Source organism: Schistocerca serialis, chromosome 9 (assembly GCF_023864345.2).
Source record: "Schistocerca serialis cubense isolate TAMUIC-IGC-003099 chromosome 9, iqSchSeri2.2, whole genome shotgun sequence".
Classification (NCBI taxonomy): domain Eukaryota; kingdom Metazoa; phylum Arthropoda; class Insecta; order Orthoptera; family Acrididae; genus Schistocerca; species Schistocerca serialis.
This window is the reverse complement of record NC_064646.1, coordinates 222150651-222222739: the sequence shown is the minus strand read 5'-3', so window position 1 is coordinate 222222739 and position 72089 is coordinate 222150651. Positions and strand designations below refer to the sequence as shown.

Here is a 72089-nt window from a genome sequence, read left to right as displayed (position 1 = left end):
GGCAGGCAGCGGTTGGAAAGGGAGTGAGACAGGGTTGTAGCCTCTCCTCGATGTTATTCAATCTGTATATTGAGCAAGCAGTAAAGAAAACAAAAGAAAAATTAGGAGTAAGTTTTAAAATCCATGGAGAAGAAATAAAAACTTTGAGGTTCGCCGATGACATTGTAATTCTGTCAGAGACAGCAAAGGACTTGGAAGAGCAGTTGAACGGGATGGATAGTGTCTTGAAGGGAGGGTATGAGATAAACACCAACAAACGAGGATAATGTAGTCGAATTAAATCAGGTGATGCTGAGGGAATTAGATTAGGAAATGAGACACTTAAAGTAGTAAAGGAGTTTTGATATTTGGGGATCAAAATAACTGATGACGGTCGAATTAGAGAGGATATAAAATGTAGACTGGCAATGACAAGGAAAGCGTTTCTGAAAAAGAGAAATTTGTTAACATCGAGTATAGATTTAAGTGTCAGGAAGTCGTTTCTGAAAGTATTTGTATGAAGTGTAGCCATGTATGGAAGTGAAACATGGACGATAAATAGTCTGGACACGAAGAGAATAGAAGCTTTCGAAATGTGGTGCTACAGGAGAATGCTGAAGACTAGATGGGTAGATCACATAACTAATGAGGAGGTATTGAATAGAATTGGGGAGAAGAGAAATTTGTGGCACAACTTGACTAGAAGAAGGGATCGGTTGGTAGGACATGTTATGAGGCATCAAGGGATCACCAATTTAGTATTGGAGGGCAGGGTGGAGGGTAAAAATGGTAGAGGGAGACCAAGAGATGAATACACTAAACAGATTCAGAAGGATGTAGGTTGCAGTAGGTACTGGGAGATGAAGAAGCTTTCACAGGATAGAGTAGCATGGAGAGCTGCATCAAACCAGTCTCTGGACTGAAGGCCACAACAACAACAACAAAGTGAGTTTAAATTAACGATTTCTCTTTGACTCTGGTAAATATACCCATATCTATTTTGTTTGTGAATGTTACCAGAACACACGAAAAAAAAATCCTTTCCTGAAATAACTGACGTTCAGGGTGCAGAAAAGACAAGGGAAATGATATGCTGTCACTGGTTTTCTCAACGTAAAATTTAAATTTTCGAAGTGCATCAAATAATATAATCAAGGAATGAAACATGAAATTGACAAATGATTCCTTCATATCGGTGGTTCTTGTATTAGTGACAGAATTTCGAGTAAGATGAAGCTAAAATTGAACATACACGTTGAACCATACAAATACAGCGGTCATTGAGACCACTGCTACAGCTATCCAAAATGTATTTGCTGAGACTGTTGAGACGTCTTCTCTAGTGGGAGGCGAGGTAGCCTGTTTTCCTCTCATAGACTCAACTTTTTCTTAGGATGTGTAAACTTAGTATTTGTCTGAAGGTCGGCTGTAAAATATTCACCACCGTATCTCTTAAGCATTTGTCTCATAATTTTGAAATGTGTGTGCAGATGTTGTCATGAAGGAGGATAATTCCACTTGATGGCACTCCAGGGCGTTTCCACATCAACATCCGCCACACAACTCAGGTAAACGCCTCAGTCGATACCGAGATTAAGCACAATATCTCCAGTAAGCTCATGTGACAGTTGATACGTTTTCGGTTGACACACTATGTTTATACTAGCCATAATTTCTGTGCCGACCACTTTCAAAGTTTTAGAAGTATATCGAGGCCAACAATCATAAATTTTTCATTCACTTCAGAACGGTGGGAGGAAATATTACAGCCTTATTCTTTGTACAATGTTTATGCTGGACGCTGTCTTCTTTACTGAAGGATCCTTTCATAAATCTTGACTGTCTGCATCATGACTTTTACTGCTTAACTTACAACGTCATAAATTTTAGTTATTGGTTTCTTTATGCCTCAATATCTTCCGTTCAAAATACTTCTGGATGTTCTGATCTGCCTCTAATATTCCTTGACACATCTTGTTTTTTGTGCAGAGGAGGTAGTGAAACCGATATAAAGATAATTTCGTTTTTTTTTTCTTTTTATAAAGACTATCCAAAATAAATTCAGCGCCGTGGTCCAATCAGATAAAAATACTTGCTTATCCAGATGGTAATGGCTATGAAAAGCAATTGTTGACAGAAATGATAGAGAATACCTTCATGATCTCAGGTGCCCGCTATTATTACAAACAAGTAAACCAGCAAATTCCTTAAATGTCACCTCTTTGGCATTGTAATTCAACACGTTTTAATGGAGGAGACGATCGCATGCTTTATTATTTATCGCCTAGAATAGAGGCATTCAACCTGTTTTCTCCGCATACCCCCCAAAAACAGTTTTCCATTTCAGCTGTATCCGTAGGCCTAGCCCAAGCGTCATCCTTTTAATCAAATGATACATAATCATATCTAAAATACATTAAAAATTTACAAATTATTATATACCGCAAAAAGGAGGATTATGCTATAAATGTATGAAATAAATACAGGAACTACATTTAGATAGCGCACGTACAAAATAAATTATATGAACATCTATATGTTTGAGCTGTTAATGATATGATGCTGCATGTTTTATTGACGCCGAATCCGCTATTCGTGGCAATCGTTAATGCGAGTATCAATGGTGAGTGTGGGTTCAAGTGATTTCTTTGTTTCGTTACCACTGCTGTAAGTGTGTAGAACTGATCACTCACATAACTGGAGGGGAACGAAATAGAGTGTAATGGCAACGTCACTAAGTTCAGTGTACTCTTTGTGTGCATAAAACGGAAAATCTGAAAGTGACATTTTTCGATTTTTGTTTTCAGTGAATCGTCAACGGACATCTCCAAAATGCATTCTTTCAATTTTGCAGGAAGATGTGAGGAATCAATGGTGGTTCTGGAAAGTGTTTCAAAAATTGTCGCCTGAGTTTTTGTAGGAGGAACTTGGTTATTTCCAAAAGTCTGTAAGCATTACTAACTTCACTTTGTCCACTATGTTCCAACAAGCTGGAAGAATTGCAACGCTCTCCTTATTAGCACAATCAATCCAAACTAAAACTTTCTTATTAAACCCATTTCTTTTCTTAAGAGCATTTAAAATATCTGTGTCAAAATCATTACGGATGAGGACTGAGAATATAGCCATCAAATTAACTCACTGGCAGATCCTCTTTTCATCTTCAAAATGCTGCACCAGATTGGATTTCAGTTTTGCAAGGAAACATTTTCCCTAATGTTTCAGTTAAAAAAGATGAGTCACTACAAGTCCTCGTGATAACCAACACACCTCCGTGCGCAAAAAGTAATTGAATGTGTGTAGCTCACATCTCCTCGCACATATTGTTGAAAAGGGAGAGTTCAGTGCACATGATTTTATTAAATTGAATACTTTTGTAGCAGTGTTTAATGTTTCGTGTAAATAAGTAGTAATTTTTTTCACTACAAAATTTTCTCTGTTTGTAATGCAAAGATGCCACGTTATTTTGGGGTTGATTTCGAGTAAACGAGCAATGTAACAGCACCATCTGTGGAGAAACTTACATACAAGTCCAACGAAAAATTTAATTTAAATCTTATAAAATTATGAAGAATTTTGAGAATATCCTCTCCCGTTGGATGTTCTGATAACGGTTTACATCCTAGAATTTCATCAGCAGTAGCACCCTTTTTAACGCCGAAATACTTAACATATACAAGTAGCTCAAAATCATCAGACACAACCCACGATGCATCGATTTTAATCGCAAATCTTTTTTCGATTTTAATATTTTCTAAAATTTAATCAACAATATCTCGTGCCATATCGTGAATTCTGCGACCTATGTTTCTGCCTGAATTCGGAATTGTTTAGATTACTTTAGCAGAATTTTTGTATAACATTTTATGTGCTATAATCAAAGAATCAGGAATAATAAGAGATTGAACTATGGCATAGGTGATTTATTTCTGCAACAAGCAACGCAAACTCATGCGATGTCTCCCGTGGCGCCTTTGTTGGCCCGGTAAACTAGTGTATTACGCTCGAAGTTTTATCTCAATTTTCTGCTTTGCTCCAGAAAAATTCGACTGATTTTATATTTATAATCGCCGTGATTGGTTACGAAGTGTCTGTGTAGTAGGGTTGGTTACATATAATTATTTCGCAATTTTGTTGCAAATGACGCAGAGAGGAAGAAGTGGATCACACGTTTTTTATACTAATCCATATTTAGTCTAAAGTAGACTGAAACAGCTGTATTTCACATTTCTCAGGTTTTTTTCACTTGCTTGTAGATGGTCAATTTTCAACACTGTTTTAATCTTAAGTACTATGGTTCACATGTCGTCGCGCTTTTCACTGACGGCGGTTCAACACTACAGCCGCAATCTCTTGTTGTATTGGTTCTTCGTTTTCCTCTTATAACGAATTTATTCATCTTACAACAAAACTACCAGAATCATAAAAAGAAATCCAGCGGTTATAATCAGAAAATCAGCTCACAATTAAACAGAATTGGATGTAAGGATTTGAGTAAGGAAAACGAATTTGCACATGTCACGAAAATAAACTTAATACTGAAAGATTATAAATTAGTCGGTAGCGTACATTCGCAGACACTGTTATTGTCATCGGCTTCTAAAACAAACAATACAAGCGCTTAGCGATGTCAGCTGTAACATTTCATGAATATGTAGACTGGTAGAGTAAGCAAGTTTGATTTTTTGATTGAGATCACATATTACACTGATTGTATGCATACTTTAAATTTCACTGTTTTTCGTTATCTGTGATTATCCAGGAAGCATATTACGCCGACTGTATGTGTACCCCCTGAGAAGTCTTCGTGTACCCCTGACGGTATGTGTACCCCAAGATGAATATCGCTGATCTACAAGATAGGTTTCCAACTGACTGCGGAAGACAGTCACCTTAATGCAAAGAATTCACTTCTGCCACTGTGGAGAAAGGTAGAGATTTCTCAGGAGCAACCGGAACAGTAGTTCGGTATGTTATGGTGAATGATAAAATGCGAGGTTTACTTATGGATACTGACATCGTCCAACAGAATAGTCTAGGCATTAGATCAGTGTTTTTAAACCTTTTTGAAAATGCGCCCCTTTCCAAATAAAAACCCCAAAGTGGTGATAAAACTCTTTCAGTGGTTTCAAAGGCAACGTATTTAATTTTATTTCTATTGATGCTACAGAGATGGAGAAATTAAGTGCACTGGGCAAGATAGTCAAAGTGCTCTGCGGTAAGTGATAATTCTTTTCCTCAATGGGGAATTTGGGACGAGAAAGGGTCAGAGGTCACGTAAGCATACGTTTTCGCTCGCTTCAGTCAGTAGTCCGAGTAAGCCAGCGGGTGCGAAAGTGATATAGTATTTTTGCGCTTCGCTTCGGACGAGGATAAAATGGAGAAGTTTCTCAAAAGGTTTGCGCAGTCATGCAAGTCTGTTAAAAGTGGTAGTAGTGGAAGCGAATCAAAATCGTAGAAAAGGACTTTATGACGCGAATTAATTGAAATATGCTTTTATTGGCAACAACAACAAACCTCGACGTGTAAATTTACGGCGTAACATTGTCATGTAAGAGTATGAAACCATTAAGGCTCGGGCGTCACCCCTTAAACAGCTATATATAGGTAACTGGGCTATTACAGCTGTGTGTATATATTTTTAACTTCTCATAACGCTACTGGATTAATTAGAATCGGTTTTCCGATTCTTTCTTGTTACCAACCTATCCATAATTACAGACTATCCTAACAGCACACACCACTAACACAATAAACGGTAGCCCTTACATTAAATTCAACTGCAAGTAAGAACTGAAAAAAAGAAATTACCTGAGGTCAAGTAAGGTCAATTATGTACAGTAGATGGTCTTGGCTAAAGCAGTGATGGGCGGTAGCCAATAGTGCTATCGACATGTGAATACTTTAAATCTGTCAGTGGACTTGTTGACAATTGATGGTGCGTATGCCATCTAAATCGTGTGATTGAAAATCAAAATATTTCTCAGTTATTCTACACAGCAACTATGTCGCGTGCAATTTCTTTTAGGTGACAAGGGGGTCCGGATCCACGGCCCTTCTCCCCTTTTGCTAAGTCTTTACACAAGACGCTGCAGTAGCACCGCCTTTACCACTCGGACAGACGTAGGGTAAAATGCTTTATTGTACTTAAACATACATATGTATAAAAATGTTAAAGCTAAACAGTAAAACTTGAGACTATAATGTACATCGTAATGTTTGGTATGCTTGCCAATTTTTGTTTGAAAATGCCCATCGACATACATTTTATAAAGATTTGAATTTTTAATTACCATTGTTTCTACAGGGTGAGTCACTAGCTATTCCCACCATAATAACCTCAAAAGTATGATAGTTGAAAAGTCTGTCGGACAAAAGTTGCATGGGACAACGGGGCCATAATATGACGTTGGTTTTTTGTTGCTAGGTGGGGTAGCATCAAAGATTTGAAAGTCAACTTTGTTTTTTTAAATGGGATGCTATAGTTTGGTATGTATTTTCTGATAGCGGCTATCTACGCGATTCTAGTGATGTGTAACAGTAAGGTCTTTGAAGGCCAATGAAGGTCACAAAGGTGGCATGAACGTCCGTTTACAGAAGGTGTTCGAAGTGATCATTGGTATCAATGCAGTGCTGCAATCTTCTTATCATGGACTGAGTGGTATTCCTTATCACATCGGCACTTTTCGAACCACATGCTCTGCCAGTTCTCTCTCGCAATTGTTCAGGTGTAGTTGGAACGTCTTTATAAACAATGTCTTTTATGAATCCCCACAAGAAAAAATCCAGAGGCGTCAATCTGGCGAACGAGTGGCTTCCGCGTCCAATCCAACGATTTGGGAATTGTCTCTACAACTAATTTCTAGCCAGCGAAAAATCTGCCGGACACCCATCGTGTTGATACCACATACTGTACCTTGTTCCTAAAGGTATTTATTCCAATAGCAGACCTAATGTTTCTTGCAAGAATGTGGTGCACTTTCTACCATTAAGATTTCCTTGAATGAAATAGGGACCTATAATTCCGTCCTCCAGAATCCCACACCATACATTTACCGACCACGGTTTTTGGTGTGCAACTTGCTGCAGCCAACATGGATTTTCAGTTGTCCAATAAAGGATGTTACGCAAATTAACATTTCCATGGTTCGTGAATGTAACCTCTTCAGTAAATAAAATCAGTAAATGTGTCATCCCTCTGCATCTGAAGTTGAGCCCATCGGCAGAATTCAATGCGACGCTTACAATCGGTACCAATTAATTCTTACTGGAGACTGATACGGCAAGGATGATATTTATTGCGATGAAGAATACAAGCAACATTACTCTGGCTCGTGCCAGATTCCCTTGCGATTTGAAGCGAATTAACACAAGGATCTCGAACCACAGTCACAAGCGCACCAATTTCCATTTTTTCGTTAGTAACTTCCCTTTGACGGATATGTTTCCGATGCGTTAAAGATCCAGTTGTTTTCAATTTGTCATACACATATTTAAATGTGCGACGTGTAGGGCGAGTGCGTTGATGATATGTTTCAGCGTATAAGTCTCTAGCTCTCACTGAATTTCGTTGGCATTCTCCGTAAATGAGAGGCACATCGACTTGTTCTTCGAAGGAATACATCATTCACGTTCGCTTGATTCGGCGATACTAGTATTTCCGTTCCTATTAGTGTTGTATTGCGAAACCGTCGAATGATGTTTACATGTCAATGGCACGTTAGATGGATACGCCGTATTCGGCGAATATTTACTATTTACACGATATACGAGATGTCTGTTTAATATACAGAGTTATTGTCAGCTGTTAAATAATAACTTTATTCACCTTCCTCGTCATACAATAAATTTCTGTAATGCTGTATCCATGTTTGCAATACCTTTCACTGCATAACTCACATGTTTCAAGTTTAAACGCTGTATTTTATGTTCCATGAATGTCATGTTCAACATTATCGATGAATCTTTCCCAGGATTCAGTGTTGGTATCTTTCAATTAATTTTTGTTTTGTTTCTTTTCAGTTTATATATTTCCCACACTTCGTTCGTGCATATTTGAAACTAGGCATTACTAATATTTTGCCTTTCTTTAATATTGTTGGCTATTTCTGCATTCCACATTTTCAAATGTCTTTTACGATACCTTACTTTTCTCTAGTGCCTTATTAACTATTTTTAACATAGCTGACTTTGATCTTTCCCATTCCTCTTCCACATTTTCTTTAGTTCCGGTCATTTGCAAGTCATGTGTGTATCTTTGATGACATCAAGTCCTTATGCTTCCTGCCTACAGAACATAACGTTAAATTTCAAGTTCTTGGTTTTAGTTTTCTTTACATATTTTTGTTTCTTCCATATTGCCCATCAGAACATATATCATTACCTTTACTTGGATTCGAGGGCTATTTATTAGCTGTTACATAATCCATTGTTGGACAAAAAACTCCTTGTGTTCCAAGTCATTCATTTGTGTCTGTCTTACATGAAGAAGATATTTGAAATTTTTAACTGATTAAATAAGCAAAATCTCTTAATGTCTTTCATTTAAAGTTAAATTTAGTCCTGGTAATTTTCCTCTCCTTGCGTTTAAGTCTCCTAATATTAACAAATGATCAGTTTTATTGTATTTATTTACTAGTTCATGCAGTTCTTCATAAACGATTTCAGAATCTTCATGTTTCCTTCTTCAGGCGCATATACTCCTATGATGGATGACTATCCTCTGTCATTACTAAATCTGGAGAATACTATCCTTTCATTTACATAGCCATAAAAATATACTTCTGTTTTTCGTTTTCCATGTATAAGAATACCTACTCATCTTGCTGCTAGTTGCATTTGTTCGACTCCACTGTAAATTAACGTGGAATTATGTTAATCTTTTTCTCTTAGTTTCTTCATTGTTTCTCTTATTATGGCAATATTTACAATTCTTTGTTTCCAATTTTCTATAAGCTCTTATTCCTTTGTATGCAGCCTCCTCTTATGTTCCAGGTACTAATACATTATAGACTCGTTTTCCTGTATCATGTATATGTCAGCGTTTTTGAGAACTATCCAGTTTATCCCCTAGACTCTTATGAGTTGCAGTTTTTATTTTTTATATGGATGGGTAATCCTCCTTCGAGTTTTAAGTAAGAGTAGTTTCTTCTAGGTGGATTGCTGACTAAGGCTTAAGAGATCTATCTTCCATTTAGGTCTGTCTTCTATCGGAGTTGACTCCCCTACGGAAGCTGGACGCAGCTCTAGAAACTCCCTGCCCTACGCTACGTGAAGTATAGGTGACTGAGGACAGAAAAACGGGCAGCATCTGTCATAATATTATCTGTCTCTTTTATTGCAGATCTAGATTTCAGCTAATAGTGCACCTATAACAGTGTGTTATATGTAGTCATGTAAACCCAACATAATTATAACAACACATACTCCAATATAACTGAAGCATGTACAAGCATTAGTATTAGTACAACTTTTGTAACACTGATGATAGCTGCACTGTTAGCTGCAATCTAGATCTGCAAAAAATAAAAAATAAAAAAAGGTCATGTTACCATCGGTGCTGTAGCTGGGTTCATATGAAGATGATGAATGCATTATGGAAACAATTATTCTCCTCGAAGCCTCCACACAGGTATACATCCATCGTGATGCTATACACGGAACTAGAACTCGTTTTGAAATACGAGATGGTGGCACTCTTGTATCCACTGTTGTCATTGGCCGCAGTACTTTCGGCTCGCCTCCCTCAGTTTCTGTCAAAGAGAGCCGCAACAATAGTCGTAATGGTGACAGCCTGTGTTATTCCGGATGTCGTCGCACTGTGTGCGTGGATACTTGTTTTCCTGCAAACAAGTCCATTTCTTGACTCAAGGTATGTGACTCGGCTGTGTCCTGCAATGTATCTGTCCTCTGGGGCAGTGGGCCGTTTACATCGAACACGGCGACAAGCTGGTCCTCCAGAATCCATCGATTCCATATTCTCATTATACTTTTGATATTCCGAGCAACACGAGTAGCAGTCGCGGAACAACAAACTGCAACCTCTATTGGCCACGATCCTGCTGCTACCAAATTCAGACACGTGTTGGTAAGCGTGTCTTCTTCTTACACAAGGTCTAAAACGACCTTCCCACAAGCAACTAATATGCAGACACCATTACCAAATAAGAAAACTCATTTGTAATCTTTCCTTCTACATAGAATGCTTCTCACCAAGGCCTTCACAGACCTAGGCACTATCTTCCAGATCTAGTTTGCAATCAAATCTCTCATGCCCTTTCCCCATATACACCCAATCCTCCTATCACCCCCAAGAACCACCTAGGGAATGAAACAACTGAACCACATCCTTCATCAGGGCTTTGATTACTATAATCACACCTTGAAATGGGGGACATCCTGCCCAAGATCCTTCCCAATGCTCCTAAAGTGTTGTTCTATTGCACACCTAACCTCCACAACTTCCTAGTCCAGACCTATGCCACCACTGATCTCAACTCCTTGCCACAAGGATCATATCCCTGTGAAAGACCCAGGTGCAAAACCTGCCCAGTCCACTCACGCAGCATTTTCTGTTCCTGTCCTGTCGCAAGCAACAGTTGCAGGGCCACCTGTGGAAGCAGCCATATCATATACTATACCAGCTCTGCTGCAATCATTGTACAGCTTTTAATATTGGTATGACTATCAACCAACTGTCCACCAGGATGAACATCCCCTGCCAAACTGTGGTTAAGAGCAAATTAGACAACCCTGTGGCACAACATGCAGTTGAACATAACATGCTTGGTTTCAGTGACTGCTTCACTATCTGAACCAACTATGTCCTCCTCTCCACCACCAGTTTTCTGAACTGCATAGATGAAATTATCCTTACAACACTTTCTCCACTCCCCCTCTATCCATCATTTGCTCCTTATTCTAGTCCCCTTATTGTCTTTGTGTGGCTCCCTCTACCAATCCACCACTAAAAATAGGTACTTAATTTATTTTCCAAATGTTGATTTGCTCCATTACAGTGTTAAGACTAACATAACTTGCAAACTTTGAAGTGCCATAAACTGGAAACAGGGAGGGAGAAAATGCTGCTAATTAGTATGGGTACTTAAATCCATAGGGAAACAAATAAGCCAAGTTTGATCCAAATCTGATATAATGGGTGACAAAATGCTTTTCATTCTGTTTCAGCTGACACATGGAATGACCGATGTGAAATTTGTTCTTATTTGAGTTAATCCCCCCCCCCCCTCCCTTCCCCCCACCGGTACAGAAAAAACAGCCTTTCATACACATGAAGAATAGTGTGAATACATGATGGCTCTGGATGTGTCTAAAGTTACTGGAACTTAACAGGTTGGGTTCGCAACATGGCTTACTTGTGGAAGCCGCACATGCAGTTTATGACTATCGTTTGGACCTTGAGAAAGGCCAAATTATTCATACAGGGACATTATACTGATAGACCACCCATATGACATGGTGAAAGGTCACAGAAACCAGTAATTCTCAATAGCCATACCTCTCCAACTCCAGCAGTTATGTTGTGGGGAACTTTGAATAGAACAACAGGGCTAATTTGGTAATTGTTGAAGGGAGGTAGAATGCTTGCCAGTGTGTGGCAAGAATAACCAAGGTACCAAACTGCATTTTCCAGCATGATACCACAAGACCTCACACAGCAGTTCACACTATAGACCCCATCAGAAATGTATTACTCTTTACTTGAGTGGTTGCACTGAAATGCTGATCGTTTGCATATACGTACAAATTATAAAAATGGATGCCCGTATATATGCATGTATGTACGTATATTCCACATCTCCTCCTAAACCACTGGCCCAATTTCAACCAAACTCGGTACACATATCTATTACTATCTAGAAATAATCGCTGTGGGGGTAAGCACTATGTGCCTTTGAAAGGAGCGGGTGTAGGGTGAGAGAGAAGTATAGTTCCCAGCGCGCGAATTCGCAAACTTTATTTATACAGTACTTTCGAATGAGGTTTTTCTCTCAAAAGCCCCACAAAATGATGAAAGGAAAAAGAAATCGCTTGCTTCATTTTCGCTGTTCGTGCAGTAAAAGTGCCGGATCATGCGTGACATTTTAATATATTACTTCCTTACTACTTACAGTATTCAGACACTTTTTGCGGACAGTGTTCACCTATACCACTGAATGTATCTCCAAAATTATACCTTTGCACGACACATATGACATCATAGCATTGACGTGCATAGAAAACTGCGGCATCATGCGTGATGTTGTAAGGTGGTCATGTCAATTTAGTTTTTGTATGTTATCGATGTGCACGTCAGAGAGAGAGAGAGCAAGTTACGTTACTGTTGAACAATCTTAGGTCTTGTTGTGGCACAGTTTTGCCTCTGCGCCGTCTGAAACATTCTTACAAGGGGAGGCCGCCAATTGTGAAATTCAGATTCAATTCATACTGCGCATGATAAAAGCTCGTGGCCAGAGGTGTAATGTGGCAAAGCACCAAGATGCACTTCTCAGCCGTTGTCGAGAAAATCGACAGTTAAAATAAACCGTTGCAGTGAAATATTCTCAACGATCTATATTTATTGACAGCGTCGTAGCGCAGGGGTAAGCGGTCGGGTTCGTAATACGAAGGTCGCCGGATCGAATCTCGCACCATGCAGTTTTTTTTTTTTTTTTTTAGTATTTGTTTTTTGTTATTCAAATGTGTCTATACACACACACACACACACACACACACACACACATATATATATATATATATATATATATATATATATATATATATATAAATAATTCCCGGCAATCAGTTGCAACAATTATGCGTATAATAAGTTATTGAAGGTCGTTTGTCGTGGAAAAACTGGCGACTTCGAACATCATTATGTTTTCCGCAAACAAAGTTGTATTTCACAAATGTTATTAATTGTCTTCACAATGTTAACCAAGTATAGTTAACGGAAGACGTAGAAACGATATTCCGAAACGAACACGTATAGCGTAAGTCAAACGTTCGAATTAGAATAGAGACCCCACGAACACAAATTTGCTGTGGCAGGTATGAAATATAAGCTCCGTTACTCGCTCGTTACACTTGAAGGACAGATGTTGAATGGGCCGAAACGAGCCGCCGTATAAAAGCGCAGTTGCCTGCTAACTTCGAAAGAAGGTAGATGCGGTCCCTAGCGCAACTTATAACATCGTCGAAAATCAGTGCGGACGTGAGAGCTTTGGTACACCCTGTTAAACAAACGGAAAAATGGAGGCGGTACAATTGGAGAGCGATCCGCCTTCACCAAAATGCATAAGCAATTCATTAATAGTTTATATATATTTGAATTACAAAAACCTAATAATAAAAAAATATGTTGCATGGCACGAGATTCGATCCGGCGACCTTCCGATTACAAACCCGAGCGCTTACCGCTGCGCCACGACGCTGTAAAAAACTATTAACCGTAGAGGGCATTTCACCGCAACGGTTTATTTTAACTGTCGATTTTCTCGACAACGGCTGAGAAGTGCATCTTGGTGCTTTGCCACATTACACCTCTGGCCATGAGCTTTTATTATGCGCAGTATGAATCGAATCTGAATTTCACAATTGGCGGCCTCCCCTTGTTAGTTAAAGTGTGCTCGGTAATGGACGTATTCTGTAGTGCTGTGCTGGTTTGTGATTGTATCTGTTAGGTGAATAAAGATTTTTATCATAAAGGACAGCAAAGATGAATACGATGTATATATTGGGAAACGAAAGGAATGTAAATTTAGAATAATGTTGACTTTGATTTGAAGAGAAGAAGTTTGAGGCAAGACTGCAGCGCTGCCCATCTAATTTGTAGAAACGATTATTGGGAGCTATAGTTAATTTTGTTCATTTGGCCAGAGCTGAGGGAAAGCCCATCCCACCTCCCTGAGTCATGCATTAACATGTTCACTGATTAAGCGTTTCATTTTTATAGAAAATCTCTGTTAACATTGTACCCTTTTTAGGTCACTGTTCACTTTGTTAAGCATAATATTGTTCAGACCTATGATGTGTGTGAAGATCACGCGAAGTTTAATTCTGTATTTTTGAATATATACTTCACTCTAAAATCGTTGTCTTGGAATATCATTTCATTGGAATACTTACTCTCCCCACCCCACCGTTTATCATTACGCATTACCACTTGCGATAAGCAACAGTTGGAAATTTTATTTAGAAACAGAAGTCTAGCTTAGCCGCTGCCTGCTTGCTGTTTACTGTTGTGCTTTTGATAAATCTGCAGCAATGTTATCAAGACGCGAGGTAAGTGGAAATTTTGATAGAAACAGAATATAGTTGGGAGGTTACTTCTTTGCTACTAAATACATTGAAAAAATCGTAGACAGTATCCAGATATGCCACTCAATTTACCTACAAAATTATGTCATTTTACGACACCTAGTTTAGGAGAAATTACATCCCAAACACTGAGGTGCATGAAAAACTGTACCATCATGCATGACGTTTTAATTTATTGTCTTTACTACGAACTTTGTACGCAACACATTTCGCAGACCGTATCCAAATATACACGGTGTTTCAAAAATGACCGGTATATTTGAAACGGCAATAAAAACTAAACGAGCAGCGATAGAAATACACCGTTTGTTGCAATATGCTTGGGACAACAGTACATTTTCAGGCAGACAAACTTTCGAAATTACAGTAGTTACAATTTTCAACAACAGATGGCGCTGCGGTCTGGGAAACTCTATGTTGTTGTTGTGGTCTTCAGTCCTGAGACTGGTTTGATGCAGCTCTCCATGCTACTCTATCCTGTGCAAGCTTTTTCATCTCCCAGTACCTACTGCAACCTACATCCTTCTGAATCTGCTTAGTGTATTCATCTCTTGGTCTCCCTCTACGATTTTTACCCTCCACGCTGCCCTCCAATACTAAATTGGTGATCCCTTGATGCCTCAGAACATGTCCTACCAACCGATCCCTTCTTCTGGTCAAGTTGCGCCACAAACTTCTCTTCTCCCCAATCCTATTCAATACTTCCTCATTAGTTATGTGATCTACCCATCTAATCTTCAGCATTCTTCTGTAGCACCACATTTCGAAAGCTTCTATTCTCTTCTTGTCCAAACTATTTATCGTCCATGTTTCACTTCCATACATGGCTACACTCCATACAAATACTTTCAGAAATGACTTCCTGACACTTAAATCAATACTGGATGTTAACAAATTTCTCTTCTTCAGAAACGCTTTCCTTGCCATTGCCAGCCTACATTTTATATCCTCTCTACTTCGACCATCATCAGTTATTTTGCTCCCCAAATAGCAAAACTCCTTTACTACTTTAAGTGCCTCATTTCCTAATCTAATTCCCTCAGCATCACCCGATTTAATTAGACTACATTCCATTATCCTTGTTTTGCTTTTGTTGATGTTCATCTTATATCCTCCTTTCAAGACACTGTCCATTCCATTCAACTGCTCTTCCAAGTCCTTTGCTGTCTCTGACAGAATTACAATGTCATCGGCAAACCTCAAAGTTTTTATTTCTTCTCCATGAATTTTAATACCTACTCCGAATTTTTCTTTTGTTTCCTTTACTGCTTGCTCAATATACAGATTGAACAACATCGGGGAGAGGCTACAACCCTGTCTTACTCCCTTCCCAACCACTGCTTTCCTTTCACGTCCCTCGACTCTTATAACTGCCATCTGGTTTCTGTACAAATTGTAAATAGCCTTTCGCTCCCTGTATTTTACCCCTGCCACCTTTAGAATTAGAAAGAGAGTATTCCAGTCAACATTGTCAAAAGCTTTCTCTAAGTCTACAAATGCTAGAAACGTAGGCTTGCCTTTCCTTAATCTTTCTTCTAAGATAAGTCGTAAGGTCAGTATTGCCTCACGTGTTCCAGTGTTTCTACGGAATCCAAACTGATCTTCCCCGAGGTTGGCTTCTACTAGTTTTTCCATTCGTCTGTAAAGAATTCGTGTTAGTATTTTGCAGCTGTGACTTATTAAGCTGATAGTTCGGTAATTTTCACATCTGTCAACACCTGCTTTCTTTGGGATTGGAATTATTATATTCTTCTTGAAGTCTGAGGGTATTTCGCCTGTCTCATACATCTTCCTCACCAGATGGTAGAGTTTTGTCAGGACTGGCTCTCCCACGGCCATCAGTAGTTCCAATGGAATATTGTCTACTCCGGGGGCCTTGTTTCGACTCAGGTCTTTCAGTGCTCTGTCAAACTCTTCACGCAGTATCATATCTCCCATTTCATCTTCATCTACATCCTCTTCCATTTCCATAATATTGTCCTCAAGTACATCGCCCTTGTATAGACCCTCTATATACTCCTTCCACCTTTCCGCTTTCCCTTCTTTGCTTAGAACTGGGTTTCCATCTGAGCTCTTGATATTCATACAAGTCGTTCTCTTCTCTCCAAAGGCCTCTTTAATTTTCCTGTAGGCAGTATCTATCTTACCCCTAGTGAGATAGGCCTCTACATCCTTACATTTGTCCTCTAGCCATCCCTGCTTAGCCATTTTGCACTTCCTGTCGATCTCATTTTTGAGACGTTTGTATTCCTTTTTGCCTGTTTCACTTACTGCATTTTTATATTTTCTCCTTTCATCAATTAAATTCAATATTTCTTCAGTTACCCAAGGATTTCTACTAGCCTTCGTCTTTTTACCTACTTGATCCTCTGCTGCCTTCACTACTTCATCCCTCAAAGCTACCCATTCTTCTTCTACTGTATTTATTTCCCCCATTCCTGTCAATTGCTCCCTTATGCTCTCCCTGAATCTCTGTACAACCTCTGGTTCTTTTAGTTTATCCAGGTCCCATCTCCTTAAATTCCCACCTTTTTGCAGTTTCTTCAGTTTTAATCTACAGGTCATAACCAATAGATTGTGGTCAGAGTCCACATCTGCCCCTGGAAATGTCTTACAATTTAAAACCTGGTTCCTAAATCTCTGTCTTACCATTATATAATCTATCTGATACCTTTTAGTATCTCCAGGGTTCTTCCATGTATACAACCTTCTTTCATGATTCTTAAACCAAGTGTTAGTTATGATTATGTTGTGCTCTGTGCAAAATTCTACCAGGCGGCTTCCTCTTTCATTTCTATCCCCCAATCCATATTCACCTACTATGTTTCCTTCTCTCCCTTTTCCTACACTCGAATTCCAGTCACCCATGACTATTAAATTTTCGTCTCCCTTCACAATCTGAATAATTTCTTTTATTTCATCATACATTTCTTCAATTTCTTCGTCATCTGCAGAGCTAGTTGGCATATAAACTTGTACTACTGTAGTAGGTGTGGGCTTCGTATCTATCTTGGCCACAATAATGCGTTCACTATGCTGTTTGTAGTAGCTTACCCGCATTCCTATTTTCCTATTCATTATTAAACCTACTCCTGCATTACCCCTATTTGATTTTGTGTTTATAACCCTGTAGTCACCTGACCAGAAGTCTTGTTCCTCCTGCCACCGAACTTCACTAATTCCCACTATATCTAACTTCAACCTATCCATTTCCCTTTTTAAATTTTCTAACCTACCTGCCCGATTAAGGGATCTGACATTCCACGCTCCGATCCGTAGAACGCCAGTTTTCTTTCTCCTGATAACGACATCCTCTTGAGTAGTCCCCGCCCGGAGATCCGAATGGGGGACTATTTTACCTCCGGAATATTTTACCCAAGAGGACGCCATCATCATGTAATCATACAGTAAAGCTGCATGCCCTCGGGAAAAATTACGGCTGTAGTTTCCCCTTGCTTTCAGCCGTTCGCAGTACCGGCACGGCAATGCCGTTTTGGTTATTGTTACAAGGCCAGATCAGTCAATCATCCAGACTGTTGCCCTTGCAACTACTGAAAAGGCTGCTGCCCCTCTTCAGGAACCACACGTTTGTCTGGCCTCTCAACAGATACCCCTCCGTTGTGGTTGCACCTACGGTACGGCTATCTGTATCGCTGAGGCACGCAAGCCTCCCCACCAACGGCAAGGTCCATGGTTCATGGGGGAGGGGAAACTCTATAGTACGATATTTTCCACATATCCACCATGCGTAGCAATAATATGGCGTAGTCTCTGAATGAAATTACCCGAAACCTTTGACAATGTGTCTGGCGGAATGGCTTCACATGCAGATGAGATGTACTGCTTCAGCTGTTCAATTGTTTCTGGATTCTGGCGGTACACTTGGTCTTTCAAGTGTCCCCACAGAAAGAAGTCACAGGGGTTCATGTCTGGCGAATAGGGAGGCCAATCCACGCCGCCTCCTGTATGTTTCGGATAGCCCAAAGCAATCACACGATCATCGAAATATTCATTCAGGAAATTAAAGACGTCGGCCGTGCGATGTGACCGGGCAGCATCTTGCATAAACCACGAGGTGTTCGCAGTGTCGTCTAAGGCAGTTTGTACCGCCACAAATTCACGAAGAATGTCCAGATAGCGTGATGCAGTAATCGTTTCGGATCTGAAAAATGGGCCAATGATTCCTTTGGAAGAAATGGCGGCCCAGACCAGTACTTTTTGAGGATGCAGGGACGATGGGACTGCAACATGGGGCTTTTCGGTTCCCCATATGCGCCAGTTCTGTTTATTGACGAAGCCGTCCAGGTAAAAATAAGCTTCGTCAGTAAACCAAATGCTGCCCACAAGCATATCGCCGTCATCAATCCTGTGCACTATATCGTTAGCGAATGTCTCTCGTGCAGCAATGGTAGCGGCGCTGGGGGGTTGCCGCATTTGAATTTTGTATGGATAGAAGTGTAAACTCTGGCGCATGAGACGATACGTGGACGTTGGCGTCATTTGGACCGCAGCTGCAACACGGCGAACGGAAACCTGAGGCCACTGTTGGATCACCTGCTGCACTAGCTGCGCGTTGCCCTCTGTGGTTGCCGTACGCGGTCGCCCTACCTTTCCAGCACGTTCATCCGTCACGTTCCCAGTCCGTTGAAATTTTTCAAACACATCCGTTATTGTATCGCTTTTCGGTCCTTTGGTTACATTAAACCTCCGTTGAAAACTTCGTCTTGTTGCAACAACACTGTGTTCTAGGCGGTGGAATTCCAACACCAGACAAATCCTCTGTTCTAAGGAATAAACCATGTTGTCTACAGCACACTTGCACGTTGTGAACAGCACACGCTTACAGCAGAAAGACGACGTACAGAATGGCGCACCCACAGACTGCGTTGTCTTCTATATCTTTCACATCACTTGCAGCGCCATCTGTTGTTGAAAATTGTAACTACTGTAATTTCGAAAGTTTGTCCACCTGAAAATGTACTGTTGTCCAAAGCACATTGCAACAAACGGTGTATTTCTATCGCTGCTCGTTTAGTTTTTATTGCCGTTTCAAATATACCGGTCATTTTTGAAACACTCTATATCACTGAATGTAACTCCAAAATGGTACCATTGTACAAAACATTGTTGACGAGATATGACATCGTAAGGATTGACCTGTGTGTCAACGAAACTACAGAACAAAATTCACTAGAGATAAAGATCAAATATGTATACAGAGATGTGTGAAATATGTCAGACATATATGAAGTATAGGTGACGTGTGTATTCTGGCAAGGCCGTGGGAAAGAAGCTCTTGCTAAACCGCATGATAGACTTCAAGTAAACTTGGTACGTATATTACTGTCTGGATAGAAATACTGTGGGGTAAGAACCACCGATCTCCAGTTGGAGTATTAACGTGGATACAGAATGGGGGAGGAAGAGATAGAGAGAGAGGAGGAAGGAGGACGTGGACACTTTTACACTACTGCCATTAAAATTGCTACACCACGAAGATGATGTGCTTCAGACGCGAAATTTAACTGACAGGAAGAAGATGCTGTGATATGCAATAGATTAGCTTTTCAGAGCTTTCACACAAGGTTAGTGCCGGTGGCGACACCTACAACGTGCTGACATGAGGAAAGTTTCCAACCGATTTCTCATACACAAACAGCAGTTGACCTGCGTTGCCTGGTGAAACGTTGTTGTGAAGCCTCGTGTAAGGAGGAGAAATGCGCACCGTCACGTTTTCTATTTTGATAAAGGTCGGGTTGTAGCCTATAGCGATTGCGGTTTATCGTATCGCGATATTGCTGCTTGCGTTGGTCGAGATCCAATGACTGTTAGCAGAATATGGAATCAGTGGGTTGAGGAGGGTAATGCGGAACGCCGTGCCGGATCCCAACGGCCTCATATCAATAGCAGTCGAGATGAAAGGCATCTTATCCGCATGGCTGTAACGGATCGTGCAGCCACGTCTCGATCCCTGAGTCAACAGATGGGGACGTATGCAAGAGAACAACCATCTGCACGAACAGTTCGATGACGTTTGCAGCAGCATGGACTATCAGCTCGGAGACCATGGCTGCGGTTACTCTTGACGCTGCATCACAGACAGGAGCGCCTGCGATGGTGTACTCAACGACGAACCTGGGTGCAAGAATGGCAAAACGTCATTTTTTCGGATGAATCCAGGTTCTGTTTACAGCATCATGATGGTGGCATCCGTGTTTGGCGACATCGCGATGAACGCACATTGGAAGCGTGTATTCGTCATCGCCATACTGGCGTATCACCCAGCTTGATGGTATGGGGTGCCATTGGTTACACGTCTCGGTCACCTCATGTTCGCATTGACGGCACTTTGAACAGTGGACGTTACATTTCAGATGTGTTACGACCCGTGGCTCTACCCTTCATTCGATCCCTGTGAAACCCTACATTTCAGCAGGATAATGCACATCCACATGTTGCAGGTCCTGTACGGGCTTAACTGGATACAGAAAATGATCGGCTGCTGCTCTGGCCAGCACATTCTTCAGATCTCTCACCAATTGAAAACGTCTGGTCAATGGTGACCGAGCAACTGGCTCCTCACATTACTCTAGTCACTACTCTTGATGAACTGTGGTATCGTGTTGAAGCTGCATGGCGTATCAAGGCCTTTATTACGGCCAGAGGTGGTTGTTCTGGATACTGATGTCTCAGGATCTATGCACCCCAATCACATGTCAGTTCTAGTATAATAAATTTGTCCAATGAATACCTGTTTATCATCTGCATTTCTTCCTGGTGTATGAATTTTAATGGCCAGTAGTGTATAAAGGAGGAGGAGATGGGCGCATTGACGGAGTGATGGAAATCGACAGAGAAAAGAAAGAGGGGGAAATGGACAGAGATAATACATGGAGGAGATGGACAGAGAAAGGAAAGGGGATGAGATGGAGAGAGAGAACGGGGGAGGCAGAGTTAGAGAGAGAGACTGGGAGGAGGAAATAAACATGGAAATAAACATGGAAAAGAAAGAGGGGATGGATAGAGACAGGCAGAGAAAGCGGGAGACAGACATGGACGCAGAGAGAGGCCGGAGGAGATAAAGGTTTTGAGGAAGAGATGTGGGAGCCGGAAGACATGGACTCAGAGAGAGGAGGAGATATGGACAGAGGAGACAGGAGCAGATGAGCAGACAGGGTAGGAGCTGAGGGACGCAGGGAGTCTGGAAGAACAGATAGAGAGGGAGGAGCAGGAGATGGACAGAGATATGAATAGGAGGAGATGGAGAAAGAGGGGAATAAAGAGGAGATGGGCCAATAGAATAAATACATGCCTCGGCAACGTCGGTTACTCTTCATAAGTGAAGCATGTAGTACACTACATGCCTGTTTGATGTTTGTTGCATATCGCTTTCATGGCGCTGCAGTTTTATAGCCAGTAATATGTGTTTCCTCAAGCAATACGAAACACACTTAGGTACCTTGAAGCGACGCTAAACTTTCCAGGGCAGAAACCACAATTCAGTATTCAACACGGCAACACATTATTTATCGGCAATAACTTTTCAATAACTGAAAAATTTCCAACGTGAAAGAGAAATGAACGGAGCAGGAAATAAACATAAGTCACGACGACAATCAGGGTCTTAATAACGTATTTAGCTTTTGTAAGTGTTGCGCGCAAATGTAAACAGCGTCTCTTACATTCAGATAATTACAAGCACATAATGCTGAATGAAGTTGACTGTAAGCTACGCATTCCTTCGATAGTATCAGTCCCTCGAACGCTTCAAAATGTGGTAACGGCAGTGAAATAACCGATCTTTTTAACAGTACAAATTAGGCAACAACTTCTCTCGCGATAAGAAATTGCGTTCATAGCGCACAGGCCATAGACATGAGTGCACACCTGGTCGCAGTCGGCATTAGATGGGATACACGGACTGGGAAACAGGTTTGAAATTTGGTGACTGTAAACTTGTAGCAGAAGATAAAACATCTCGTCGGCACCGGAATAACGTGAACTCTGTTTTACAGGTGCACTAGCCAGCAACTAACGCTAAAGCCCTTGCATTTTACTGCGTCCTATTTTAATGATTGGCGCTTTTACTGCCCTGTTCAGCTAGCGAGCATACGTCTCAAGTCTCAAGCGCGCACACGCTGTGTGTGTGTGTGTGTGTGTGTGTGTGTGTGTGTGTGTGTGTGTATGCTGGTCCACTGGCAAGCTGACCAGGAAGTGTCTCGGGTGTCACCCAAACTCGGCGACATTCCGAACTTAACAGTTCCAGACACTGTTGCTGTCCGACGACTTTAGGTAGTTTAGTGCGCGGCGTAAATATAATTTGACATCAACTGCCAAAAAAAAAAACAACGCAATAAAGCACTGGCCGTTACACGGGCTTTGTAAAATATACGTAAGGCCAGCACTTTGTCAGCTACTCCGCCTCTCGCCTTGCAGGAAGCTCCGGCCGCTGTGCTGGCCATGAACATTCGTAGAAGCCGTTCGCTGCCGCCGCAGCATTAACTAGACTTCAGACTGGAGTAAAACTTTTACAGCTCAATGTCTGGGACATTTTTCGACTTTTGATCCCGCATCAGTGCAACAACACTCTGGCTTGTAAAGCCAAAGGACGAATGTAACTTTCGCGTGATGTTTCACTGCCAAGCAACATAGTTCGATGAAACTTGGGCTATGCATAGAAAGAACCACTGCAGTGTTGTTTAGAAAGCAACAGAAAGAAATACCCAATAATATGAACAGAAACGACACTTTTATCCAAAGACTATACAGTAATTATACTGAAATAACCACGACACGTACTGGTCCACTGGACATTGAAAAAGGCAGGGCTTGGCTACACAGTAATTATACTGAAATAACCACGACTCACGCTGGTCCATTGGACATTGCAAAAGGCAGGGCATGGTTCTTAGTAGGGTGCGTGTTTACTAAGGACGGCATGCATGCACTGTAACATGCTCCCAAAGTGGCTACAAGGTTGGTAAGGCGTTCTTATGATAGATCTTTGCATTCCTCAACCAGCGAGGTTGATATCAACTGTATGGTCGTTGATCCATGAGTATGCGCTGAAATAAGTCTCTTCAACGACCCAAAACGTGCTCTATGGGATTTTTAAGTCTTCCAGATGGGCAGACCACTCCATTCGCCGAAGGTCCTTTCGATCCAAGAGCTCATCCACTTGCGCTCTTCGATGTGGTCGCTCACTGTCATGCATAAAAATAGACTGAGAACGGAATGCAGCCCTGAAAAGAAGCACATGGGGAACTACTACTGTGTCTCAATAACGTTGGTAGGTGACCACACCGTGTTCAAAAATTTGGAGGTCATTACACCCATGCAACATTGTGCCTTCCCGAGCCATAACACCTGGAAAACCAAAAATATCATGTTGGAAAATGTTTCTGGGCTCATTATGTGTTTCCAACGCTTGCCACATCGGGGTGCGTTCGACATTGCTACTATATATCTGCAACCCTTCCAATAGATCAAGCTTTCTCCCTTTCGGGGGGCTACGTAATATTTTCATATTCTCCCGGCTGTTTGTAATTTCATGTCGCGTGCTATCCAAGTGTAACCCATATGCAGTTTTATTTTCTGCAGGTGGATGTTCTCAATCTCTAATAGAAAATGAGCATCCCGTCTGACCTATATAGAACTCCTCCCAGTTTCCGAAATTCAGTTGATACTGTATGCGCCAGAACCCTCGTATTTGATTTCCATTATCCCCTATACGATTCAATGTATTGATTGTTCGGAAAGCCAATTTTACGTCAGATTTACCCAAGCAATGCTCGATTTCATCTGAGATTTAACCTTTATATGACAATGTAGCATATTTAGTTTTAGCATTCATAGTATTTCGAGTATGTGTCGTACTGTTCATTTTACACTACCGGCCATTAAAATTGCTACACCACGAAGATGACGTGCTACAGACGCGAAATTTAACCGACGGGAAGAAGATGCTGTGATATGTAAATGATTAGCTTTTCAGAGCATTCACACAAGCTTGGCGCCGGTGGCGACACCTACAACGTGCTGACATGAGGAAAGTTTCCAACCGATTTCTCATACACAAACAGCAGTTGACCGGCGTTGCCTGGTGAAACGTTGTTGTGATGTCTCGTGTAAGGAGGATAAATGCGTACCATCACGTTTCCGACTTTGATAAAGGTCGAATTGTAGCCTATCGCGATTGTTGTTTATCGGATCGCGACACTGCTGCTCGCATTGGTCGAGATCCAATGACTGTTAGCAGAATATGGAATCGGTGGGTTCAGGAGGGTAATATGGAACGCCGTGCTGGATCCCAATGGCCTCCTATCACTAGCAGTCGAGATGACAGGCATCTTATCCACATGGCTGTAATGGATCGTGCAGCCACATCTCGATCCCTGAGTCAACAGATGGGGACGTTTGCAAGACAACAACCATCTGCACGAACATTTCGACGACCATGGCTACGGTTACCCTTGACGCTGCGTCACAGACAGGACCGCCTGCGATGGTGTACTCAACGACGAACCTGGGTGCACGAATGGCAAAACGTCATTTTTTTCGAACGAAGCCAGGTTCTGTTTACAGCATCACGATGGTCGCATCTGTGTTTGACGACATCGCGGTGAACGCACATTGGAAGCATGTATTCGGATCGCCATACTGGCGTATCACCCAGCGTGATGGTATGGGGTGCCATTGGTTACCCGTCTCGGTCACCTCTTGTTTGCACTGACGGCACTTTGAACAGTTGATGTTACATTTCAGATGTGTTACGACCCGTGGCTCTACCCTTCATTCGATCCCTGTGAAACCCTTCATTTCAACATGATAATGCACGACCGCATGTTGCAGGTCCTGTACGGGCTTAACTGGATACAGAAAATGTTCGACTGCTGCCCTGCCCCGCACACTGCGCAAATCTCTCACCAATTGAAAACGTCTCGTCAATGGTGGCTGAGCAACTGGCTCGTCACAATACGCAAGTCACTACTATTGATGAACTGTGGTATCATGTTGAAAGTGCGTGGGCAACTGTACCTGCACACGCCATCCAAGCTCTGTTTGACTCAATGGCCAGACGTATCAAGGCCGTTATTACGACGAGAGATGGTTGTTCTGGGTACTGATTTCTCAGGATCTATGCACCCAAATTGCGTGTAAATGTAATCACATGTAAGTTCTAGTATAATATATTTGTCCAATTAATACCCGTTTGTCATCTGCATTTATTCTTGGTGTAGCAGTTTTAATGGCCAGTAGTGTAGGTTTTATCTATTTAAATTTATTGTGTATCTCATTTTCCGTATTTTTGCAACAGTTCTTTGCCACATCTATTTGTTTGATAATAATTAATTGTTTATCTATATTCCTTTGTTCAATTGTATCGTGAAGGAGCCTTGAATCATAATTCGAACGAAAATTTGGAATGCTCTGTCTGACAAGACGTAACATTACTTCTGCATCTACATCTACATGAATACTCTACAATTCATACTTAAGTGTCTGGTACTATCAGACCCTTTCTCTACCGTTCCACTCTCGAACAGAGTGTACGAGAAGTGAACACCTGAAATTTCTGTACGAGCTCTTATTTTATTATGGCGATCATTTCTCCCTATGTAGATTGGCGAAAATAAAATATTTTCGCATCCAGAGGAGAAAGTTGGTAATTCGAATTTCGTGTAAAGATCTCGCTTAAACGAGAAACATCTTTTCTTTAATTACTGCCAACCCAACTCGCTGTGACGCAGTGTCCCCTATTTCGCCATAATACAAAATTAGCTGCTCTTTTTTGAACTTTTTCGATGTCGTGAGTCCTATCTGGTAAGCATACTTTACAGCGCAGAAATACTCTGGCAGAGGACGAACAAGCGTTGTAAAGGCCGTTTCTTTAATAGATTGTTGGAGTTTCTAAGCGTTCTGTCCAGAAAAACGCAGTATTTGGTTTGTTTTCCCCTTAACATCATCTGTGTGACTGTTCCAGTTTAAGAGTTTTGTACTTGTAGCCACCAGGTACTTGACTGAATTGACAGACTTTGGATTTGTGTGAATTATAGTATAACAAAAATTTAACGGATTCTTTTAGTAGTCATGTGGATGACGACATACTTTTTAGTCAGCTTTTTGAATCAGCTGCTATTTTTATAACCGTAGAGCTAATTTGTATAAATCACTTTGCAATTGGTTTTGATCTCCTGATGATTTACTAGACGCTAAATGACAGCATCATCTACGAACAATCTAAGAGAGGTGCTCAGAATACCTCCGACATCACTAGAATTCGGGAGGAAGACGGTTCAATCCCGCGTCCGGCCATCCTGATTTAGGTTTTCCGTGATTTTCCTAAATCGCTCCAGGCAAATGCCGGGATGGTTCCTTTGAAAGGGCACGGCTGACTCCCTTCCCCGTCCTTCCCTAATCCGATGAGACCGATGACCTCTCTGTCTGGTCTCCTCCTCCAAACAACCCAACCCAAGCCCAACCTACATCAAACTTCCTGGCAGATTAAAACTGTGTGCCGGACCGGGACTCGAATTCGGAACCTTTGCCTTTCGTGGGCAAGTGCTCTACCGTCTGAGATACCAAAGCACGACTTAGTTTTAATCTGCTACAGAGTGAAAATCTCATTCTGGAAACAACCCCCAGGCTGTGGCTAAGCCATGCGTCCGCAATATCCTTTCTTCCAGGAGTGCTAGTTCTGCAAGGTACGCAGGTGAGCCTCTGTGAAGTTTGGAAGGTAGGGGACGAGATACTGGCAGAATTAAAGCTGTGAGGACGGGGCGTGAATCGTGCTTGGGTAGGTCAGATGGTAGAACATTTGCCTACGAAAGACAAAGGTCCCGAGTTCGAGTCTCGGTTCGGCTCACAGTTTTAGTCTGCCAGGAAGTTTCATATCAGTGCACACTCCGCTGCAGAGTGAAAATCTCATTCTATCTCCTAAATCTTTTACGTGGGTAAGGAACAACACAGGGCCTATAAAACTTCCTTCGGAAACGCTAGATATCAGTTCTGTTTTACTTTGTAATTTTCCGTCAATTACTAAGTGCTGTAACTTTTCTGAGATAAAATCGCGGATCCAGATGCACAACTGAAGCGATGATACTCCATAGGCACGCTATTTGATTAGAAGCCTCTTGTGAGGAACGGTGTCAATAGTCTTCTGGAAATCTAGAAATAATGGAATCAATTGGAGGTCCTCTATCGGCAGCACTCATTACTTCGTGCGAATGAAGAGCCAGTTGTGTTTCGCAAAAAAGATGTCTTCTGAATCCGCGCTGACTGTAAGTGAATAAATCGTTTTCTTCGAGGTAGTTCATAACGTTCGAACACAGTACAGGTTCCACAATCCTACTGCAAGTCGACGTGAGGGAACTTGGTCTGTAAGTCAGGGAATTGCTCTTACTCCCTTTCTTGAGAATTGGTATGACATGTGCAACTTTCTAGTCATTTGATGCGGATCTTCTGTCGAGCGAGCGGATGTATATGATTGCTAAGTATGGGGCTATTGCATCAGCACACGCTGAAATGATTATGATAATGTCAGTGTTTGTTGTTTTTCTAAAATTGCCAAAAATATATCTACCATTGTGCTTTGTTATTGTCATATTTAAGAAGTTTATCGAATTAATCTCTTCAATTTCTGAAATAAATTTAATGATGGGGCGCATACTACGTAATGACGATAAGTAGCTACGAATTCCTGTTTCATTCCCATTGAACTAGACTGACACATCATCCACATATCGTCTGTATTAAGCTGTTTTTTTCCTTCATGTCACTGTACTTAAGAAAATAAATATTTTCCAAATGATTAACAAAGATTTCTACCAACTTTCCCGCTATAATGTCGTCCACATGCAGGCCGTCTGCTTAAAAGTATATCTTATTATTAAATGTGAAGTACATGTAGGCTAATGACATTTCGAGTAATTTCATTAATTCATTTACCTCTCTTTAGATAAGCATCTTTGATGTTAATAGCATATTTTATTTTATTTTTCTATGCGGTGAGCATGGGATAACTCCAAATATAGCGCCGGACTTCCTTCTCCACGCCGTATTGCAGCAACTGGACATGACAATGGGCTACACAAGTCGCTGGAAGTCCATTGCAGAGCTTTATCCCTCTACAGTAGTCGATAGTTGAGAAAGTGTTGCCGCTGCAGGATTTTGTGCACGAACTGATCTCTCGATTATGTCCCATAAATGTTCGATGAATTGCCAAATCATTCACTAGAATTGGCCAAAATGTTCTACAAACCAATTGCGAACAATTGTGGTGTGGTGACATGATGCTTTGTCATCCATAAAAATGACACAGTTCTTTAGGAACTTGAAGGCCATGAATGGCTGCAAATGGTCTCCAAGTAGCCGAATATAACCATTTACAGCTAATGATCGGTTCAGTTGGCCCATAGGACCCAGTCTGTTCCATGTAAATATAGCCCACACCATTATGGAGCCACTACCAGCTTGCAAATTACCTTGTTGACTACTTGTATCCATGGCTTCGTGGGGTCTGCGCCACACTCGAACTCTACCACAAGCTCTCACCAACTGAAACCGGGACTCATCTGACTAGGCCACGCTTTTCCAGTCGTCTAGGGCCCAACCGAATGGTCACGAGCCCAGGAAAGGCGCTGCAGGTGATGTCATGCTGTTAGTAAATGTACTCGCGCCATTCGATTGCAGCCATAGTCCATTAACGCCAGATTTCACCACACTATCCTAACGGATATGTTCGTCGTACGTCCCACAATGACAACTGCGGTTCGTTCACGTAGTGTTGCTTGTCTGTTAGCACCGGCAGCTTTACACAAACGCTGCTTGCGTGGTCCGTGGTGACAGATAATGTCTGAAATTTCGTATTCTCGGCACAATCTTGACATTTTGTGTGGTGTCACCGCCAGACACCACACTTGCTAGGTGGTAGCATTTAAATCGGCCGCGGTCCATTAGTATACGCCGGACCCGCGTGTCGCCACTGTCAGTAACTGCAGACCGAGCGCCACCACACGGCAGGTCTAGAGAGACGTCCTGGCACTCGCCCTAGTTGTACAGCCGACGTTCATAGCAATGGTTCACTGACAAATACGCTCTCATTTGCCGAGACGATAGTTAGCATAGCCTTCAGCTACATTTGCTACGACCTAGCAAGGCGCCGTATTCAATTGATAATTAATATTATGAAGCATGCACCGTAACGAGAGATGGTCTACAATTGTGGATTAAAGTTAAGTATTACATCATCTACGTACTTTATTTGCAATTCTCAAGATAATGTCTTGTTCCAGACCTCACGCCAGTCAGCGTGTAATTAAACGCGTGCATTTCGGCCTCCTCAAGAAAAACAGTGTTGGCTCTTCTGCCAACACTACATTTTGGATCTCGGAAAACTGAATTCCCTAACGATTCTCGTAATGGATGATTACATGCGTCTAGCCCCAACTACCACACCGCGTTAAGTGACTGTTAGTTTCCGTCGTGCGGCCACGTGGAAAATCTTTGGACATCAACTGTCTGAGTATAAATGACAGCTCTACCAACGCCCTGCCGTTTTAAACCTTGTGACGCGGTGCTGCCACCATTTGTATACGTGCCTATCGGAATTCCATGACTTCTGTCACCTCGGTGTAAGTGGCCTACGCTTGACAGGCAGTAGGCCTACAATAGATTAGCCAATAGCAAACATAAACTGGTACACTGGACGACAACAAAAGCACTAGAGGTTCAGAACATGCGGCTGTCAGCTGAATTAACTTCGGGTATAATACTGCACGCTATGGACAAATGGGTTAAAAGTTCTTATAAGAAGCCAACAGTAGTAGATAGTTGGAGATCGGCATTTCGATTCTTGTTGTTCAAGTCTCAATATGTCGATTCACAAATGCTACCGTTAGCTCGCTTTCGCATCAGGCCTTTGATTTAGGAACCCAGACAGTGTGTTGCTGTTTACAAAGGTCATGATTTTGCTCATCTGTAATGACTAAGCTAATCCTACTTGTAGTCTTAAAGTTTGATCTTTACAGTATTTTCCGCCATCGTCTTAGATCCGTCTTGGTTTCCGCACGCTATGTTGTTCTCCGCACTGACCTACCTAGTTTGTGTCAGGCTGCGCCACAAAAGTCGAAATACTTGAGGTAGTAGCCTAAACGTAAGATTGCCGGTGGGTGCGGTACCACCTTTTAATGTCTATTCCGCATTCGTAATTTTAGCATCGCAGAGAATCTACATAGACATGAGAAAGTCTGCAATTCATATTAAAGTGCCTCGCCGAAGCTACATCCAACCACTACCACACCTACCGTTCTTCTCTCGAACAGCGCGCGGGAAAAGCCAACACTTAAATCTTTCCTTGCGAGCTCTGATTTCTCTTATTTCGATTACAATGACTATTTCTCCCTATGTAAGATGGCGTCAATAAAATATTTTCTCATTCGGAGGAGAAAGTTGGCGACGGAAATTTCGTCAAAAAGATCGCGCTGTAACGGTAAACGCCCTTGATTAATGATTGCAATCACAACTCGCATATCACATCCCTGATACTCTCTTCCCTATATCGTGATAATACGAAACGAGTTGTCCTTCTTTGAACTTGTCCCATATCCTCCGTGAATTCTATCTGGCAAGGATCCTACAGCATACACCAATAAACCAGAAAAAGACGGGAAAGCTTAGTGCAGGCAGTCTCTTTAGTAGACCTGTTGATCTTCTAAATATCCTACCAGTTAAATGCAGTGTTTGGTTTGTCTTCACCACAACATTATGTACGTGATCCCGTACAGCTTCGTCTGTGACCTTGCACGGAAAACAGTAACTTTCGGCGAATCTCGTCCATGCACCACAATATCATGAGGCTTTTCAGTGCCGCACACTCTGATATTGCAGTGATTAAGCTTCTGAAATAAATGAAACGCTGCTTCGTTTCGGAATATCAGCTTAGAGGCGGAATGTTCATTCGAAAGTGTTCCCTGAACTGTGGTGCAAAATTGAAGGTGTCAGCCATAATCATCCGGTTTCAATTGTTGCACGAGTTGCAGACGGTACGATTTCAAATTTAATCGCCGTAGCAGAATCTCCCACACGGTTTTCTGTGGTATTCCAAGCTTGCGCGGACTGATAATTTTCTTGGACTGCGTACGAAACTTACCCTCACCCTCCCTGTGTTTGTGTACGGCACACTTAGAAAAACCCGTACTTCTTTGTTTACAGAAACAACCAGTGTCTCTTAATTGTCGATACCGACCCACAATGCATAGTTCAGATGAAGATTCTCTTCGATAATTCCCTCTGAATTGACGCTGCACTGCCGTAACAAACGTCTCGCATATTTCAGCACAAAAACTGTTTTCTTGCTTTGTCACCGTTTCGTCAAGGCGCTGCACTCGCAACGCCAACTAGCAGGCACAATACAAACTCGGTGAGTTTACGGTACTCTTCACGTATCAATCAGATTTGTACGTGTACTACTTTGTAAAATATATAACTTTAAAAACGAAGCAATCTGTTATGGCAGCCTTGTGTAAGCCGACAGTCCAGTTCCTCGCGATCGTATCTCGCAGGCAATTCTGACCTGAATATCGTGTTGATATGTGTGTTCTGTAGGTGGCCTGAAGGACAGCACATGGCGAAAGATCTACGAATTTTATTGCTTGCTGCACTGAATGGTGTTTAGCAAGCCTAAAACAGATAAAGTCCTTAGAACTCGAGCTTACTCCACGCATTTCGATGCTTCGCCACGTATGCTCCAAAGTCGTTACGAGTATTTGAAGCAGCGCTCTATTTTTGCACTCTCCTGCACGCAGAGAGGTACTTGGGGTTAGAGATCAAAGAAATAATCTTTGAGAAAAAGATTCTGCCTTCAGCAAACACGATTTTCCTTGTTTTCGTTCAATAATGTTTTAATCAAGTTCCACCCAAAACCACTGACGATGGCGAAACTTCACCGACACGTATACGGCTGGTAAAGAAGCGGTCAGAACAGAATTTTCCAAAGCGTATTTGTTCGAAGCGGCTCTATTCCAGTGATTGAACACACCAAAAAAGTGAAAATTTGTAGACTAATAATAATAATTTCGTGTAGCTCCCAGCTGTTGCAAGCGTTTCAATTTCACAGCACATCGGCGGCTTGTGTGTCACTTTCGGTGCATGTTTTGTCGGGCAGCTTCTCATTTCGAGTCATGCGGCTGAGTGGATCTCGTCACAGACCTTCCCGCCGCAGGAAAGTCTGAGATGAACACCTCAGAATCGGCTATGCTCTGATGGTCGGCAAACACTAAACCGACAGACAACAGATGTTGCTTACGGAAAGGGAAGGGTTAGCTTAAATGTGTTACATTATTAGACGAATTATTTTGCTGAAGTACTCTCTCACGAATCGGTCTAAAATTCATAGCGAACGCGCTGCTAATGTTGTACTGAAAATAACACTGCTGCGATAAAGCCATCGTTGCCGCCGTATCATGTTTCTCATGAGCGCATGTCCAACTACCATTTAAAAGAAAGAAAGGGTGATTAATATTTAAAACCCCGTCGACGATGAGGCCTTAAGAGCCGAAGAACAAGCTCAGTTTCTGGAAACGGTGAAGAAGGAAATCAGCTATATCTCTTACAAATGCGAGGTACCAGCATTTGCCTTGAGAGTTTTCGGGAAACATAAATCTGGATTACCTAAGGGCATTTGAATCTGGATGGAAAGAAAAGAGAAGTTTCCCTGGCCCACATTATTTTTCTGCTGCGACGGCTATAAGCAGCGATAATAGCTAAGAACTGCGTGAAAAGAGAAACAAATCTTTCAGTTTTGCAGCGTAAAAGAAAATATGATTTTTGCCTTAAGAGCCAGAAAATGTCTTATAGTTAATGCTGCTTCGCGTGCTGTTGGATAATCTGGTTAAGCATGAAGGCCAGCAGACACATCGTATGTAACTGTGTGGGAAGGCCACAGATGGTGCACGGCTGTGACATGTTATGTACACTTGTAAAAGTCCCTTGGTCTCGGGCATTACTCACGGTATTCGGGCACTGGCTCACCTTGGTAGCGATCGCAGATTATGCGACCTGCGTGTGCTAACTCGTTTGTAAACGTTCGGGGACCTAGAGTGATGGGGTACACAGGTGTCATTCGTTCTCATTCACACTCGCATACGTACGACTTCGAGGTTACTACATTATGTAACGTATATGAATCCGGTTAATTTTGTTTTGCTGCTGGCATGCTTCATATCACCGAATCGATAGCGGTTAGTTAATCGAAATGAAATATACAACTTTCTGATCATAAAGCAAGTCTTACAGATGAAAGGAGGAAACAAATGTGCAGTCAATCAGCGAAACTTTACCAATTGGAGTATCTTTGCACCACATACTACTTTTGCTTCAATTGGCTGGTGTTCTACTAGCTTGCGTTATTTTGTACTAAAAGCAATAGTTCTGTTTCTAGTTCGTATTTCAATTGTCTTTTCATCTTTCTACAAGCCCTTAGGCCTGTGATTATTCATTAATTGCGTTGACTGTGAAGACTGTTTCTGACGATAGGGATTTAAATTGAACACCGGCCCGTCGATAGATACACCTATATTGACATTTCAAAGTAAACCTACAATACTGAATTAACATCATGTATTTTTACTTCTTATTAGCAACTAATTTCGTTTTTTCATTTCTAATATTACCCAGAGGGAGGGATGTAGGAAAAATGCCACGTTTTTCAAGACGTGTCTAAAGTTCTCCTGAATGACAATGTAACTTTGTAAGCATTTGAATTTTTACGCTCTTAGGGCACAATTAGTATACATTTTCTCTTTCCAATGTACTCAGTAGCTGTAGACGTAAAATGTTAAAATATCTGGTGTAATATGTACTTTATTTCTAGTCCAGTATTTTCAAAAAACAGAAACAAATGGTACAAAGTTTTCCCCGGCTGACTGTATGCAAAGCCTGAGGCAGAAAAAAGCTAGTATAAGAAGCAAGATTACTAATTATATTAGATCAAATGTTCAAATGTGTGTGAGTTTATAAGGGACAAAACTGCTGAGGACATTGGTCGCTAGACTTACACACTACTTAAACTAACTTATGCTAAGAACAACACACGCACACACATGCCCGAGGGAGGACTCGAACCTCTGACGGGAGTGGCCGGGCAGCCAGTGACATGGCGCCTCTAACCGCGAGGCCACTCCGCGTGGCAATTATATTACAGATAAAATAACTGTAACATACAATAAAGCCCGTCTTCTCCTTCTGCTGACCAGGGAGTCCTCTGTTTGCTGTTTGTCGCCCTCATTCCGTCGATGTATTGGACCAACTATCGTCCCATGTCTTGGGTGGTCGTCTGGGCAGTCGTTTCCCTTGCGGCCATCTGTGATTACAAATTTAAACGAGTCTCATGGAATCCATCCTTTCCACATGGACCTTCCAGTTTCTCTTCCTTGGCTTCGTCAACTTATTTATTTATTGTACTAGCTGAGTACCTGGCTTTGCTCGAGTATGTATTTATTCCAACCTTCTGTTAGCCCATATCCTCCATTCCTCCCTGTTTCTCAATCTCCTACGTACCCTCCGCCCCCCCCCCCCGCCCCAACACACACTATTTTCATCTATCTGTTCCTTTCCCCCTCGAAGTCTACGACCTCCATCCACTCTTCGTCCTAAACCCCCAAACTCCATCTTCTCCCTCCGCTCTTTGTCTATATTCTCCTCTCCCTCTCTCTGTCTGTCTCCTCCTCGCGTCTCTGTCCATCTTCCACTCTACGTCCATCTCCTCCATATCCTTTCTCTCTCTCTACTGTATTTCCTTCAAAATAGTAAACAATATGTGTACCAAATTTGGCTGAAATCGATCAATGGGCTTAGGAGGAGTTTTTTACCCATGGCTTTGCCCCAGTAGGCACATCTGACTTATATTTCACATATATTTAACATATTTCAAATGTAATTGTACAAATATTTCACCTATATCTCCAGTGAATTTCGCCCTGCAGTTTCATTTTCAAACAGCTCAATGTTCATGACGTCATATCTCCTGAACTACGTGTTATACTATAACTCTGCTGGTACATTAGGTGGTATATATACATGCTGTCCGCAAAATATTTCGCAAATATAATAAGTAGTAAAGAAATAATAAATTAAAACGTCAGTTTTACTGCTTCAACAGCGAAAATGTAGTAAGTGATAAACTTTTTCTTATCACTTTGTGCGGGTTTTCAGAAAGAAAAAGTTTCATGAAGTTTTTGAATTATATGTAAAGTTTATTGCAACTCTCTAAATGCTCTCATTCTCAAATATTGGATGAATAATGTTCGGATTTTCGCGCGTTGTGAGCTACACTACTTTATCACACCACCCCATCTTTTTGATAGGTAGCTCGTTCTAACACGCACAGCAATTCCTTACAGACAGTAAATGACATGCGTACCAAGATTGGTTGAAATCGGCACAGAGGTTTAGGAGCAAATGTGGAATATGCATTCACTTTTATAATATGTATGTATCACTCTGTTCCCTTATCGATACTTTTGTTCTTTTGCTGCACATGGCTACTCTTGAATTTGTAAAGAAAGTGATAAACCTAAAACGACCGGAGACAACAATGAAAAAACTAATTAAATACCTATCCCTTACACCAAGAATTCGTTTAAACTTAACGAATAAACGTTGTGCTCAAACGACAGCGGAGAGCAATTGTAATAACTAATTGTTCGAGATAGCATATGAGACAGCTAAGAAAATCATCAACCAGAAGTTAGGCAAAATAATAAGAAAAAGGATAGGAGGGAAGACTAGGGTTTAATGACCCGTCGACAAATAGGTTATTACACAGTAGCAAGAGTTCGGATTGGGGAAGTACAGGTTAGGAAATCGGCCTTGCCTTTTCAAAGGAACCAACCCGTCACCCATTTCAAACGGTTTAGGGAAACCGCGGAAAACCTATATCTTGATGGTGAGATACGGATCTGACCTGCAATCCTCTTCAACATGAATCCTGCATCTTACTGCTGCCCTAGCTAACTCGGCACCTTAGCAAAATAAGAGAACTCGCATTTTTTTAAACAAATCATTTCCTAACAACATGTCTATCTTTATCTGTATACACTGGTTGCAAAACTTAAGGACAAAAGCAACTTTCGCATGATGTGCCACTGCCTAGTAACATAGCTCGATGGAACTTGGTCAAAATATAGGAACAATTGCTACAGGTAGTCCGGAAGATAAATGAAAGAAATGCGGAGTTAGGTGAACAGAAATGAGACTTCTATTCAAAGACAATAATTTGCACCACGATTTAAGATGGTGCCCTGGACATTACAACAGGCGGTACAACGACGATTTACGATAGTGCCCTGGACTTTACAAAAGGTGGTACGTGGTTCTTAACAGAGTATGTGATCACCACCGAAGGCAATAAATGGGTGCTGGTCGTAAGAGCTGGCAAGGAGTTTTTGTTGCAAGGCGTACCATTACTCTGCCAGTATGCTTAATATCTGCTACATGGTCGTTGGTGTATGTGTGTGTGTGTGTGTGTGTGTGTGTGTGTGTGCGTGTTGCAATGCGTGTTGCAATGCGTGTACCTAACGCACCCTACACCAGCTCGATGGGGTTCAAGCCGGGGGAAAGGGCAGGCCATTCCATTCGTCGAATATCCTCGCTTTCGAAAGGCTCTTCCACTGGTGCCAATCGATACGGTCGGGAATTATCCTCCACAAAAGTGAAGTCAGATCCGCCTAAAAAGATGCATATGCGAAAAAGTGCAGCGCCAGATTAACGTTGACCAGCGACAGTACCGTGTTCAATGATTTGGAGGTCATTACACTAAAGCAACATTATACATCCCCAGATCACTCCAGTTGCTGTCTCAGAATGTGTCACTTCTTTTAGTCAAATTGAGCCAGAAATCCCTTTTCTCCCCAATTCTATTCAGTACCTCCTCATTAGTTATGCGATCTACCCATTTGGTCTCCAGTGTTATTCTGTAGAACCACATCTCAAAAGCTTCTATTCTCTTCATGTCTGAATTCCTTATTGTCCACTTTTTTGTCATAGAAGTGTACACTGCAGACAAATGCCTTCATAAAAGGTTTCCTGACACTTAAACTTACATTCGATGTTATTGAATATCTTCTTCAGAAACGCTTTTCTTCTGCATTTTATCCTTCTTACTGCAGGGATCGTTAGTTATTTTATTGCCTAAATAGCGAAGCTCATATACTATTATCAGTATCTGCTTTTCTAATCTAATTCCCTCGGAATCACCTAATTTAATTCTAGAACATTCCATTACCCTTGTTTTTCAAAAAATAGTTCAAATGGCTCTAATTACTATGGGACTTAACATCTGAGGTCATCAGTCCCCTAGACTTACTGTAAGTAGGCTGTTTAGGTTTTTATGTTGGTAACGCCACGTAGCGCTCTGTACGAAAATCACTGGCTGTGCTTTGTGCAGTCTGTGGCTGGTTTGCATTGTTGGAATATTCGCTACTGTAGTGTTGGGCAGCTGGATGTGAACAGCGCGTAGCGTTGCGCAGTTGGAGGTGAGCCGCCAGCAGTGGCGGATGTAGGGAGAGAGACGGCAGAATTTTGAGAGCGGACAGTCTGGACGTGTGTCCATCAGAAAGAGTAAACTTTTAATACTAGATAACATGAACTGATATATATATGGGGTGACTTTTGAACATTATTAAGGTAAATACATTGTTTCTATCAATATCTTTCATTTGCTAACTATGCCTATCAGTGCCTTCAGTAGTTAGAATCTTTTATTTAGATGGCAGTATTGGCGCACACTGTATTGCAGTAGTTCGAGTAACGAAGATTTTTGTGAGGTAACTGATTCATGAAAGGTATAGGTTATTGTTATTCAGGGACATTCTTTTGTAGGGATTATTGAAAGTCAGATTGCGTTGCGCTAAAAACACTGTGTGTCAGTTTAGTGATGATCAGAATAAGTTTAGCGAGAAATGTCTGAGTACGTTCAGTTTTGCTCATCTGTTTGAAAATCAAGTAACGTAAGAGGTTTACCAGCACCATCACTCATAATTTTTCAAAGGGGATGTTTCACTACGTAAACCTAACTAACCCAAGGACATACACACATCCATGCCAGAGGCAGGATTCGAACCTTCGACCGTAGCAGCAGTGCGGTTGCGGACTGAAGCGCCTAGAACCACTCGACCACAGCGGCCGGGTACCCTTGTTTTCCCTTTGGTAATATTCATCTTATATTCTCCTTTCAAACTGAACTTCCAAGTGTGGCATGTGAAACCTACCAGTGTTTGCAGGTCCCTTCCGCGTATACAACCATATTTCTTGAGTCTTGAACCATCTGTTGGCAATGATGAAGTTATACTCTGTGCAAAATTCTACTAGGCGACATCCTATTTCATTCCTTTTCCTCAGTCTTTATTCTCCTATCACTCGTATTTTTCCTTTCTTCCTCTTCCTACTACCGAATTCCAGTCATCCACCATAATTACGTCTTCCTCTCCCTTAACTGTCCGAATGATTTCTTTTAATTCATCATAGATTCTTTCAATCTCTTTATCATTTGCGCAGGTAAATTTCCTTAGTCTGGTGTAAAGAGCAATGAATTCAGCAAAATTATGCCACAATTCTTACAAAGTTGACTATTCCGTAGATCGATTGACATTTGGGGTTCAGGACTCAGCATCGTTCACAAAAATAACAACGGAGAATTTAGTTGATTGTGACGTAGCTCCAGCTCTATGCCAGCTTTGTGGCTTTGAAAAAACCCGTGCAATGTTTTTATTAACAGAGCTGAATCAGCAGAACGAGCCGGAAACTCCGAGAATCATTAAAGGATCCTGTGCTGGCTCTGCCTGTTCCGAAGTACACCAAATGCAAAGAACACAACAGTGGCAATTTCTGAAAACATGTACATGAATAATATAATTTACCATTGTCAAAAACGAATGAAGATTGTGGGTTAACGACCCGTCGATAACGTCATTAAAAACGGAGGCCAAGCTCGGGTTGGGAAAAGGAAATACGCTGTGTACTTTTGTGGGATCCTGCCCACTCGTCTCTTATAGAGTGCCTAGGAGGATGTTTTCTCGGATACCTAGACAAATGGCTCTGAGCACTATGGGACTTAACATCTGAGGTCATCAGTCCCCTAGAAATTAGAATTACTTAAACCTAACTAATCTAAGGACATCACAGACGTCCATGCCCGAGGCAGGATTCGAACCTGCGACCGTAGCGGGATACCTAGACAACATGCAAGCAAATCATATTAATGGAGTTTATTATGGTAACTGAACTGGCAATGCTTATCTTGCGTATGTACAAGGTGGTGTTGCAAGCAGTTGGCGACACACAAATAATTCATATGGATCACAAGTCACGGCTCTTCTAGTGCGGCTCTTGTAGTCCTCTCTTCTAGTGTGGCCGCGGCTAGGTGACGGGTCGCTTTTATTCTCTTCGTGTGGAGTCCGCTCCTATCGTGGTGAAGTCCTAATCAGCATACTACTGGATGACGTCGCCTCACAGCCCTCTATGCTGTATTGTTCTAGATCTTCGCGCCGGCGCTTGTCGTTACGCCGGAACAGTACTTTCCAAACGAACTATTACGGTTCCATAAGCCGGCCGGTGTGGCCAAGCGGTTCTAGACGCTTCAGTATGGAACCGCGCGACCGCTACGGTCGCAGTTTCGAATCCTGCCTCCTGCATGGATGTGTGTGATGTCCTTAGATTAGTTAGGTTTAAGTAGTTCTAAGTTCTAGGGGACTGATGACCTCAGATGTTAAGTCCGATAGTGCTCAGAGCCATTTGAACCATTTAAACCGGTTTAGATTAGATTAGATTATTTTTTCGTTCCATAGATTCGTACTGAGGAGATCCTCGTGGATGTGGAACATGTCAAATGTTTTTTTTCTTTCTTTCTTTTTTTTTTAAAAAAAAAGCTGAAATAACAGTATTAATAGTATGAGTATATACAATACATCATTTGTTTCTATTAAAAAATTCGTCAATGGAGTAGAAGGAGTTGGCCACTAGTAAGTCTTTCAGTCTCCTTTTAAACTGATCTTTATTGTAACTAATTTTTGTACGTTTGCTGGCAAATTATTGAAGATGAGTGTTCCTGAGTAGTGGACCCCTTTTTCAACTAAGGCAAGTGCTTTTAAGTCCTTGTGCAGATCATGTTTGTTACTGGTATTGTATGTATGATCTGAGCTGTTTGTTGGAAAAAGAGATATATTATGTAGGATAAATTTCATTAAGTAGTAAATATACTGAGAGGCAGTAGTTAGTATACCCAGTTCTTTGAAGAGGTTTATACAGGACGTCCGTGAATTTACTCCTCAAATAATACGTATTACACGCTTTTGGACTCTGAAAACTTTTGTTTGACTTGAAGAGTTACCCCAAAATATTATATCATATGACATTATGGAATGAAAGTAGGCAAAGTACGCAAACTTTTTCATTTTTATGTCGCCTATGTCTGCTAACACTCGAATTGCAAATACAGATTTGTTAAGGCGTTTCTGCAGTTCTGTGGTGTGCTCCTCCCAACTGAATTTATTATCAAGTTGTAATCCCAGGAATTTAAGACTGTCAACCTCTTCTATCTGCTCTTCTTCATACTTTATGCATGTACTGGGTGGAAACCTCTTACAGGTTCTGAATTGCATGTAGTGAGTCTTTTCGAAGTTTAATGTCACTGAGTTGGCTTTAAACCATTTATTAATATCCATGAAAATATCATTAGCAGATTTTTCTAGAACTACACTCGACATACTATTTATTGCAATACTTGTGTCATCTGCAAACAAAACGAACTCTACTTCTGGCAGTGTAACTGATGAGAGATCATTAATGTACACAAGAAAAAGTAATGGCCCTAAGATCGATCCTTGTGGGACACCACATGTAATTTCTTCCCATTCTGATGATGACTGATGACTTAATTCACTAGTCCCTTGCGCTGACACCCTTTGTTTCCTGTTAGCGAGGTCTGACTTGAACCATTTTTCAGCACTGCCCATGACACCATAGAATTCTAATTTATTTAAAAGGATTTTGCCATTCAGTAAAAACTGGAATCGGTAACTATAGATGTACTTGTGATGTGTATTTATTTGTAGTGATATGTAGTGTAAATATTTCATTATTGTTGATGCGATGTCCGACTGTTTTTAATGCCGAATGAGCAATCTGGCCTTTTTCGCCATATACGTTTCGCCTAGATTTCGTCTCCCTTTAGCTTTCTCATACTGATTCAGTCCGTGTGTTATCTAACTCTACAATTTTTGCATCTTTCTCCAGTATTACATTTCAAACGCTGTCAGTTTCTAATTTTGCTTTACTATGGCGTCCGGTATTTCATTTCCGAGAAACGTTGCGGTTTATGCATACCTCTTGAGGAAAGGAACTAAGGCTAAGTCACATATGTCACCTAGGGAAACTAATATACCGTAATGCGGAAAGATTCTTGCTTTGAGAACAGATTCCGCTGGTTAGCATTTTACAAGCAGCTGATTTGTGCTAACCGCTATACTACCTTGAACAGTGTCCCTCGACGTTAGAGGATAATCTCAGAAACACTTCACCGTCTTACACATCTTGCGACCCGTCTACTCAGCATTTTAAAACGTCTCCGCAACAACTGTTACGAACTACACTCTTCTATATCGGATCGCTGAAGCAGAACTCCCGATGTAAGCCCTAGTGAGCGCGAGTTAAATCCGATTTTAGATTAAGGGAGTGCGGAGCTACTAATGACTTCCAAGATATCAGTTGCTTGCGTTTTACTGCGCTATAAACTCGTAGCCGCACACATTTCCATCCGTAACAGCTATGGGAACAGATACTAGTGAATAAATGTACAGCAACACAGAAAGCAGTCCCTGTCGAACACATGTCGTTCTGAGAACTAACAGAAACAGGCTAATTGCTGGTATAGAACGTTTTCACAGGTAGACTTCATCGCAGCCATTCAGTCTCTACAAGCTGTATGTGCTGGTATGCCACACAAATTTAATGGACAAAATCTTCTACATGAGTAAAGAAGATTGACACTTATGCATAGAAGTATAATGTTTTTATCTACAGATGAGCTATCCGACTGTACAGTGGTGTATAATTTATTAAGAGATGCGTTATATAATACAAGCTGTACTAGATACTTTATTTTTGGCTATAGATTTCGGTCAATTTCAGACAGTCCATACATCTTAAAACCTATTCAACCATGCATTTCACAGTCTCAAAGCCTACTGATACTGAAATGTGTTTTTTTTAAAAAAATGTTTGCACACACAACCTTGGTGTGCTTTTTACAATTACGTTTAGTATCAAGTTTTTTATTTATCTTTTGAAAGATGTGTACTATGTTAAAAACAATGAATACATCGAATAAGTAGTAACTGTTAAGCCTTGAAATTTCCAAGCTACGCAAAAGTATGATTCTTATGCTCCAGAAAACGCTATCTCGAAACACTATCTGACTCATAAAGTTTAATGCAAAATGTTGCATACATACGTAGTTTCATAAATTAGTGCAAGTAGTAAAAGAGGCTTGCATAGCTAACATTTGAGTATTGAGTTGTAAACGCAATGAACCAAACTGAACAAGTCCCAGTTTTCTGCTTATTGCATCTAGATGTACAATGAGGATATCTCATCAGTTTTGTAAGCATTGACCTTGAATATAAAACACCCGTAAACCACCCAAATGAACATATAAATCCTGAAGAGCTTGTTTAATTAATACCATCAACACCTGTCGCTATATGAGGATATGTAATGCACGCAAAACATTGTCGAACATGATCGTTTTGGTTGTTCTGGAGTTACGAGGTGGAGAGACATAGTATTGCTCGCCCGAACTGATTTCTAGAGTCTTGAGCACTGAATACTTAACGGTGAGCTTTACTGTGACACTGTAGTCTTTCCCTAAGTGTGTCGGCCATGACTTGATTTTCGATGACAACGCGCAACGGCATCTAGCTGTGCAGGATGGGGACCTCTTGGAACGAGAGGACATTCGCCTAATGGACGTGGAAACCAGCCACAGATTCATCTCAGAGAGGGCCCATACGGAATGCAAAAGATGGGAGCGTGATGCTCTTATGCAAATTCAGCCCAACAGATCTTACATTAATTAGCGCAACGCAGTCTGCTCTCTTAATGTGACCATATTACGATAGCTACATGCGAGATTGCTCCACGTAGTAATGTAACAGATTGGTTAATAAAAAGATATCCCCTCCAAAATAGTGACTATCTGACGAATTAATAAATGCAATCCCACTATCACATTATTACATTTTTCATCTTTAAACATATATCAGTTCAGAGTAATATTTTATCAGAATAACGATTATCATGACAAAAGTACAAATTAATCTACAAACAGAGAATAATTGACTGAGCAGCCAGCAAATCCCTCAACCTATCTATATTGTACAAAAGCACTGAGACACCTCTAGTGAGAATGAGGCGACGAAAAGGTGCAAATTAAATGACGAATTGAGTTAAGCAATCGTGAATGGCATACTGTACCCTGCTACTACCTTTCAAGATGAAGTGATATGTAGAATACAACATAGAACACGACACGTAGAAAACCCTGAGCTGTTATTTTGGGATTCTTAAAAAGAGATCAGAACACCACAAGCCGGAGCTGCGTATATTACCGATTAAATACTGCACGTCGGAGCCTCGCTGACAGCGGCTGCGAGATGAAGTCACCCGAACTTCATACAGGTAGCCTCTGGACCGGAGACCAATGAATGCTTATCACTAAAAATTATGAATATTGCCCAGATGACCGGACGAGCAAACTGCTACCAGATATTGTCTGCAGTGGGAGCTGCAGAGTGACTCGTCTGTCCGGTTCGACAGGCATGTATCAAGTCCCCGAGAACTGTCCTCCCACACCACAAAGTGAATTCATACTTCACTGTGTGAGAAGCTGGCCACTGGTGGACGTTCAACAATTGAAACACCGACCCTAGCACTTCAACTGGTGCTCTAAGCTTCCCTCTACCATGCTGTCTCAGATTTGGTGCCTATCCCAGCTACTGTGAGGAGCTTATTCTCGAGGCTTCTCGGCGTTTCTGGCGCTAACTGGACCTGTGAGGGGAATTGTGTGCATGCGGTCCCGCATCGGCGGTGCGCCAGAATTACGTGACCATTTTCGCGTATTATTATTGACAAAGCTCACAGCTTGTGGCGCCGAGTCATGCCATTTTGTTCACGACACGAGTCTCTCGCCGAAAAGCAGCTTTCTGCTTTCATGATGACTGTGAGAGGTCATTACACCATTCTCTGAATCCGAGATGAAGCGGCGACTGGCCAAACGGCCTGTCGTCTTGCAGGCTGGCTGCACTTTTACCCGATTTCAGTCACATTGAGCACATGTTTGATGTGTCGGGAAGATGTACTACAGCACGTCCACAAGCATCAACGACCATTCAACGGTTGGCGTTGGAGGACTGCCGCGTCCCATCACAAGAACTCATAACCAACCTTCACGAAGATGCAAAGCTGGTGCTTTTTGCCGATGATACAAGTGTAGCTATCACACCCAACAGACAAGAATTAACTGGTGAAATTGTAAACGATGTTTTTCAGAAAATAATTAAGTGGTTTTCTGCAAATGGGCTCTCATTAAACTTTGACAAAACAGAGCACATACAGTCCCATAATGTAAATGGAATCACACCATTAATAAATATAGACTTTGACCAGAAATCGGTAGCTAAGGCAGAACATTCGAAATTTCTAGGTGTATGCATTGATGCGGGGATGAACTGGATAAAACGCACTGAAGATCTGCTGAAACGTTTGAGTTCAGCTACTTATGCTATTAGGGTCATTGCAAATTTCGGCGATATACATCTCAGTAAATTTACTTACCACGCCTATTTTCATTCTCTGCTTTCGTATGGCATCATATTCTGGGGTAACTCATCATTGAGTAAAAGAGTGTTCATTGCACAAAAGCGTGTAATCAGCACAGGTACTGGAGCTCATCCAAGATCATCCTGCAGACACTTATTTAAAGAGCTAGAGATCTTCACTGTAGCCTCACAATATATATATTCAATTATGAAATTTGTTATTAACAATCCAAACGTATTCAAAAGTAATAGCAGTGTACATGGCTACAACAATAGGAGAAAGGATGATATTCACTACTCAATGTTAAATCTAACTTTGGCTCAGAAGGGGGTAAATTATGCTGCCAGAAAAGTCTTTGGTAACTTACCTAATAGCATCAAAAGTCTGACAGATAGCCATATAGCATTTAAAAGGAAATTAAAAGAATTTCTTAATGGCAACTCCTTCTACCCATTAGATGAATTTTTGTGTATAGCAAGTGGGTAATTTCCCCAACGCCCACAAAAAAAATATTAAGTGTCGTGTAGTATTTTGTGTAATGTATAGACAACTTTTATTAACCTGACACGTTCCACATCATTACGAAGTGTCGTATTCATGTTCTATGGAACAAGTACTAATCTAATCTAATCTAATCTAATCTTGTGACCGGCATGGAAGCACGTGGCATAGGAAGCATTACTGTCTGTGATGTTCACATAAGCTATTAAGAACCATGTCTCACTGTTTGTTATGTCCAGGGGACCGCCGTCAAAGTGTCATTTCTGATTGTCTTACTACTTATTTCTTTTCTGTTACCTTGTGTACTATACTGCAGCGATTCTTTCTATGTATGATCCAAATTTCTTCGAGCTATGTTATTCGACAGTGACCCATCATGCAGAAATTATTTCATCCTTAAGTTTTGCACACCGGTGTAATACGAGGGCTGTTCGGCAAGTAAGGCCCGAAAGGTCGCGAAATGGCAACTACAGTCAAAATCCGATTGAGCTTGGCACAGATGTGTTGGGTAATGCTTCTAGTAAGCCTGTCGATCGCGTCACGTCTCCTCTTCTCAGTTCTGAGCACACAGAGAGCACCTAAAGATACCTAGAACAACAGTGTCTCCAGGAAGTGGTGGTGCCCACTGTGTGGTTTCGCCTGATTTCATGCAACTCCGCATAACGCAGCTCTCATGCGCTTCCTTATACGTGACAATTCTCAAAAAAATGGTTCAAATGGGTCTGAGCACTATGGAACTCAACTGCTGTGGTCATAAGTCCCCTAGAGCTTAGAACTACTTAAACCTAACTAACCTAAGGACAGCACACAACACCCAGCCATCACGAGGCAGAGAAAATCCCTGACCCCGCCGGGAATCGAACCCGGGAACCCGGGCGTTGGAAGCGAGAACGCTACCGCACGACCACGAGATGCGGGCGACAATTCTCAGCCGCAGACCGCAGAGGTAATGAGGACGCCGCTGCAACGTTTTCGATGGGAAGTGTTTGATAACTCAACATACAGCCTGGACTTGGCTCCCTCTGCTGTTCATCTCTGCTCACATGAACCGCTGGCTGGCTATGAAAACATTTTGACATTCTGGCATAGACAGCTAACTACAGACTTGTGTAGAAATGGCTCTGAGCACTATGGGACTTAACAGCTGTGATCATCAGTCCTCTAGAACGTAGAACTACTTAAATCTAACTAACCTAAGGACATCACACACATCCATGCCCGAGACAGTCGCGCGGTTCCGGACTGCGCGCCTAGAACCGCGAGACCACCGCGGCCGGCAGACTAGTGTAGAGAAGTGGTGTAAAGCACAGACGGATACCTTCTATGACGAGGGTTTTGGAAAGTTGGTATAATGCTATTTCAAATGTTTATGTCGGACGGGCAGCTGTGAACAGAAGTAGCTGCAAGTTGCAGCAAACTGTCTAAAATAAAAAAAAAAGTTTTTGATTTTCACTGTGGCTTCCATTTTGTGACCGATCGGACCTTATTCTCCGAATAGCCCTCTTATGTTGGTGCATGTCTTACACTTGCGTTTTCTGTGTGAATCTCGTTCCTGTCACTAAAATTTTCCTGAGATAAATGTTAGTGAAGTAACCAACGCTTCGATATGACTATATCAACTAATTCAGTATAAGGTGAAATATACCATTTTATTTGGTTCAAATGGCTTCAAGCTCTATGGGACTTAACATCTGAGGTCGTCAGTCCCCTAGAACTTAGAACTACTTAAACCTAACTAACCTAAGGACATCACACACATCCACGCCCGAGGCAGGATTCGAACCTGCGACCGTAGCGGTCGGCGCGGTTCCGGACAGAAGGGCCTAGAACCGCTCGGCCACAGCGGCTGGCTCATTTTACTTGCACGTGATTGTTCGTACGTGGGTACTTTGGCAGCGCGCACCACCCTCACATGTAATATAATCAAAATGACGCAATACGAGCTGTCCAAATCGCCAGGTTATAAGCGTGATGAATCAGTTTAGTGAAGCAGGCCCCTTCTGTGCCTATTATGAGAACTATTGTGTTCCAGTGGTGTAAGTTAAACAAAGAACTGGAAGGGTTTGCTGGATACTGTCACAGATGTGATAGTAATTCCATGTAGTTAGAAAATCACAAGAAGGTGATCCCGGAACTATATGTTATTTGCAATCTAAATGTAACAAAAAAAAAAAAAAAACTTCGTGATTTTAGGTTATGACCCTAAGACATTTCTTTCTGCAAGAGCTATACCATTCTAGGCCTTGTATATGCAATCGATATTTTATGCATGACAGTCAGCAGACTACTGGGATTATGCCACATAAGCAGCATGCGTATTTCAAGTTTGTCAGTAACTGGTGCACGCGAATGTAAGCATAGTGATAATTGATTCTCTGCATTGACGCTATTGAACTATTCTTAGGGCACTTAATTTGAAAATCAGCTGCAGTCAGAGGTATCAAGAGCAAACGATAAAATCTCATGTTGTAGTTCACTAGTAGTCTCAATAAGATGACTTGGACTACAAAAGAATTCTTCGTTCATCGGTGGAGTGCCGTATGTTGATTCCACACATGTCCTTAGAACTGTACAAATTTATCTGCCATTTCAACCTGATTGCAGCTGTGAAGACACTATTGAGCTGACTAACCTCTCAGTTTACCGATTCATCATGGTCTCAACAATAGACGATAAAGCGATTCCCGGTTTAGTTACGTTTAGCCAAGGCTGAATTAAATGCACAGAAACGAAAATGTCGTGTGGAATAAAGAATGATGGAAGAAAATGCAAGCACATTGGAATTTCAATTTCTTACAGGAATTCATTTTATTTTACTTGCCTCAGATCCATTTGCAGTCTGCTCGTCATCACTTTCGACATTTTAACATCGGTTTCGTAGAAACTTCTGTTCATTTAACAAACTCAACGACTTGAAGACATCGTATATTTCAAGCCGATGGCTTCCTCAGTTCCAAAATTGCTTTATGTTGTCCAGCTACATTCGATATTTGTGTTTTACATTGTGTTGCTTGGGAGCGGGCTCTGTTTCTTTTAGTCTTTCAGTTAATTTTGAATTCAGCACTTTTCTCCTCGTGATTGTAATAAAATTGCTAGTAATTTTCCTGAGCAGAGTTCACTTCAGAGTAGATTCCACTAAGCTTCGCATGCACCTTTTACGATTTCATTGTGCTGTCAAGTTGTCGACGTACGCACTGCAATTTATCTGAACAGTCGTCACTGCGCTGACATACCAGCTTTCCTGTACAATCCAGACCTGCACATGTACAGGGGGTGAACAAAAATATGGAAACGCGAGAAACACAACGCATTACCGTGCCCAGTACGGTGTAGGAAAACCGTTGGCATTCAAAACAACTTCTAGTCGTCTCGGAATGGATAAATACAGCTCTCGTATGATTTTCAATGGAATCTTATACAGCTCTTCGCAAGTGTTGGTAACCTTGATGGAGATGGACAGCGATAGCGCACCCTTCTCAGAAAAATTGTCCACAAGGGCACAGTGGTATCGAGATCTGGACTGTGAAGGCCAGAGAATATGTGATAATTCATACTGGTGCTCACAAAACCAGTCATGGATAATGCGAGCTGCGTTAACAGGGACGCTGTCGGCTAAGGAAACAGCATCACCTCTGAGGAACAAACATTGTACCATGGGATGGACCTGATCAGCCAAAGTGGTTTAAAGTTCTTATTTTTATTCTCTCTATTATTTAATGAGCGTTTTATTAATGTGATTGCGTATTATTATTAGTTGATTTTTTATTTATGGTTTGGTTTAGCGATTCCCTTTTACTGTTTGCTCCTTTTATTTAAGTTGAGTCCTTCTAATTATGTTTGCGGTGGTTATGAAGTCTATATTGCTTATTGTTCTCCGTAACTTAAAGAATATGATAATACCACATGCGTTTCGCAGCAGCAGATCTCGTTGAGTCTCATTGCTGGAACTTCTCCACCTGAAATCGCCAAAGATAATTTATCGCTCTACGGAAATCGATTGGTACAGACAGGTGCTATGCTGTATCGTGTGCATGGAATGTGGTGTCCAACTTTAGTTCGTATAATTATTTAGGTCTTCGGAGAAATATTCTCGACGAATCCCAAAACCGTGTAGAGCTGCAGGTTCGCACCATCAAACCACACACTTCCGAACGACTTGCGTCTTTATAATCACTGAATATTTCTTTTGAAATGATTCGGGGTTATGAACTATATACACCTGATACTCCTTTTGTGCTTTTATATGTATTTATTTTCTCTATACGGTATAAATCTTCGACTCGGCTCATCTTTAAACACCAAAAACTTCGGCACCCTTGGTTACGGAAGCAGGCACCATGAAAATACAAAAAAAAAAAATTGGTCACAATCGAATTCACCGAGCTCCGAAATAATGCACTCACAACTACACAGTGTAATAGGTCCGAGCAGATGTAATTTCGATGTATTGCTCATGCGCTGCCTGCGATATGCAAGGTATAAGAGAATCGCTGACCAGAGAGCAGTGTTGATTCAGTAGGAACTATGTAGCTGTAGCAGTAAGTTGTTGCTAGTCTGTGTCTGGTCTGGAGTCTGCTCTGGTCTGGTCTGGTGTATCGTGTTGGCTGGCCTGATTGCGGTGCAGCGATGCCGGAGCCTGAGTATTATTGTATAAGGTAACAAGCAGCCTCGCGCATATCTAGTAATGTTATGTGAACTCCGATGTAAATGTTTTAAAAATGTCCTAATAATAATCTTTGTGATATAAAGTAATTTTTTTACAAGCATTCATTTCAATTTAAAGAATTTACTAATTTCTCCAATCCATGATCATTCCGATTGTTGCAAACGAAAAATCAGTTGCTTCCTTTCATAAATGACAAATCTATCGGCCAGCATTGCACAGAGCTGTGCCGGAAAAAGGTTATTGTAAGAGCAGATAGTTGGCGACTTTATTGAGGTAAGAAATTTTGCTTTTTTATTCAGAATGATCTTACAGGGCCATGACGCATCATTGCTTTCGTCCAAAATTTACCAGGTTACTGAATTTATTTTTTATTACGAGGTTTAGGAATTTTTCTGTTTCGAGCTTACATTAAATGGGAAACAAATTTTGTGTGGAGGTTAAATGTAAATGAATTTCTGTACGGAGGTTATAAATGGGAACCAATTTTGTTCTGAGGTTATACTAAAATTAGAATCATAATCATATTATTATATATACAATTTTTTGTGGGGAGGTTACAACTGAGGTAACAGAAGTCATGGGATAGCGATATGTGCATATACAGATAAAGGTAGTGTGGCGTACACAAGGTGTAAAAGGCCAGTGCATTGACATAGCTGTCATTTGCATACAGATGATTCATGTGAAAAGCTTTCCGACTTAGTTACGGCCGCACGACGAGAATTAAGGGACTTTGGACGCGGAATGGTAGGTGGAGCTGGAGGAAGGGGACATTCCGTTTCGGAAATCGTTAGAAAATTCATTATTCAGAGATCCACAGTGTCAGGAGTGTGTCGAAAATACCAAATTTAAGGCATTACTTCTAATCACGGACGACGTAATGGCTGACGGCCTTCACTTAACGGCTAAGAAATGGAAATTTGTGGCAAGGCGTTATGGGGCCAAACTGCTGAGGTCATCGGTCCGTAAACTTACACACTATTTAATCTTACTTAAACTAACTTACGCTAAGGATGACACACACACCCATGCTCAAGGGAGGACTCGAACCTCCAACGGGGGGAGCCGCGCGTAACGGCTAAGAACAGCGATGTTTGCGTAGATTTGTCAGTGCTAACAGACAAGCAATAATGCCTGAAATAATCATAGAAATCAATTCGGGATGTACGACGAATGTATCTGTTAGGACAATGCATGTACGACGAATGTATCTGTTAGGACAATGCCGCGAAATTTTGCGTTAATGAGCTGTGGCAACAAACGACCGACGAGACTGCCTTCGCTCACAGCGGGGATATCGTCTGCAGCGCCGCTCCTGGGCTCGAGACCATATCGGTTGGACCCTAGACGACTGGAATATCGTGGCCTGGCCAGATGAGCCCCGATTTTAGTTTGTAAGAGTTGATGGTAGGGTTCGATTATGGTGCAGACCCCACGAAGCCATGGACCCAAATCGTCAAGAAAGCACTGTGCATGCTGGTGGTGGTTTCATAATGGTGTGGATTGGGCCCTCTGGTTATGTTTGTCTACTTCGAGACCATCTGCAGCCATTGTTGACTTCATGTTCCAAAACAACGGTGTAATTTTTATGGATAGCTGAGCGCCATGTCACCGGGCCACAACTTATTTGTGATTGGTTTGAAGAAGATTCTGGACATTTCGAGGGAATGATTTCTCCACCTAGATCGCCTGATATAAATCACAGCGAACACTTATGGTACATAATCGAGTGGTTTATTTCGTACACAAAATCCTGCACCGTTAACACTTCCGGAATGAAGGACAGCTATAGAGGCATCACAGTTCAATATTTCTGCAGGGGACTTCCAATGCCTTGTTCAGTCCTTGTTACGTGGGGCTACTGCTCTACGCCGGGTAAAAAGAGGACAGACCCGATATTAGGGGTATCCGATGGCTTCTGTCACCTCAGTGTACACAGAACACTGTTCTGACCGCGACTGACACTTGCAATGCCTTGAGGACAGTGCAAAGGTGCCGTTTGTGGTCGGATACAACAGGGAAACATGAAGGCTTGGGTAGTATATACATTTGTGTTCGGGGATGCATTTTTGGCGGTTTCGTGTAACCCCTACAAAGCGGAGAACTTCAATAATTTTTTTCGATTGTACGTGCATGTAAACACCTGTGTATAATTTCGCCACCTACACGTTTTGATTTGAATGTACAGACGATCCCGTGCACACAAACATGTCAGGTCTACATTAAAGTGACTCGCACCCATTACAGCTGCCACAGTTCTGCTATGAGAACTAAGACATGCATCTTTCTTCTAATGCTCCTGAGAAGGTGCGAGGTGCCAACTGTTCTCTGTTGAAATAAGGACCTAACATGGATTAAAATAACAGCCGCTGTACCCATTGTAGCAAAATATATCACAGCGAAATAATTTTTTCAGCCCGCCTGGTAACCACCTGAGTACAACACGAAAGCTTAGATGTTTGTTTTTTTTAAAAAAAAAAAAAAAAAAAAAAACAGGTCCGATCAATCGCGAAATTAAAACCACAATGAGAGTACGTTGAAGTCTTGTGCACCGTCTCTAGTAGCTCGTCGAATGCGCCAACGTAGCACATTTCAGTCCTGAGCGCACAGTGAGCACTTTAGCCTAGAACAATATATGTCTATCGCTAAATGTGAAGTGCGTGCTGTCATTCGATTTCTTCATGCTGAGGGGTTGCGCCTCATATCCATGCAACCCACATGACGTAACCGTCATGCGTGAGAGAAAAGTGCGCAATTGTACAGGAACTTTGAAGCAGGACTTGCAGACGTTGGTGACGCAGGCGATCAGGGAATGAAGTACGTGTCAACAGATGATTTTGTTCAGCGAGTGAATCACACGACTCGATGAAATCGTCTTCGAAAGGCATTTGAGAAGAAGCGAATAGGTCTCTTGTCATCAGGCATTGTCTTTCATAACAATGCTTAGACATACAACGCAGCTACAACAAAGACTTTCCGCAGCATTTTCGATGGGAAGTTTTTGATCTTCCACCATACACCCCAGACTTGGCTCCCTCTGATTTTTATTTCCTCACGGGAAACGCTGGCTATGAGGACAGCATTTCCCACAGACAACGAACAGCAGACCAGCGTATAGAACTGGCGGGAACACAGGCGGCTGCTTTCTACCATAACAAGGATATTGGATAGTTGGTACCACCCTAAGACAAAGTCTAATGCGGAGTGATATTTACGTAGATACGTAGCTGGAAGGTGTAGTTAAACGATGCAAATAAAACATTTCCTTTTTGTGAGCGATCGCACCTTGAAAAATAAACAGCCTTCAGAGGGCAGCGATGAAGCTCTAGCTAACGACTCGAAAAGATAAAGTTCCGTAATTAAAGTTACGTAAATAATTTATTGTTTGACTGCAGGTGCATCTCAGCAGTCCTGGTACTCACTGAAGTCCCCTCGCCACACTACCATATAATGCTGATAAAGAAGTCCAAACAAAACAGCATAGTCCCTTCATGAAGTGGAATATTGTGCCGTGATCAGGTTACGAAACGCTACGTGTGTTTCAAATTGTTACCCTGATCCAGAAAATGTGGCGCCTATGGCCCTCCCAATGTCGCAGTACTGTGGTATATATAGTAATGTGTGATATCACCAACGACTTTAATCTTTGCACAGTTTGGTGCACCTTTAACTCATACGAACACAGGTGAATCTAATATTAAATCAGTACTTAAATATACTCCTCTAAAACCGGCCGTATATTTATAATGTACAACCGATATTATAATACGCAGACACGTCGATATTTTGTCCGTCGACATATCGACACGTTTCTCGGTATACTGGGGCCGATAATGATATTTTATTAAACAGCTTTGTGTGGGATTCACTATGTTTTTTAAAAAATATCAACAGTCCTGCTTTTTGATATCTGATGATGGCAGTAGCCGAAATAGTCCAGTAAATAAAGAAGTTTTACTAAGTGATCTAGATGGTTATATACACTAAATATTCACAAAGATTGCGTTATCAAACAAGAAATTAACATCGTATGTTACGAGATACTTTAAGCATTTCCGTGATTTCTCCAAATCGTCCCAAGCAAATGCCAGGTTGGTTCCTTTGAAAGGGCACAGCTGACTTCTTTCCCCATCATTCGAAAAACAATCCGAGCTAGTGGTCCGTTTCTAGTGACGTAGTTATCACCAGGACGTTAAACCCTAATCTTCCTCCCTTCCTTCTGTGTTACGAGGACAGTAACGCGGAATATTTGACATTTCGCACTGGCTCAGTTCCTTCGCATGTCTTTGTACTCTGGATTCTTCATAGTGCAGAATTTACCAGAGGACTAACAGTCCACTACCAGAGACGTTGCAAGCGTATGCGTACATATCTCTGTCAGACACAGTTGCTTACAAGAATTTGTTTGAACCCGCAGCTTCTAATTGCATCGTTGCGTTTGATTCGGATGGCTGAACACGTGAGGTTAAGCGGCTTTCTCTTCACCGATCTCCAGTGCCTAATGTGGCAATAAAACTGTGTGCAGGATTACTCATTACGGCTGTCCGAAGCGAGAACCGTCCATTTCCGGTCTGGATTGCCACTCTGATTACAGGGGTCGCCGTGTGCTGGGTGAAAACAGCTTCTTTCGCACACATTTGCTGCTCTGAGTGATTCTACAGTTTCTTAATTGCCTTTCAAGCTCTCTAATGTCGGCCTACACCATATTTTGAGCTGTAAATTACTGACGCAGGTGTGTGGAAAGTGTCGGTGATTACAAATTGCAGACTAATGTCCCGGTAGCTTCATGCAAGAGTTCCCTTTGAAAGCTCTCTTAGGTAGTCATGGGGACCTAGCTTTCCACGATGCTAAGGGAGGACAGAGGCCGGAAAACGATGCCGATCGAAGGCATTGACCGCCATCTTCAACATATCTGTCAGAAAGGAAGCCAAAATTACTTTCAAAGAAAGGGTTGGACAATAACTTGCAAACACTGCGAGAAATGTATAGTTGAGCATTAATACAGGTTGTCCTGTTGTATTTGACCATGAACAGCAGCTGTGCAATGTTCTCGATACGTTGCAAGTATAAGTCGCGGTCAGCACAGTGTTCTGTGTACGTTTGGGTGCATTATATCGGAGCTAAGTGACTTCGAATGTTGGCAAATTGTTGATGCCCACGTCATGGCACTTTCGTAACCAAAGTAGACGAAGTGTTTGGTGTTTCGCAGAATCATGCCACGAACACGGAAAGCTGAAGAGTGTCGTCCGCTAGGTCACAAAGTGGACGAAAATGTGATGTGAGTGATCCTGACAGACGGTCATTGAGGAAGATTGTAACGAAAAATACACTACTGGCCATTAAAATGGCTACACCAAGAAGAAATGCAGATGATAAACCGGTATTCATTGGACAAATACATTATACTAGAACTGACATGTGATTACATTTTCAAGCAATTTGGGTGCATATATTCTGAGAAATCAGTACCCAGAACAACCACCTCTGGCCGTAATAACGGCCTTGATACGCCTGGGCATTGAGTCAAACAGAGCCTCGATCGCGTGTACAGGTACAGCTGCCCATGCAGCTTCAACACGATACCACAGTTCATCACGAGTAGTGATTGGCGTATTGTGGCAAGCCAGTTGCTCGGCCACCATCGACCAGACGTTTTCAATTGGGGAACGATCTGGAGAATGTGCTGGCCAGGGCAGCAGTCGAACATTTTCAATGTCCAGAAAGGCCCGTACAGGACCTGCAACATACGGTCGTGCATTATCCTGCTGAAATGTAGGGTTTCACAGGGATCGAATGAAGGGTAGAGCCACGGGTCGTAACACATCTGAAATGCAACGTCCACTGTTCAAAGTGCCGTCAATGCGAATAAGAGGTGAGCGAAACGTGTAACCAATGACTCCCCGTACCATCACGCCGGGTGATGCACCAGTATGACGATGACGAATACACGCTTCCAATGTGCTTTCACCGCGATGTCGCCAAACACGGATGCGACCATCATGATGCTGTAAACAGAACCTGGATTCATCTGAAAAAATGACGTTTTGCCATTCGTGCACCCAGGTTCGTCGTCGAGTACACCATCGCAGGCGCTCCTGTCTGTGATGCAGCGTCAAGGGTATCCGTAGCCATGGTCTCCGAGCTGAAAGTCCATGCTGCTGCAAATGTCGTCGAACTGTTCGTGCAGATGGTTGTTGTCTTTCAAACGTCCCCATCTGTTGACTCAGGTATCGAGACGTGGCTGCACGATCCGTTACTGCTATGTGGATAAGATGCTTGTCATCTCGACTGCTAGTGATACTATGCCATTGGAATCCAGTACGGCGTTCCGTATTACCCTCCTGAACCCACCGATTCCACATTCTGCTAACAGCCATTGGATTTCGACCAACGCGAGCAGCAATGTCGCGTTACGATAAACCGCAATCGCGATAGGCTACAATCCGACCTTTATCAAAGTCGGAAACGTGATGGTACGCATTTCTCCTCCTTACACGAGGCATCACAACAACGTTTCACCAGGCAACGCCGGTCAACTGCTGTTTGTGTATGAGAAATCGGTTGGAAACTTTCCTCATGTCAGCACGTTGTAGGTGTCGTCACCGGCGCCAACCTTGTGTGAATGCTCTGAAAAGCTAATCATTTGCGTACCACAGCATCTTGTTTCTGTCGGTTAAATTTCGCGTCTGTAGCACGTCATCTTCTTGGTGCAGCTATTTTAATGGCCAGTAGTGTAGGAGGACGACAGGTGTAAAGGTCACTGCAGAACTGAATGACGCCCTGCAATCACAGACAGCACCGAAACTCGAATGGAGCTCCATACATAAGTAGGGAATTACAGATCGAGCTGGAATTCCAAAACCACTCATCAGTGATGCACATGTGCATAGCAGGAAAAATTGTGCAGAAGCCATAAAACTCAGTCTACGAAGCAATGGAAGAAAGTGATTTGGTCGGATGAATCTTGTAGAACAATGTTCCTAACGTCTGGCTGAGTTTATGTCCCAAAAGTGGAATATGACTGGGCTTCACTGATTATTTGCGCAGCCATACCGTTGGCCCCTTGGGTTCTCTTCAAGATCGAATTTCTACAAAGTGACCGTTTTGTCTGAGCACGTCCACCCAAGGGTAAAATCTGTTTCCTCAGTGGTGATACTGTATTCTAAGACGACAGAGTTCCCATTCACACTACTCGCATCTTCCCGAACTTGATGAATATGTTGAACTCCCCCTGCGACACGTACTCCCGCTCCATGTCTACTTTGAGCGACAGCAGCAGGGTGAACGTGAACTTGTGGTGCTCGTACAAGCCGCGGCACTTGTACCGGAACAGTTCTAATGTTATGTACTCTATGGTGGACAGTATCCGCTTGGGCGTCGCGAGGCTCTTCTCAGAGCGCTGCATGATCAAAGCGCTCGAGGAACTGCACCAGGGACGTCTGGTACATGCAATTGACCATGGTCATGTCGACGATCAGGAAATAGAGTACGCTGCCCCGTCGCCACTGGCCGGAACTCCGCAAGGGCCGTGTTGATCTTGACCTCCGTCTCTGCGTCTCTTCTCGCGCACCTCAGCCGTTGTGTTCTTGGTCACGTTCAGCATTTCGATCACCGTCTCGACGTCCACCAGTGAGCCTTGCACCGTGGTTAGCTTGTACAGCAGATTTGCTTCGAGCTCCTGCATCTTGCACTTGTTGACGGTGACGTCGCTGATGAGAGCCGTCCGTTCCGTCTCGAGCTCTCGCACAAGGGTGAACTGTCGCATCTCCCTGGCCATCACCATCACTAGAGCTCAATATTATTGAGCGTCTGTGGTCTATTTTGGAGAAAAGAGTGCATGATCGCTATCCACATCTCACCGTTACCTGACCGTCTCACTGCTTTGCAGGAAGGAGTGTGTGTGTGTGTGTGTGTGTGTGTGTGTGTGTGTGTGTGTGTGTGTTTGGAGCTTGCTGACGCACAGCGCCGATGCTATCATCGCCCTTACGCGTATTAAAAGAAACGAAACTGCATAAAATGACTAAACTGCTGTCTCACAGTGGGGAGCAAACCTGTATAATGACGCTCATTCACTCACTCCCGCCCTACCAGCGCTGGTGCACACAAACACGCGATTGCCTCGAAAACCACCTCGAAAACCATTCAGAGTCGACTGGAAGGTGTTCCGAATACCAACTGTTTTCCTGCACCATATTAGGCAGGGTAATGAAATGTGTTTTTGGCGTTTCCATGTCTTTGTGCGAACCCTGTTTCTCTACGTGTCTACTCCGCAAATGCCGTTGTATTGCATGGCGGAGAGTACATCGCTTCAGTTTCATTGATCTTCTCTATTCCTTTCGTGTGAAATGACTGTATGCTTCTGTATGTACAAGAATCTCTCTTACATTAACCTCAGGATCGTTGAGTAAAATATACTGTGGATTCAGCATAATGATCTAGCAGTGTTCTTCAAACACAGATTCTCTAAAAGAACGCAACTGGGTCTCGGGATTACTATGAAGCCGGTTCTTTCAAATACATCCATTTAAGTTCCCCAAGAATTTACTTTACACATTCGTATTGGTTCTGCTAATCTGTTACGATCCTAACAGCCCGTCTCTAAAATCGCTTGATATCATGCCTGCTTGATAAGGACTCTTAACACAGGATCAGTATTCTAGAACTCATATGCGATTTGCTTTACAGACGCACTGCACTTTCCCGGAACCTTCTAACAAATCTAAGTTTTCCATTCGCTCTCCCTAAGTAAAATACTGATGCATACCTTCCAGTTGCATTTATTTTGTAAATTTAGTGTCTCTTACTAAAATTTTCCTGTAACCAGTGTTCGTGAAGTAATTAATGAAAGAGATTTACATGATGATTCCATTTCATATAGCTTCTTGGTATTAACCCCAATTACAGGCACAACTTTAATGTGTTGTAGCATCCAAACTAATTAAGATATTCACACCGTGTTTGACGGCCAGGGTGGCCGAGCGGTTCCAGGCGCTCCAGTCTGGAACCGTGCGACCGCTATGGTCGCAGGTTCGAATCCTGCCTCGGGCATGGAAGTGTGTGCTGTCCTTAGGTTAGTTAGGTTTAAGTAGTTCTAAGTTCTAGGGGACTGATGACCTCAGAAGTTAAGTCCCATAGTGCTCAGAGCCATTTTTGAACCACGCCGTGTTTGGCTTATGTGATACACTATCAAAATGTTCAAATGTGTGTGAAATCTTATGGGACTTAACTGCGAAGATCATCAGTCCCTAAGCTTACACACTACTTAACCCAAATTATCCTAAGGACAAACACACACAGCCATCCCGAGGGAGGATTCGAACCTCCGCCGGTACACACTATCTCACAGGGGTTTTATGCCATTCATCAACTTCAACATGTGCTCGTTGGGTGGCACATACACATCCGTTCTCTATTCTAGTCCTGTCTACACTCGGTGCGACAAATCCGCATCACCTGAGTCAATGGAAGCAACGATTCGGTTCTTTTAATCACCGATTGTTTGACGGGCATCTGGTAGAGTCCGTCCTTGAAATATCACCATGGAAAAAAGTCCATCGATGCAAATCAGGCGACCTAGGGGGCCAAGGTACTGGACCAGCCTGCTAATCCAGCAATCTGGAAACATCCGGTATAGAATATCTCGCACAGTCTTCGCCCAAAGTGGCGGTGCATCATCTTGTTGGAAAATAACTCTGTCTTGGGAGTCATCCAGTTATGGTAACGCAAACAGCTCTAGTAAGTAAAGGTAATTGTTAGAATTAATTGTCTTTTTTAGGGAAAAATGGTTCCACCATGTGGTCAACCATCAGACAACACCACACATTCCCTTTCGGGCTGTCACGCTCCTCTTCGGTCACATTATGCGTATTGGTTGTGCCCCCGACGAGAACGTTATGTTTATTTATCTTTCGATGCAGGTGGAATGTTGCTTCGTTGTTGTTTAGGAAATTTCCGTCCTCCTCTAAGTGGGGAAATACCTACTCACACCAAATTGCATACGTTGTGGCTTGTCGTCTGGTTCCAACGCATGTAACAGTTGCAATGGATACATTTGCAAACGTTTCCGAGGGATTTACGGTTCCTGAGACGTCCTCCGAACCGACTTCTGCCGCGAATGCTGAAAAGTCAACCACATCCGCTCTGTGTTGGCTTCACTTGTTCCAGGTGTCAAGTACGATGCCTAACATCAACGCGTCCTTTTCTGTACTGCACGACCAGCGTGTCGACGTTCGCGAGGGTAGTTGCTTCCTATACCCTGTTTGGAAGTTTCTTTGAATCTGGATGTCTGAGAGTCCACTTTGGTGTGAACAAATTATTCCCCACACTGAGCCCATTCTTGAATTACTATTTCACTCACGACAACCTGCAGCACACTAAAACAAAACTTTGTGAGTTTCTTTATCGCATAAGCCAAACATGATGAGAATATCAGAATTAGTTTGGGCGCTAAAACACACTGAAGATATAACATACCTTTAGACATCCGGTAATTTTGCAGTGCGACGTGATCGGGATATTGATGTCTACTCTTACGATCATATACTATCTCGTTATATCTCTTTCTAACAGGTACTGTCTTACATTTATACATATTTCTTGCTGTTTTTGTTATTGCTTTGTTTTCACGACAGTGATGCTTATTTTCTTAGGTATTGAGAACGTCTTTCGTTAGCTCTGTGCTGGAAGAATCGAAGGTATAAATTCACTGTAAGTAAAATTTAGTTATTGTGTGGGTCTGTAGTAAATTGGAAAACGTGTGTGTTATCGGAGACTTGGTGGTTAGTGCAGAAAGTTTTGGGGGACGTGATTTTCGTTAAATGAAAGAATAACGTTCCTCGCCGAAATACGAGGGGCGTTTGAAAAGTCCGTGCAAAGTCCGAGAGATGGCACCACCGGCGCTTATCGAGGTCATGCTTGGTTAGTAGCATCTTTGGAAAGAACGCACGCCAAGTTTCAGCATTATTGGTCTATTTCTTTGTGTTTGGCATTCGTGTGAATCAAGGAAGTCGACTGATTGGCAAAAAATGGACTAAGAAGAATCTCACGTGGTGATTAAACATTACTTTATGAAAGGTAAAACGCCTCAGGAGACTAAAGAGAAGTTTGATAAAAATTACGGTGACTCTGCACCGTCGATTAGAACAGTTTGTAAGTGGTTTCAAAATTTTGGGTGTGGCTAAAAGGGGACAAGTGATGCTCAAAATTCTGGACGCCCTGTGGAGGTTACGACTCCAGAAATCATTGATAAAATCCATGATATGGTGATGGATGACAGAAGAATTAAGGTGCGTGAGATTGCTAGTGCTGTGGGCATCTCGAATGAACGTGTGCATAATATTTTGCATAAACATTTGGACATGAGAAAGATATCCGCAAGATGGGTTGCGCGATTGCTTACGCTTGACAAAAACGGAATCATGTGAAATGTTGCAAGGATGGTTTGCAGCTGTTCAGGAAGAATGCGCAGGACATTAAGCGTCGTTTCGTCACTGTGGATGAAACATGGATACATTACTATACTCCTAAGACCAAACAACAATCTACACAATGGGTTACCAAGGGAGAATCTGCACCAGAAAATGCGAAGACCAGTCCTTCGGCCGGAAAGGTAATGGCGACTGTTTTTTGGGATTCGCAAGGGATAATCCTCATCGACTATCTGGAAAAGGGTAAAACTATTACAGGTGCATATTATTCATCGAGCTGCAAGAAAAACGCCGGCGATTGGACCGCAAAAAAGTCCGTTTCCATCACGACCCTGCACCAGCACACACATCAGATTTGTGGTTGCAAAATTAATGGAAACGGGATTCCAACACGTTTCACATCCCCCCTATTCTTCAGACGTGGCTCCCTCGGACTACTGTTTGTACCCGAATTTGAAGACATGGCTGGCAGGACAAAGATTTTATTCAAACGAGGAGGTGATTGCAGCAACTAATAGCTATTTTGAAGACTTGGAGAATTCCTATTATTTGGAAGGGATCAACAAATTAGAACAGCGTTGGACGAAGTGTATAAGTCTAAAAGGAGACTATGTCGAAAAATAAAAAAGGTTTACCCCAAACACGTAAGTAGTTTTTATTTTTGCACGGACTTTTCAAACGCCCCTCGTATATCATATCGCTAGATATAGACCTATATTAGCACATTAGGTTTTGATGCAAATGTAATCATTCTGCACTAAATTTCTATAGCCGGTATTGTAACATAATCAAGAGCCAGCACTAAAGCCCTACGACATTTGAATGTCAACTGACGTTTTGTCTGGCCCCTGGACATTACTTTGCAGCATATTACTCAAGACAGCAGGATAGGGTAAAGTCTTCTGGAGACGTTTATCCAGCAGCGGATGTCGGACAATAAACATTAATTATAAAAACAGTTTACGATAATTCATCTCTACCATTATGGACGATGCACCTGCGACCGTGACTGAAATATCGTACGCTTGGTACTGATACTGCGACCTGTCATTTTAGAATGCTTTTTTACCCACTTTTATTTTTCCAGTGGCTAGCGTTAGATCCGCAGAAGGTCCACCTTCTAACGATTTGCATTCACAGACACTTCACATTTTATACCAGGTGCTGCTGCGTTCGTGACACTGATGAAAGTAGGTGGATTGAATTGTATACGAGTTCTGACATTTTACGCGTGTGATTAAAGGAGTGTGATGTTATTTTCTTACTTACTTGTAATTTAATTTCTGAATTTGTAAATATGGCACTTAAAATTATCCATTACACACCAGTGCAGACAACGCAGTATTTCACGATTTGTGTACAAACATTCGACTTGAGCGTTAAGAATGATAAGTTATGAGATGTGACACTTAGCCACATCAATTTATTTCACGTGTTTGAATCAGTTGTCGAGAGATATCATTTATAGTTACACCAGTATCATCTCTTGTATGCAATTAAGAATGTATATATTGTGTTATGATCCTAGCTGTACGGGCACTTAGATACCTTTCAAGTAATATGATTATGTTTAAGATATAGCAATAAAAGATACAAGTTTTAACAGACGTGACCAAACCATGTAATCGGGACCAGCATTCTGATCATTTCAGGTAAGCTCCTTCAAGGTTGTCAATCCAAGACATTACTATTTCTGCTATTCCTTTACTTTAAAAGTCTGATACAACGTAACTGCTAGACAGGGAATTGCAGAAAGGAACATACATAGTAGATATGACAGGTGTCATGCATTTACAAACATGTTATTTCGTTATCGAATGTTTTTGCACAAAAGGCATATTTATGCAACTGAGCAGCCGTAGTCTATATCCAGTTATAATAAATTTTCTGTAGCTAAGCACGAAAATATAGTCAACATTTTGTAAGATTCATCTATCCACTAGGTGCTACTTTTTCTTTCTTATCAAGTTTTTTACGAATAAATCTTAAATCCCTGACAGCTGTTCTGCCAGCCTTGTATGTTGTCCCTTTACGTGACCCCTTACATATAAAGTTCTAAAACTAAACTAAACTCCTCCCGAATAAGGCATGAAGGCCCAACGGTACCAACCGGCCGCACTGTCATTCTCAGCCCTCAAGCGTCGCAGCATGAGGATATGGAAGGGCCTATGGCCACCACACCGCTCTCCCGCCCATATGTCAGTTTCCAAGACCGGAGCCGCTACTTCTCAGTCGAGTAGCTCCTCAGTTTGCCTTACAAGGGCTGAGTGCACCCCGCTTGCCAACAGCGCTCGGCAGACCTTGTGGTCACCCATCCAAATGCTAGCCCAGCCCGACAGCGCTTAACTACATATAAAGTTCGGTGTATGAAAATATAGTAGCGATATGCACATGTACAGAAGGCGGTAATATCGCGCACGTGAGGTATAAAAGGGCGGTGCATTTCCCGAGCTGTCATATATACTCGAGTGATACAAGTGAAGAGGTTTTCGACCTGATTATGACAGCACGACGGGAATTAACAGTCGTTGAACTGGGAATGGTAATTCGAGCTAGATTCTTGGAATGTTCCATTTCGGAAATCGTTAGGCAATTTAATACGCCGAGATCCGCAGTGTCAAGAGTGTGCTGATAATAGCTCTCACCACGGACAACGCAGTGGCCAATGACCTTCACTTAACGACCGAGAGAAACGACGTTTGCGTAGAGTTGTCAGTGTTGACAGACAAGCAACACTGACTGAAGTAACCGTAGAAATTAATGTGGGACGACGACGAACGCATCCGTTCGGACAGTACGGCGAAATTTGGCTGTAAGACGCTATGGCAACAGATACCGAAGCGAGTGTCTTTCCTAACAGCAGCGCCTCCTCTGCCACGTGATCATATCGGTTTGACCCTAAACGACTAGAACACCTCGAGTTGGTCAGATGAGTCTCCATTTCGTTTGGTAAGAGCTGATGGTAGGATTCGGCTGTGGCGCAGACTCCACGAAGCCGTGGACCTGAGTTGTCAACAAGGCAATGTGCAAGCTTGTGGTGGCTCCATAATTGTGTGGGCTGTGTTTTCATGGAATGGGCTGGGTCCTCTGGTCCAACTGAACCGATTATTGACTGGAAATGGTTACTTTCGGCTATCTGGAGACAATTTGCAGCCATTCATGGTCTTCATGTTATGGATGACTACGCGTTATTTAATTGGGCCACAGTTGTTGGCGATTGGTTTGAAGAACATTCTGGACAATTCGAGCGAATGATTTGGTCACCCAGATCGCCGGACATGGATCCCATCGGACATTTATGGCACATAATCGAGATGGTCAGTTCGTGCACAAAATGTTACTCTGGCGAACTTTGGGGCTATTATGGACGGCTACAGACGCAGCATGGCTCAACATTTCTGCTGGGGGCTTTCAACGACTTGTTGAGTCCATGTCACGTTGAACTGCTGCACTACATTGGGCTAAAGGAAGCCCGACACGATATTAGGAATTATGTAATAATGCAATGAGTTGTCACCTCAGTGTAAAATAATAATGGGATGCCAAATGCCAATGCTTGGATTGACATCCTGGAAAACACTTTGTAACCTCCCTCTTACTAACCGCCCTATCCTGCTTGCGGTATAAAATATGACCGTGGATCCCATGTATGCCTAACGTATTTTTTTTAATTGTATAAGGCTATCTTTCCAGGAGAAGTGATACCGATAAGTATGAGGAAAGTGTACAACCGACCCTTCTGATGGAAAGTCTACGAAAAATAAAAGTAATTAAACCGAACAGGGCTATAATTTGGAAAATGAAAGTTATTTTGTGCATTCATTATCGAACAACACTGGACAGAAAGTGGTACCACTGATCATGAATCCAAAAGTTACACTAATGAACGAAAAGGAAGTAATTAAAGGTCGCCAGCCCACTAGGGTAACTTACATCCAAAATCCTGTACAAGATGATGGGAAAGGAAAACATGTATTATTAAACCCTGACGTGGCAACTAAAGGTTGCCACGTTTTTTTATCTTTTTTTTACACTAATTTTAAGTGAGTATGTAATGATAAAGAAAACTGAAAAGTCACTCTTACGTTATGTTTGGCGTTAAATTTTGAAAAAAGCAATCGAGTAATGATTTGAAAATATGCAATTAAACTGTATGTTAGTACTGAACTTCGTTACGTGAACAATGACTTTCAGTGACCTCAGCATAACGTCATCAAAGAAATTTATGAAAGAAAGCAAGCACTTTTTACTTTGCCGTTATTTATTTTGCAAATTGGATTTCATATTATTGTCCGAACAATTGAGCCTTTTTTACTGACTTGAACAGAATTAAATACTAGAATACGTACCAAACCAAACAGCCATGTGCTCCAAGGTATATGTAAAACAAATAAAACTTCCGCACTCTTAATTTGTGCATTTCTTTAGATTTGGATTTTTTCCAGTGATTAATTTTAAACTTGAAAAATGAAATTGCTTTACTTTAGTCAGATAATGAAACCTCCGTTGTACAACAGTTAATTGAAAGTAGACTGAGGCTAACATTCTTAAAAGAAAAATTATTCATTAATAAACAGGCTGTAACTATTCAATTTGTTTCTTATGACACTCAGTTAGCATATTAGGAAAAAAAAAGGAACGAAGACCCTGCTTGGTAACAAAGTCTGGGGGCAATAAGGACTCATTCGCCCTGAGTTTAACTGATTATTATTTAAATAAATCTTATCAATCAAATCACATTCAGTTGTGCTGCTGGGTTAGCCGTTAATACTTTCCACCAATGAACAGTCTTACTTCAGTGTTGTGCATACGACGAAACTCGGAGCCGACGACGAAACTGTGTTGCTGGAACTGCTTCTGTTGTTGAAGACGGTAGCATATTGTGGAGCCACGGCTAATTAGAGGAACGGGCAACCGTAATTAATACAGATTCTTTCGCCCGTTCACTGTCCATAGTCCTGTTCTAGACATCTGGCCGACCGCGGAAAATGGTACTCTCTACTGCGAGAGCGTTGACACCACACAGTACAAGCGCTGGAACCCGTCTCTCCCTCTCCCCACGCGCTCTGCGCAACAACTCCCTACCCTAATATTTTACAACGCACAAGCACTGCTATTATAGTTGCTAGTCGATGCAAATAACAATTCCTTTGGCTTTTTCCCAGAGCTTATAAGTTTCACAGTAAAACACAGATAAATACAATGAAACGTCAACAGACTTCTACCTAAATGTACACCTACAGTGAAGCAATGTCCTCACTTATTAAAAGAAAGCATTTAAATTACAAATATTTACTTGCAATTCAAAAATAAAGTTATATATCGGTGGCAGGTGCCATGCATCCTGCATTTTCGGTGTTACAACTTGAATGAAACGGACCGGAGCACGCTGCTTGCGATTACATAGTTAAGAATCGTGTCCTGGATCTCTTTATTCTAAACCTATACATAGCAGTTAAATGAACTGTGTCTATGCTCTGTATTTCCAGACATTTAGAGTCATTACATTGTATATGTCTTCACTTTATATACTTGAATTGACATTGGTGTAACTATACTCGATATCTTTGCATCAACTGAACCTACGTATTCCGCTCGCCCTCATAACTGAGTGCGCTAACGTGCCCTACCGGGATTAAGACAGGTATGCCGGCCCCAGATCGAATCGCCCTAGCTGATTAACGACGTGGGCCGGTGTGTCGGCCAGAACGTGATGTTAGGCAGTTTCCCACATACAAGTTAGTGAATACTGGGCGGGTCCGCAAGTCTACCTTAGTTACACCTTTCAAAAACATTTAGAAAAACGTTCACGCTGACATTTGGGGTACATGTACCCCTCCTTGGGGAAGCAGGGTGGCGACAGGAAGGCCATTCATCCACCTCTTAGAATTAACCATGCCAATTCCGAAAACATAACCATTTTAGAGACAGGAGATAAGCAAAAGAAAGTATGAAGGATAGAACCTAGAGATTTTTTATGCGGAATCGTACACTGACGAAATGATGTTGTGGCGTGTGACGTCATCCATGCACAAGCATTTGTATTATTTTTTAGGATGTTGGTGGTAGTGATTTATATGTAGCATATCCAGTTGTAGGGATTTTCATTAGCTCTGTGCTGGAAGAACTTGACAGTTCGGTTGTGAGTTGGTGAAGCCAACGAATGTGAATATGAAATCTTACTTATGATGACAGACCGACTTGTAGCATAGTCGAAGGCCCAGGTCAGGCTGAAAAGTGTCAATTTGATTGTGAGTTGGTAAAGTGGGCTGGGTTAGTCCATACCTTTTGAAAATGCCTCCAACATTTCGAAGTGTCAGATCCCATAACTTAATCTGCACACTGGATTTTCTGCTTGTGTGTAACGAATCGATTTAATGTGCTTTATTGATAACTACGGGAATTACTTAATACGCCAGTAACAAAGTAACAGATCTGTCCTCGACTTATGTTCATGAAAATCGCGAGCTCTATCTTAATGTCGTGTTTTCTACTGAGAATCTCGTGCTTTTACTCTTGTTAACTTTACTATTAGAGAGATCGCCTAAACTTTATTTATTTATTTATTTTTTTAATTGGTCCTGTGCGCAACAGACAACTTACTTGGGCTTTCTGATGCCACTGCTTGATCTGCTGCATTCCATCATTTAACAAAGACTTAAAAAGAAACTTATTATTCATGCTGAGTGCAATGCATGTTCTGTATGGCGGCTCCTGCTGTTGCTGCGGCTGCTGCTGCTTACTACAACTACATATAATTCAAGAGAAAGGGTTTGGTCAAATCTAAATTCGATAAATGATAACCCAAACACGTAATTCCTTTTTTAAAAAACTATATTCTGAAAGCGATTCTTTCTCTTTCAATTAACAAAACGCTAGAAGCTCTTTGAACAATCGCTTCGTATGTAAATCTGCATCCAGTGGCATTAAAGCAAGATTACAAATTAATCAAACTCTTGAGACAGACTGAAATACTTCTAAGTTAAATGAATAGTGAAACAATTCCCTGACAATTACAAAAGAAATCAATGACAAAAATCAATACTTAATCTCTTCGCCTAACAATGGTTTCCCTTAAGAATTCAACTCCTATCATTATCAAAATTACCGTCTGCTGCTACGCACATACACAAACCCTTTTCTTTAAATTAATAAGCGCGCTGCAAATTATAAAAAATATCAGCTCACTACCAAATCCTGTGTCGCTGCTGGCGGACACGGCAGTATGGCAGCTCGGCGACGACCCCTCGCCCAACACACGTGCGCACCACAGCAGGCGGGCACCTGCAATGGCTTCAAAACTGCCAGTAGTTAATCCGTACGCTGCAAAGCGCGACAATAATATCTTAGATTCCAGAGCTTGTGTATGCACGCTGTAGCCAACCTTTAAATCCTAAGAGAGTATTGCCAACTCTCATAATTGCCAACTCTCATGACCCCCAACCTCATTTTTGAAAATTTTGTGGAGTGATTCTTGTCTAACATATTGGCAAGGAACAAACAGTAAATTTTTTTTACAAAACGACGAAAAAATTAGGCAAAGAGAAAAATGTTATGACTAAAAGTATTTCTTGCTTAGCATCTAAGTAATTTTTTTTTTACAAAACGACGAAAATTTTCTTGCATGGCAGATAGGCAAGAGAAAAATGTTAAGATTTTATACGAAATGGGAGAAATGTTGCTTGCCTAATTGATTGGAAAGGAGAAAACATGGCTCCTTTTACAAAAATAATATGAAAATGTTGCTAGCCTAGTATGTATGTAATAAGAAAACATCAAAGGAAATATAAGAAGTTTCTTACATAAGTAGATAAAAGAGATCATATAAGTTTTAACAGATGTGTAGCAGTAGCTACTTAAGCATTGAATAGTCTTCAATAAGCTAACATAACCTAATAAACAGTAAAAAATAATACTTTATTTAGTGCATTTGGGCACTTACGTTTCCATGACATTAATCAGTAGTGGTCTGACTACATGATATTTTATGATTTTCTGCTAGCAGTTCCCTCTGGTCAAAAGAAACCAGGTCTACATGTTTTCAGCAGACTCATTCAGGGACTTCATATCCACTGACAACCACGCCTGAAGTCAAATGTTCCTCTGGTGAGACAGTTTGACAACCTAGGCAGACTCAGGGACGTTGTGTCCACTGATAACCATACGTAACGTCCCAGGATGACACAGTTTGACAGTGTAGGCAGACTCAGGGACTCGTGTCCACTGTCAACTACACATCACTGCGTTATTGCATAAGTACCTCCTCAAACGTATGTAGTACAAGTCTCGGTCGAGTGTTTCTGTATACTGGAAACGTCATATTTTATAGAAAATAGACTCTCCCTTTAAAATACGATATCTCTAACCTACTTACAGAAATTAAGCAAGGAATAATATTGTATCATATAAAGAGGCATGTGAGCTCTGAGCTCATTTAAATGTTTTCTTTAACTCTATTGCCACAGCAATTACAGATTTGTGGCATATATGTCATGAATAATGTGAGGCTCACCACATGATGACAAAGTCAATTTTCTTTAAATTTCTCGCAACAGCAATCACAGATTTGTGGCATGTATTTTTCAGTTCAGTCATAATATGAGGCTCACCACACGATGGCAAGTTAATTTTCTTACGATTAGTTTGGCCAATAACAGTGGCAAAGTTTTGATTGTGACCTTGAATCATTACATATTATTTTAATTTCAAGGTATAAATCCTGTGCCATCGAACTCTAATTACCTACAATTTTTACATTACTAGAGACACTGAAAAAGAATGTTACAATATATGTTACAATAATTGTTATGTGCATTTTGGTTATAAAATATTTAAATAATCCTACAAATAGGAAAGGAATTCCATAGTGATGCTATTATATATAATAAAAGTTACAGACCCATTTAGAAAAAGTCTAGCCAACAGCTTGCCAAATCCATTCATGAATATGTGCAAACTTTAGTGAATAATTACGTGACTTTGCGTCAGAATTTTTTTTACACTCTAATTACTACATTCTACCAAATTTATAATTTTCAGCCTGTAATGACCGTCAATATTTCTGATGTCAAACGTCAATGTCTGTGGTATAGCGACTCAATCGTTTTTATATGGAGTCCTCATTGTCTCTCTTTGGAGACCTTCCTAATTTTTGTATGAATCTGTGTGGCCATACCTTGGATGGTCACAAAGAACAAGAAAAAGAAACAACCTACAAAGCACATAATAAAAAAATAGATTATTCACAAAATACAACACACAAAACCCCTCCATCTGTCCAGTAGAAACTGAAAGAAATAGTTTATTCATCAAGGTGACAAGAAATAAATTTATTATATGACAAGAGAAATATCATCATCTTCCAATTAACCTCGTGCTGGAATCGGCACTGCATCACTAAATGACAGTCATGAAATAGGAAAATACTGGATAAATATTAACTTGACTTGTTTTACACTACTATTTACACATTCATAAAATATGGCAGATACTCTCGCCTGTTGGCGTAAGAGTCATTTCACTCTGGAAAGAGAAAACAAATCGTTTAATGCACGACGTAATTATTTAGTTCATAGCCCAATGTTCTTTTTTTTTCCCCACGGCCGGCTTTTTCTGGAACGTCTTTCTTCTCGCGACCCTTAACGGTAAGCGTGCTACGCTCCGATCTGAAGATATCGTCTACTACACAAAATTACGTCACGTTAAGTGCTTTCGTTTCTGCAATGGAGAAAACTTCCGTTGCGATCATGTTTCCTGTAAGAAATGCAATAAAGTCAACCTTAACAACAATAAGAAGAGAAACAACACTATCATTCTTACCATTCCACAATTTCACAGAGCAAAAAATATTGTTGGTGCTCATTCATCACATAATTTAACACTTTGCTGTGTATTTGTATCACAACTCCTTTCGTGACTCATAGCTATGTCTTAACTTTACTGTGACTTAAATTTTATGCAAATGTGTATACGCTATATCTTCCTTCATAGAATACCGTTGTGGATTTCTTCATTTAGAAGTGTATCTTTCTTACCTTCTCTTGTTCTATAAATGTCTGCAAAATGCTTCCTCATTGTGTCACACTATTCATGAGTGGTTCATAAATCCTAATACGCCTTACCTGGCAAACTAATAAACACGAAAAACCCACATAAATCATCACTCTTCAAACTACCTCATAAATCAGAACAAGTGTCAGTTCGAATGTTTCCTAATTAAACTATTGCCCATCAAATATAGCTTCTCAATTCAGAGCCACTTATACACTATATTTTACCTGAAGATACTGTCAACAAGTTCTGTTATTTCACCTTATTTCTCCCTA

The 72089-nt window shown here is 41.6% G+C and overlaps 1 pseudogene; it reads right to left on the bottom strand.

Annotated features, from left to right (window-relative positions):
• Positions 1-57729: 57729 nt before the first annotated feature.
• Positions 57730-58103, bottom strand: LOC126419502 (dynein axonemal heavy chain 8-like; annotated as a pseudogene).
• Positions 58104-72089: the final 13986 nt, after the last annotated feature.